This window comes from Excalfactoria chinensis, chromosome Z (assembly GCF_039878825.1).
Source record: "Excalfactoria chinensis isolate bCotChi1 chromosome Z, bCotChi1.hap2, whole genome shotgun sequence".
Lineage (NCBI taxonomy): Eukaryota > Metazoa > Chordata > Aves > Galliformes > Phasianidae > Excalfactoria > Excalfactoria chinensis.
The window spans coordinates 66,648,152-66,718,884 of NC_092857.1; the positions used below are offsets into that span (position 1 = coordinate 66,648,152).

At 45.0% G+C, this 70,733-nt stretch overlaps 4 protein-coding genes across 4 annotated transcripts; all 4 read right to left on the reverse strand.

The window, feature by feature from the left end:
- Positions 1-706: 706 nt before the first annotated feature.
- On the reverse strand, positions 707-37,518 carry SUSD1 (sushi domain containing 1). Its single transcript, XM_072359946.1, has 16 exons — positions 37,314-37,518; positions 35,965-36,078; positions 35,195-35,350; positions 34,822-34,974; positions 33,892-34,068; positions 32,118-32,297; positions 31,062-31,241; positions 21,465-21,559; positions 21,041-21,230; positions 20,066-20,160; positions 18,894-19,080; positions 10,322-10,415; positions 9,020-9,275; positions 5,341-5,380; positions 3,535-3,628; positions 707-1,455 (listed from the first exon to the last, which is right to left on the reverse strand). The coding sequence occupies exons 1-16, from the start codon at positions 37,393-37,395 to the stop codon at positions 1,326-1,328; spliced, it is 2,223 nt and encodes a 740-aa protein (XP_072216047.1). The 5' UTR covers positions 37,396-37,518; the 3' UTR covers positions 707-1,325.
- A 10,058-nt stretch (positions 37,519-47,576) lies between these two features.
- LOC140264579 (PHD finger protein 7-like) lies at positions 47,577-49,729 on the reverse strand. The gene is made up of 8 exons (XM_072360434.1): positions 49,675-49,729; positions 49,331-49,422; positions 49,142-49,243; positions 48,793-48,917; positions 48,488-48,611; positions 48,251-48,357; positions 47,933-48,046; positions 47,577-47,781 (listed from the first exon to the last, which is right to left on the reverse strand). Exons 1-8 carry the CDS (start codon positions 49,727-49,729, stop codon positions 47,577-47,579), a joined length of 924 nt encoding a protein of 307 aa, XP_072216535.1.
- Positions 49,730-55,702: 5,973 nt separating this feature from the next.
- Positions 55,703-58,663, reverse strand: LOC140264580 (PHD finger protein 7-like). Its single transcript, XM_072360435.1, is given in 11 exon segments — positions 55,703-56,171; positions 56,385-56,442; positions 56,597-56,715; positions 56,867-56,980; positions 57,186-57,239; positions 57,241-57,297; positions 57,391-57,546; positions 57,727-57,851; positions 58,075-58,176; positions 58,266-58,357; positions 58,609-58,663. Coding segments are annotated over 11 exon segments (1,401 nt in total).
- A 6,681-nt stretch (positions 58,664-65,344) lies between these two features.
- Positions 65,345-67,585, reverse strand: LOC140264581 (PHD finger protein 7-like). The gene is made up of 9 exons (XM_072360436.1): positions 67,531-67,585; positions 67,187-67,278; positions 66,998-67,099; positions 66,649-66,773; positions 66,344-66,467; positions 66,107-66,213; positions 65,789-65,902; positions 65,519-65,637; positions 65,345-65,364 (listed from the first exon to the last, which is right to left on the reverse strand). The coding sequence occupies exons 1-9, from the start codon at positions 67,583-67,585 to the stop codon at positions 65,345-65,347; spliced, it is 858 nt and encodes a 285-aa protein (XP_072216537.1).
- Positions 67,586-70,733: the final 3,148 nt, after the last annotated feature.

Genomic DNA, 70,733 nt, shown 5'->3' on the forward strand with positions numbered 1-70,733 from the left:
TTACTAATGTCATGAGCAGATGTGGGAATCAGTGGAAAAACATTGTGGATAACAGATGTAATATCTGAGCACTGCTAATACCCAGACTTCAAAATAAAATAAAAACGTCCTAAAATCAAATTTAAAAATAAGTTTCCCCTTGCTGTATGCAATTTGACTGTAACCCCCCTCTGCTTTACCAACTATGAAAGTCTGCTGTTACACTTGAAAATATCCTTTTTGAACACTAGAAAGAAAGAGAATTACATAACCCAGAGAGACAGCATGTCTGAAATAAAATAGTCAACTGGAATCAGAAACATTTAGAATTCCAGAAAGGGCTTTCATATATTTGAAATGTGAAATACAAAACATAACTTGGAAAAGAAACAAAATGGCTGAAAACCAAAACACACTTTCTTCTTTATTTCACTAGTTAACAGAATGATTTTGCTAACATATTTCAAAGCAACTTCTGAGCAGGAGTGGAAATAAGGTCAGGCACTTGATTCTTGCTTACAGAGGGAAAAATATTAGCTGTGAGAATGTCATAAGAAATTACTGAACTCTATTTTACTACCTGACACTAACCTAATGTTACATACAGACCACAAGACAGACAATAATTTTTAAGTTTTTATTCTGTTGAAAATATAAAACAGAGATTAAAAAACTGTGTTTAAGACAGGTAGCTCTTGCTTTAGAACAGTTTCACATGCACTAAAGCTATTCTTTCTAACTATTTGCAATTATTGCTAATTGCTAAGAACAACAATTGCAATATCTCTGGAACACACCATGTGATGACACTATTTCAAGTGACAATTTCATAACTCTGTACTTGTTATTGGAGTTGCATTATCTGTAAGTAACTGATAAAAATCTGCCTTTTTACTGGGTAAAACTTTTTACTTTTTACACTACAGGCACTTTATCTGTCATCAGGGTTGATCTGCGTTTTCTCTCATAGTGGGTCAGTTAGTATTCCCTCTGGCACTGAAGTAGCAGTTGATCTTCAGATAGTCTCAGTTGGATCTGGGGATTATCTGTGTAATCAGGTATAATAAACACACTGACTTCCAGGCACCCATGTGGCTGGAATAGCTAAATGTGTGGCCAAACACATGATATGCATGCTAATGTCTCTAACACAACGCATCTGTGATGGGAGGTTCTTTATACACCACACTGTCTGAAAACAAGAGGATACAATAAATAACTCAATAACAAACACATTTCAAATGTCAGTGCTGTAGTACAGATGTGCCTTACAGATACATCCTGACAGCTGTTGGCTTTGGTAAGAAGGCAGCATTTTCTCTATGCTGACTTCAAGGGATACCACATTAGAGAAGAGAGACATTTTCAGTCTCCAGTAATGATGATGCTCGTGCCGTGTCCATGGTAGCAGATAAACGTACACCCTCGCAGGCTAAAGCAGCAGGTGGGGAGTGCACTGTCCTGTAGAGATAAGAGCTGAAGAAAGAGAAGAAATTTCAGTCAAAAAACCAAAACAACCAACAAACTGTCAAAACCATTGAAGACTGAAGCACAGATATGACAGCCAGTGCCTCGCTCATACTGATGAGGTAAAAGACAGTTTATAAAGATGTTTTTTATTTTAAGACCTGAGATGCTAGTATAAATTCTGAACATTAGGCCTAGCAAGTTATATAAGAAGGAAGCACTCCCATTGTGTTAGATGCCTGACCTGGGTTAACCCTGATAATGACAACACTCAGGCCCAATGCAAATTTTCACAAAGCTGGTGTTTTAGTACTGTTGTTTTGAATAGTGAGTCAAAGTCAGTTTTACATCTGAAAGGGAAGGAAGGAAATTAATGAAGAAAGGTGAATGTGTGACAAGGTATCTTGGTAATAACAACTATGAAATAATACACTTTTTTTAATGAAAAAATATTATTAGTATTAAATGGCATACAGGATCCAGGCTGTACACTGTTATCCAGTGCCAGGCAAACCCACAGAGGGACAGTTGAATGTCAACAACCATAACAGTAGGAGTTCAGAATCTGTGCCAGTGGGGTAACATAACTCCTGAGACATCAGACATGACAAGCTGGAGAACACTTGAATACCATGCATCTTTGTGACAGATATCAAAGAAAATTCAATCTTACAAGAATCCCAAGAAATAATCTGAGGCCAGACACCCGACCTCACTGGCAAGACCAGCTGCAGCTGCATCATTCCTGAAAAGTAATTATTTAATCTGCTCTTACAGACTATAATTGTTTAATCTGCTCTTAGAGACTACACAGAAGTCAGTTTCACAGCATTCACAGCAGTTTACTCAGGCAGTTCCCTCCCTTATCATTCTGAGGTGCACAGGAATATCCACGGGCATCATGAGCAGGAGTATCCTGGTCATCCAACATAATTGCTTTTTGAGTGTTTGTAGCAGCCTATTATTTAAACGGCTCACTTCTAACATTGATGCTAACTGACTGGAAGGAATTTCAAAAAGTCCTTATATCCCTTTGTCACGTTTTTGTCACTGAAGCAACTGAAGAGCCTTTCAGACCATGACAGATCAGGGATGTGCTTCACACTGCAGTAAGCCCTCTGCCAGGACCCCCTAGATTAGATAAAAATACAGCTATTTATAGCCCATTCTGCCTTGAATGTCAGAGCTTGACCTTGAATATGTCCTTCAAGAAACAAAACCAATCTAGACCACATGCTTTCCACTGAATCCTAGTGTCAACATAAATCTGAGATTGCTTTCTCGCTTAATTACTTAAAGAAGAGAGAAGCTGTGGAACCCTTATTTTGGAATTCAGATGGCAAGACCTGATTTGACATGTAGACAACTACAAATAATCCAAATAATCCCACTGTAGAAAGAATATCTCCTCTGTTTCCAAAATAACCGATTGCCAACATATAGGCTCCTGACTGTGCAAGAGACAGAATATTGCATTTTGTAGACAGGAGATTTTACACGTTCCTAGACACACACCATTGATGAAAGGCACACTTTTATTTTAGTTTTGAAAAGAGGATGGATAACAATGTTATTGTCCCTGTATGAAGGATCACAAAATACACAAGAATCAACTTCTTAAAGATTTCAATAATGTTTTTATTGCTGGCCTTAGCTAAATATCAACCACCACTGATCTTTCAAGGCACTTTGAATGAAGTTGGTAAGACTGGAAAACAGCTTACATACTTGCATACAGCAACATTTCCATTGGTAATGACTTCACTTTTAGAACAGCACACCCCAAAATCTTTACCATAAAACCAAAACATATCTGAATGAAATTCCTCATGCTATTCAGTTTCTGAATCCTCCTTTTATTAAGATGAGCCTGATACTTTTCCAATGTTTCCCCAGTGACTGGAAAGATATACAGGACATTCATTCAAGCAGTGGTAAGACTAAGTGGCCAGTGAGATAATTCCCGATAAAGTTTATAATCCACCCAAGAGGCCTTAATCAAGCAGACTGGCAACAGAGACTAACTGAAAAGCAAAACATGTAAGCTTTGTTCAAGACTGGAAAGGTGGAGATACAAACAGTACGTACCGTGCTGCTGAGAATGACAAGAACAGTATAAGGCAGACAGCAGCAACCGACCCTAATACAGCAGCAGTCATGTATGCAAGGGTGGGTGATGAATCTGAAAGAGAAATACCAGATCAAATGAACCAGTATCAAATAGTGTAGCTTCAGTCTGGTGATAGACCAGCTGAGTCTGCTCAAAGCTGAAGTACCTAGCAAAACTCCTGTGCTGGACTTGCTGCTCCACCAAGCAGCCCTAGAGCTGACTATTCAGTAGCTACAAGGCTGAGGAGGAAGACTAACAGACATAGTTCCCAAAAATTATTATCTTTCTCCACTCCCCAGTTTCATGAACAACTTGATCTACAATATATGCCAAGGCTGTCTCTTGTGCCAAACAATTCTAATGCTTTATTAAGTGGCTTTATGCATCTCTTTCATAATTACTGTAATTCAGGCATAATTTTCCTTCCCCATCCTATTTTCTTTCCAAGGCAATGGTAACCTTACCCAAGCCCATCATTATCAGTAGCCACCAAAGGACACAATAAAAGGCTTATAGTGATATACATTCAAAAACAGAATTACTAAGAACTACCTGTGAAGGTACCCTGACAAAAGAGAAACTCAACTCTCACCTGCTAGCCTACTGTGAGTCTGGAAAAATAGAAAACAAAGATTTTCAGACAGAGACCCTGCAAGGAACATGTGTTTAATCCACACGAACTTTCAGTCTTGGTACGGGTAGTATCAATCTTTACTTCACTGTGAAGTCAGTTTCCATATGTTAATTACACAGAACAGACATTAGCCTTCCATGAAAATGAAATAAATGTTTTCCCTACACATGGTAGAGTCTGTTTTGTGAAATAACTCAAGATTTGCTGTACTCAGACAACTATTTGTAACTGAAGAAAGTAAAGCTGCAACAGCATTATAACACTTTTTATGATGATTTATCCAACAGCATGTAGGCGTGTCTACATGGGGCTTGAAACACTGCAGTTTGGCTAAATTTAATTTACAGTCCTGCTCTTCACACACATTAAGTAATATCCCTCACAGGATTCAGTGAGCCAATGACACTCTCAGGCTCTCCAACTGCAGGAGTAGACTTTTTCATCTTTCCAGAGTTATTTGACAGCTCTTGCCATTTTAGACCAGAAACAGAGCTCTCAACCCTACTGAATTCTGAGCCTAACAGAGTTCCTTATAACTACAGACTGTCTAACTGACATTTTCTCTGTGGCAGTAAATGAAACAGGTCATGAGAGTAAACAGCAACAGGCAGCCTAGAAATAAATATGCAGTTCTCAACAGAAAGCCATGGTAATAGCAGCCAGGTGTGTCTTCTGCTGAAAAGGGAGCAGGTGCACCAAGAGCCATACACCATTCCGAAGCACTGTCATCTCCAGTGTCACTGCATCACTAAGTCTTTCAACTCCAAGGCAGAATTTAGAGTCTGTAGGGGGTCTTTAGTGGCTACTAATAGCTGGAAGATGTTTAACAAAATAAAATAAACCTCTAAGCCAGTATTTTAAAACTAATTACTAAAACTTCAAGTCTACTGTGCAGATTTATGTAATATTTGGAGGGAATGTCCAGAAAGACTGATGCATAAGAAACAAACAAACAGACAGAACCCGATTTAGAACACTGTCATCTAGTTATCAAGTGCAAAGCAGATTTTCTGACTCTAACCTTCCCAGTCATCAAAATCAGCTGATTATAAATGACAAAGGAAAGAATAGCTGCAGCAGTTATTTATTTATGCTGCCAAGCACAGACATGATACCTTCTGTTTTCTCACTAAAGTTAAAATTCACTTACTTTTAATTTGTGCCCATACAGCACAGGACTGTGTTCTTACCTGAAAATGAAAGCATAAAAATCACTGTTTCTTGAAAGAGAAATTTATCATCACTTACACTCTCTGCAAGGGCAGTCACCCTCAACATACTGCACGTTTTTACTTTGGGAAGTTAAGATGACTTTTTTTCTCCTGGCAACAACCCCTACAGCTTCTCCAGAGATTATGAACTATAAAGATGAGATGAGAGACAAAGCTTTGATGGAAGCCTGGCAGTAGTCTTTCAGATCATCATTCTTCCTTCCTTTCTACAGCCTAAGCATGTAACAGACATCAAAGGATCTTTGAAGCTGCTTGGATATGGATTCAGAATTTATGAAATGCCAAGATAAGGCTGCACATGCTCTATTAACTCTATATCCATGAAGCACAAATACACTGAAATACAGCACTTGTGGTTTCAAATACAAGACATCATTCGTTATTTCCACTAAAGCCCCCAAGTTGTGACACCTGTGTGGGTAATTTTAAAATATTCTCATACAATACCTACAGCAGTTAATGTACACAGCAGTTGAAGAAATATTTGTCAAAGATCTTCTTTTGCAATAGTTTAGTGAGCTTGTTTTTTTACTGTAACCTTTGGTACCTGTACAGCTTTTTTGTCCAGCACTTCACACTCATACACTTGCAAACACCAGTTTCATTCTAATAGTTCCATTGTACCATCACTGTGAGCTCTGTTTCTGCAGTGCTTCTGCTCATGCTCTCCAGCCACAACTGTCAGACTTTTTTAGAATACATACATAACTTTTGTGTTGGCAAAATACATTTTGTGTTGCTCTGGATAATGACATGTTTCTGTGAAACTGAAGGCTATATTTTGAAGTGTTTGCATAAAAGGGCACAAGCATATCTGTGCGCATCATCTTCCTTTCATGTGCCTGCATGCTGGAGTGCAGAATCTCCGTGTAGCTTTAATTATCTTTTTACGTAGAACTTTTTATTTACTTAAGAAGACAAAAGCACTGGCAAAAGAAATCCTCTTGGGGAATGCAGAAAAAAGACTAAAGGGAGGATTTAAAAGCTCAAGCAATGCCAGATTCAGGCAAGCACTCATGCAAGTGCCATCATCTTGAGACATCTGTCTCTGTGACATAGTCTGGTTTTCTGAAATCCAGCCTTTTTTTAACTGATTGTTTTTTTGTTTTTTTAATTGGGCTATTTCTAACAGACTTTTCTCAAAGAAGAGGTCATTCTGATTCCAATTTTCAAAAACAAAAACAAAAACCTCTCAGAGTTTTACCAAAAATTCTATAAGGTACAGAATATACTATCTTCCCTTTTCACAGGTCTGGTCTTACTTCTTACACACATCATCTGCTCCAAAAAGCTGATGTTGACTCTGAAGACCGTTATGGTAAAGAAACTGATTTCATATATGTTTAAAATTAAAGCATCTTATTTAGTTCTGGACCTTCTCCTTCAGCTTTGGCTCTTTCGACAGCACAGAATCCAGAAAGCAACCACTGGAGACTAAAACAGATACCAAATGGTCCTGAGCTATTTAACTAGCAGTATCCATTATGAAGAATGACACCTTCAGGCTGGGCAAATGTCCACTGAATTTTACCTGTACTGATTTTCCCACCCTTACTACAATGAAAATATTAAAAGAAAAAACAACAAACACAAACTAACAGTGATTTTGCAGCATGTGTAACAGAAAATATACCATCCTCAGGATTAAGAGGTCTGGAATCAGAAGGTATGTTAGCTGTATTCAACTAAAAACATATGTATAAGTAAAATAAACTAGAGGAATGCAATTTCAAATGTAATAATAATTGAGAGCCAGTGAAAAGATCAGATTTTTAAAAGATTTTTAAATATGCAATGTTAAGGCCCAGTTCAGTCACTTGAGTAACAAGACCGTCAGAAATTCTCACACCACAATTAAGAATTCAGAATTTCTGGAACTCCTGAATACCAACAGCTGTTCAAAATATGGTGCCATTAGGATGAAGACAAAGCAGTACTTATGAGACACAGGTATGAGTTTCATTTCAAAGAAGAGATGAGAACCAAAGCTGGCTGGTGTTTGCAATCACAGTGATGATTTAAAAGTGTTGTATGTAACCTCATGACTTACTAAGGGAGCCTAAACTTGTACAAATTTGACTAATTAACAATCAGCCTTCACAGAGTAAATTCTGAATTTAAAAAAAAATACAGTCCAACATCTGAATCCCAGAATATTTTGGGTTAACTTGTTATTTATGATCCAAATGCCTTTGGATGTCATTTCTCTACTTTCTGCCTCATGCAGTTAATTAAAAATTTATGACAACCAACAGATTTGTATCAGGATCAGAAGCCACACTGCCCGCGCTACAGAAACTTCTCAGAATATTACGTAAAGTATATAGCACACAGGATATACAAGAATAACACAAATTAAGAGATGTCAGTAACAGCTCTTATGTTCACTTGGTTTATTTCACTCGGTTTGGGCAGAGGCAGTCACACTTCTTACTGGAAGCTGTGTTCAATTACTCTGTTTTTGGAGCAGATTTCCAGAATTGTAGGGAATTATTCACAAGTGACTCACAGATGAGCTTTTGCCTGCTTCCTTCCTTACTTCATTCTTCAATCATGAGGCCCCTGAACTCTTATTTTCACATCATGTGTAGTAGGCCAAGATACAGTTAGGTGTTTTTTTCCTTAGTTGGTGTTTTATTTTTTTACTTCTGACATTCAGGAACTGTGTGCAAGTGGAAAACATGGCATGTGAGAAAAACTAACTACCTTTATTGTGAAAAAATGATAAGCTCTTGACCACCAAGGCAGGTAATGACCACAAAACCAGTGGCGTGACATCATGGGAGGTAAGACACTGGAACACTGAACATACCTGTATGGGAGATTGGTAATTACAGCCTGAACCTCTGATTAATCAGCTGAGGCAAGTATGGGGTCAGCTGTGGGAGCACAGGTGAGAGTGATGTAGCTGTGCTCCTGGAAGGGGTGGAGCTCGACTCCATCACCTCTGAGACCTCATTTAAGGGCTGACTCCCACTGAAGCAGTATCTCTTGGAGATTGCTCACCAGTGAAGACTGCCTCAGCTTCTTCAGCCAAGGCACCACCACTGGTGAGTTTTCCTTTACTTATACTTTCTGTACATTTGCTACCATCTGTATATTAATAGCCAATACAATACCTTAGAGACATTTTGTTTCTAAATAAAAGAAACAAAGGCTTCCTCAAAGGAGCTGGCTGTTTGGAAGGCAATACACATTACAAAATATATTTTTCCCTTACCACTTGGAGAACTGGCATATAACTTACAGTTCAATACTGTGAGAATTTTTCATTGCTGAGGAGTGGTTTTCAGATTCTAAACCTAATCTCTTCCACTAAGTTCTGCCCAAAAGATGCCCCTAGTTACTGAGGGCAGAGATGGCTCTCTGCTTTAAAATCTTCCTATTGTTTGCCTTTTGGCTTCCAGAGCTGCTCCAGAATTACAATTACACAAATATCTGCAAGGAGTTACAAAAGTTATTTAAAGAAGCATCAGATTTAAACTAATTCTGTCCATTGGAATCATAAAAATTTAACAGGAAAGTAACGCTTTCCTTTCTTCTCCAGCAACATGTCATTTAATCAGTATAAACAAAAGTTTATGTAACACCCATTACCTTATTCCACTCGCTTATTATTCTCAAAAAAACACAGTATTCTTTTCCCAGCTTTAAAGGAGCATTATAAAACTTTCCGTAGTAATGTCTGTCTCCAAGAGCAACTGACATGTTATCAGCAACATCCTTTGCCCGAAATTCAGCTGCCACATATCCCTTAGTGTCAGTGGTGTTGCTAAAGAAATTCGCAGTGGCAAAGGAGTCACAAACAAAAGTACTTTGCAAACCAAGTGGAAGCACAATCACTTGATAAAGACTGGAGTGGGGAAGAAAAAAAAAAGTAAGCATTAGCTTTCAGTTCAGTGCATAAAACATCAGACATTCATTGCATTTTATATTATCTTTCCTACTTAGAGCCCATTAACTGCTTTTAATCATCAGTGCCCAAAGTAAACTCTTCTTGTACTGAAATACTTCTCTGTGTGTGTTCAACCTTGCATTTTAAACAAAATGCAATACAGACACAATTTAAAGCTGTGAGGCTTCATGACATGCACAGTAACTTTCTGCATCCATTCATGCTCAGAAGACCACCAAACTGAGTCACTGCAGGTGGCCATTTGCTCCTCCCACCTTTCATACAAGTTCACCTATGAAACAGAACACATCATTCCTAATTACCCTTACTAAACTTTTCTGTTTAATGGAAAGAATAGATACCATTTCTAGAAAACTGATAATATCCATCTCTGTTATCTCAAAACAATGTTTAGTCTATAGTATCCAAACACAGGAAGAGTAACTCTTACAACAGTTACCCTCACTATTTCCCATATTAGAAAGCTTTCAAATGTTTTTTGCTTTAGTGTAACATGAGCTACAATTATTTTATTATTTCACAAACTGCAGTTAGTAAAATGCAAATCCTTTTTCTCCAGAAATACATTTTGGTAGTAATATTTTAGTGAGGAAACACTACTTCAGAATAGGCACAAATACAGACTGCTCGCAATTTCCTCTGACTCCTAAAATAAAATAAATATTGGTTGCATTAAGTTTTTTGGAAAACAAAAACAACAGGGATAGTATTGCTCTTGAATGCATCAATAAACAACAAGAGTGATTTCATTGTGTAAAGGGGGGAAAAAAACAATTCACAATTCTCAAAAACAAAATTTTGGCCATGAAATCAAGGAAGGGTCTGAAGCTAAATATTATTTTGCCAGTGGAGGCAACACTGGCAGTTGCAGCTTAACCTTTACCGGCTGCTAAAAAAGATAATAAAAAGCAAACAAAAAGCTCCAGTGTGTAATACATATCTACAAAATGTTGTTTGAGAGGGTAAAGAGTACAGAGACAGACCTGATGGGCCCATTTCGATCTTCTGCTTTCCGGAGTCTGAGCAATGGTGCAGAATCTTTTGCTGCAATGAATTCTATATCTGGGAAGAGGGGATCTAAAAAGCAAGCAAATGCCAGAGAGGTTTTAGTGACACTGTAGGCATGAGGACTCCTAAATACTTATTCCCCAAAACTTCTTCTACCCACTGAACTTCAAACATCAAAGGATTAAGTCTGTGGACAACAAAAAGAAACTGGTCAAGTAAACACCAGCAGGTACAAGAACTACAGCATGGTAATCCTGACTCAACTGCCTGTAGTAAGGTATATGTGCTATTTGGCAAAACGCAGAAGCCCCAGAATGATAGCCTGCCCTGAAATGAGAGAGGAAAGACTGGTAGGAAGAAGAAGCATTAATTATTAGGCTAAATAAGTGGCCAAGAAGAAGTAAAACATAAATCTCTGGGCCCACAGCTCATTATGAGAAAGAAGTCCGTATGAATAAAGAAGAATCAATCTGAGCCAAAAGCACTTTCAAGAAGACAGCTTCCTTAGTTACTGCACACAGTAAGCTAGCAATACCATGCCCCTTAAACAGGATTTTGATATGGGTACAGTGCTCTGATTTGTACTACTGGGAATGTGCATCTACGCCAAAACCGAACAAACACTCCTGCTGCCAGTTTCGACAGCAATGATGACAGCTGCACTCTGACAGAGACTGATTCTGTGGAAATGGAAATTGCCAATGTCAGCCTGAAAGCGGAAATGAAGAGATCTTCAGTGCATGCAGTTGAGAGAGCAGTGTGTGAAGCTTGTATAGTACCTACCCCAGAAGTCTGAAAGAATTAGCATGGATATCTACAGGTACAGCTATGCTGTTTGAAAACTGGTCCATCCAGCCTCTGATGTGGTATCTGACTGAAGAGTAACAAATGCAGGAGAACTACCTCTGGGAAAAGACTCAGTACGATGGAGGCAAACAAAATCACTGCAGATTTGCAGAAGGCAAGTCATTTCAGGCAAATCCTTACAGAGATGTGTGGATTCTTCAAGCAACTGGAATAGAGGCATGTGCACACATATGTTAACATGCAAGTAAATCATCAGCATAGCTGGCCAAGTTGATGGTAGATGGTAGAAAAACTGTAAAGTGGGTTAAGAACAGGTAAACAGGGAGCTAGAAAAAGCAACATGTTGAAAGCTCAAGGACTTGCATTCAGGAAGGTCATTACACTTCTTCCAAGATTAAAGAAATCAAGTACTAAGACAGGCATACGGTAAACAATCATGGTGCAAAATCCAGGTGTCTAGAGATGAATTTTAGGCTCAGTGAATGCTAGATAGTGTAAAACTAAAGTAGTATGGAGATGTTACAGAAGAAGAATTGAAGAACCCTGAGAGCTGTTGTTCAGAAGAGAGATGGTGCAGTAGTGATACATATAGGACAACTAGTATGTTTTGCTGTTTTTTGGTTTTTTTTTTTGCTGTATTTTTTAAGTTCACTTGAGTAGTAGTAGGAGTGTGCTAGTACAACTCAGAATGAGCATTAGTCATTAGAACTGTAATGGAAAAAAATAAGCAGGAAAAGATACCTCTAAAAAGCATCACATTCTCTGTGACACAAGGATCATAGAATCATCATAGAATTACCCAGGTTCTAAAAGACCTTGAAGATCATCAAGTCCAACCACAGCCTAGGGACGGCAACTCAACCACCTCCCTGGGGAGCCTATTCCAGTGTTTAACTACCCTTTCTGTAAAGAAGTTCTTCCTAATATCCAACCTAAACTTACCTTGGCACAACTTGAGGCCATTTCCCTTCGTCCTGTCACATGTCACCAGTGAGAAGAGACCTGCCCCACTCTCACTCCAGGGATGGGGCATCAACCACATCACTGGGCAACCTCTTTCAGTGCCTCACCACCCTCACTGTAAAATATTTTTTCCTTATATCCGATCTAAATCTACCATCCCTGAGCTTGAAACTATTTCCCCTTGTTCTATTGCCACAGACCCTGCTAAAGTGTCCATTCCCTTCTGTCTTCCCTTTCTTTTCCCTTTAGATACTGACAGGCCTCTATCAGGTCACCTTGCAGCCTTCTCTTCTCCAGGTTGAGCAGCCCCAGATCTTGGAGTGGTTTGTGTTGTTTTCATACAAGCAGAGCAAAGGGGAACAGAGGGCAAAACCTACTGCTGGCTCAGTTCACAAAGGTAATATTTTCCAGAATTTGACAGGAAAAATGCAATATATGTAAACAAACAGTCACCCACCCCTGACAGCCCTAGTACAGGGGCGAAAGGGAACAAAATGTATGTACCACACTAGCTTTAAAGCTCAGCATCTTTTCCATTTTTAGTTGCTGGTAAGAAATACAAATTGTCAAGCACAAGACAACCTGCCTGCTTTGATAAGAATAGGAAACAGCTTGCAACAATGCAAAGTAATGATAATAAGGACACGTGAAAGGAATGGATTTCATTTTTGCTTCAGTAATCAGAAAGGAAACTCTGAGGGAGTTATTCCACATCCCAGTACTTGGCAACTAGAAGCATTTAAAGTGTCTTTCCAGAGATTCAATATTTGCACATAAATAAATAGATAGATAGTTAGATGCCTGTTCTAAAGCCATCATAATGTTCTGATTTTAAAATCTGCTTAAAAAATACTGAAAGAACTGAAAATACTGAAAGTAGCTAGAATAGCTAGGGGGAGAAGAGGAACTGCATTGATGGATGAATACACATTGATGTGAGAAGAAAGCAAGACTCACTACGTGTTCAGGTGCCATTGGCAACTAACTTTTGTATAGGCATTCACTGTGTGTTTTTTTAAGTTGCTTTTAGCTCTCCACCAGCAAAACAGAGTAGTATCTGTAGCAGTGCCAAGAAGATGCAATAGAACATCGAAAGGCAATCCCACTGTAGTACTTGCCCAAGCATTAGTAGCCCAGAACTGCAATGACATTTCATTGTCATGCTCATTGTCCACAATAAGGATAACCTGCTGAGTCTCCCTTTGAACACAAAGCCAGGCTCCAGGAAAGAAGTGCACCTGCTTTCCAAGTACCACTGCAAAAGTAGAGGAAAACAGCACATGCCTCAAAGCTGGAGTGAAAATCTTTCTTATTGAAATCACATTCTTCAGAAAATGCTGGCAGCATTAATAATCATGAAAAAAAAAAAGTCATAATGGAACAGGTATATTTTTTTCTTTAATCTTGGCAATGTATAGTTGACAGACATGACTTTTTCCAGCACTATTTATTGCTAAAGCCCAAGACTGCAATTGCAAACTTCTGTAGTATGAAGGTATTTTATGAAATCTTCCAGGTGTGGTAACAGGAATATTTAATACCTTTCCTGCCAACTGATTTTATGTGCAACTCTGAAGCTGTAATTCTAGGACAGTACTGTGCTGCTTACTTTAGGATATATAACATCAGCAAAGTTGAAGCATAGGTTTGTTAGGTACACAGACATGTCAAAAATGGATGCGCAGATCCATCACTATCCCACTTCATATAGCATTAGAGCATACCTATTAAATCAGATAACTTGTATCCTATTGAGCAACCTTTGTTCAGGGACACTACAGCACTTCTAATGCTACCCTTTCTTATTTTGTGCCACCGATATAGCTTTAAGAATAAAAATGGAACTAAATCACAAATTCCAAAAACAGTTGGTAGCTCTTCTCAGGCTTGGGGAAATCATACGGGAGACTTCTCTTTTGCTTTGTTGTGATTTTGTGTTGGTTTTGTTTGTTTGATGTTTAAATGGTCATTCCAGGGCTTTATACCCCCCAAAAAAGTATTTCACTGAATTTTAAAACAAGGTAGTCAAAAAAGCTGCTGTAAAACATACACAGAAAGTAAGGCAGAGGCACTGATCCAGTAGAACAGATTTTTTTGTTTTTCTACTATTTGTATTACTGTCTGAAGAGTAACTAAGTTTACACATTTCAGTAAAATTGTTTTAACAAGGAGGAAGGATTTTTACTTTGGAGAAAAACTTTATTAGCAGAGGAAAAGGAAAAGGGGGAAACACTGACTTAAATCTCCTTTAAAATACTGTTTCTTAAAAATGGAAATAGTACCAGGGTGTGTGTATGTGTGTACAAAATTGCAGCTGAAAAAACTTTAAGATCTACCTTCCTCCACAGGGTAGCCTATTCTTACATTACTTCTTTCCTTTTTGCATTTCATCCGTTTTACTCAGTGTCAATGAAGGTAACTAGTTAAGGAAAATAACAGTGGATGCAGGTGTATCACTATAAATTTGCAAAGAAAAAATAAAGCAATATTAAAGATCTTCCATTGTCCAGATGGAAGATACTAGAGTAAGTGTTTCGGTGAGCATATAAAGCACAGGCTATAAAACATACTGATATCAAGTGTCCTGTGAACAGTGATAGAGGTGGTGAGAATGACCGTGATTTCATAGATCTTTGTGAATAAATAAATAAATCTTCTTATTCAGAAAATCAGAAAAAAAAAATACTGAGAAGTAGGGGTTTTATGAACTTAAATATGCATTTGAATGATCTTTACATAAATACAGAGTGTATACATGAAATTCATATATAAACATTTACAGGACCAGTGTCTAATTCCCTCCTTACAAAAGAACAATTTTCATGCTCAGGTTTTATTCACTCCCCTTTTCTCAGGAGGTCTTTAATGTGCTGTGAGAGTAAGAGTTGTCATACCACTACAGCTCCAACAGCCTTTCCATCTCCTCACTGAAAGCAGATCTGACATTTCCCTCCCTTTCTCTAGATGTCAAAAAACTCCATCTATGAAAGAAAGTGCAAATATTTTCCATCATATGACGGAGCAGGAAAACAACGCATCTTTTATGTGTGTGTGTATATCATTGGTGCACACACACATCAGACTTCCCTACCTGTACTCTAATAGAACTGTAAAATCATTTATTTTGGAAAAGATCTTTAAAAGTGATCAAGCCCAATGAAGAACATCTTCCACCTACTAAGTCCAAAGCAGAGGATTCTAGGTGACTATACTCAGTCTGTGATAAAATTCTCTCTTTTAATTCAAATCGTTTCCTCAACTCCCTTCTTGTGAGTCTACTTTCCAATGTACATATTCATATGAAGTGTGAGAGGACATGCATTCAGGAGTCTGTAGAGTGCATGTTTATCCTGGAGTAAAACAAAAACAGCAGCATTTGAGAAACACGAGAACTACTTCAGCTTTCCGAGATACACAGGGCATCAGCCAAACCTGTCCAAAGTCACTGGAAAGCGCATGTACAAATACATACAGAATGGTAAGAAGTGGGAAAAGTAAGCATACTACCTACTCAAAATACAACCGATTCTGTGCAAAAACTGGAACTGGGAAAGAGTAATGAGACCTATTATAAACTGTTTTACAAGAAGGAAATGTAGGTCTTTTCTATTCAGGAACTCAGACATATTCATGTAACACATTACTCCTAGTGCCCAGAAAGTTCTGACTTGAGAGTATGAAGTCTTAGGTCACAGTGATAAGGCCTAAACCACAGAAAACAAGACAGATACTATAAATAATAAGGTACTAACAACCCAAAGACCAAAATTTTGTCATGTGGTCCTTAAGAATCTATCCCAAAAGAAATATCAGCATTATTTTCATGTCACAAATGAGTTACTTACTGTTATCTAGACTATTAGAAGTGAAAGACCACACAGCAAATTTGTTTATTATTCTGTTTTTCAAAGTCTAGGAAGTGGTCATAAAACACTGTCTGCTTAAATTCATATGTGAAAGCAAGTAATAAAATTAACAAGGGCTTGTCTGAGCATGCCTCCATAAATAAAGTACAAAATGGAAGAACAACCAAGCCGGATGTAATTAGAATGACTCTGACAGAAACTATAAAATATAAAGGACACTCATTCCTTCATTCATTCCTTCACTCATTCCTATAAACACACATCCCTTCTCTTCCTTGGAAAAAGACAAGAGCTCCCTCCTTGATTAAAAGACAGTCTTGCTACCATCATTTCACACCTACAATGTAATCGCTGGCAAACCACTTCATAATTGACTTAATTTTCTATCTTGAGTAGACAAATGTTGAGAGCTCATCTAAAATAAGACATAAAAGACTATGTGAGATGCCTGTTACTGGAAATATGAAAGGAGCAGAACTTCAATGATCCATGAAGCATTTGGTAGACTATATTTACCATCCACAAGATGATAGGCAAAAACAACTATGTGCTCAGCACAGAACTATTTTAAACGGGCGATTCTTGCCAGGAAATGAAGCAGGATTTTGAGTCCCAAATTCTTGTGTGTGTTTTTTGTTTTGTTTTTTATTTATTTCTTTACAAATCCTGTGGATACAAAACATACTCATTCAGGATATATAAGCTGGAAGCAAATTTCTCAGCAGGCATTTACAAGTCTTTTGTATTTGTATTTTGCGACACTCTGAATATTTAACACACATTGTTGGGAAACTGAACCTGATTATCCAGCCATCTGGGACATGGCTCTTGACAGTTCTTGAAACTACACAAGTTCAATTTCCCAAACTCTTAAAATGTGAGAAACACCTTCTTGAGAAGCCAGGGAGAAGCCATCCGCATGTACCAGATTGCAGATTTGCCCCCATCTGGGAAGCAGACCAACTGAATGTGCATTTGTTAACAGATGCTGTATGAAATCTTAGACAATAAATGAGATTGCTTCCAATAAATTAACAGTTAAACATCTGTGTGTGTCTCAGCTTCTTTAGAGTCTCTGTTTTTAAGACATATCTTACTTTATACAACACTGTTTAGCCAGAAAAAAAGCCAGAGCCAGACAACACTTCTCAAAGTTAAGCTGGCAGAAAAACTGAGATCATTCCACCCACCACAGAAACATAACCATCTGGTTTGACAACATACAACATTTACAAAATAGCTGGACAAATGAAGAAGCAAATTACATACCTACTCTAAAATTATAAATAATTATGTAAATTAAGTTGTTTGTAAGCTAATACAATTCTCCAAATAGAAAGCACAGAAGTCAAAGAGATACCGCCAGGATATATATATATATATATAAGCTGTTTCCTTTTCACCTTAGTTTAGCTGAAATAGCACAAAACATAACATCTTATTTAGATTCTCCTTACTTGGTGAATTTTGCAGCATGTAAATGCTTCTTGGCACAGTAGTTTTGTGGGGCATATTTTGTATATAGATTCCTAATTGCAGAGGAATTTCTGCCTTCTATTGCTCACTGAAAGAAGTTAACTACCAGATATAAAACATCTTGTGTGGCAAGATCTCCCTTCAAATTGGAAATGACCTAACTTTTATGAGATGATCGCTTCTGTCTGAGGCTATGCAAGTACATTTGCTAAGCAGTGACTCAAAGGAGAAGGAGAGATGCCAGCTGACAAGCCACAAATACCACTTCATACAACATCTACTGCAAAGTGTTCTCTTGAGCTCTTCTGGGTAAGTGATCCAGCAGAGTTTCAGAACTATGAGGACACAGTAAACACTTTGCCTTTACTCTGAGTGCATATTTCCTCAGCCAACCAGACTGCAAGACAGGTAATTAGTTTTCATAAAGCTGCATGATTCTGATTCTATGATTCTATGATACATTTACTCATGGATACTACTTTTGAATCACAGCAAAGTCACTGGCAAAACATGTTAACAGTCCCAGTCACTGTACACCCTAACCAGTTCCTTCAGAAAACAGGAGACACTCTGCCTTTTGTGAAGCTTAAAAAATAAAATAATAAATAAAAAATAAATTAGATTTACTTTTAAAAACCTTGTAGGAATATAAATTTCTATCAACTATCAACCTCTAGTTCCTTATTTGCAGTCAAAAGAGGACTGGTTCCATCTAGTGGCTGAACAGAGTCATGTGCTCCCAGAGAGTTTCACCTATTTCAACTTATAGTCTAAAAGGGAAGAATGGGCACCAGCACCAAGCACTGCACTCCACAGGGTAATAATAACAACCTAGTACATAAAGTCTGACATTTAGGTGTGGAATAAAAACATTCAGAGCAAAAATGGGTTAAGAAAGGACAGATTTTTTTAGTACCATACACTTGCAAAGATATTAATGTTGAGTATCTTCTGACAGTGCATTTTTTGCTCAAATGCCTTTTATGTTTTGTATTCTACTGATTATAGATGAAGGGATCTCTCTGAGGTCCTTACAGGTATTTGCAGGATTCTTTGTACTCTGGACCCATGCACACTTGGGTGGAGTGGAGAACTGGCATGGAAAGAGTAAGTGACGTAGCACCTAACAATGCAGGGAACTGGCCCTCTCTCCCCTAGGTACCACTCTTGCATCTAACCCACCAAGCTATCTTTTCCCTGCCATGCAAAAATGATGCTTCAAAACTCTCCACTCCATTTCTCTCCCCCTTTACCTGCTGGAATGCCAACAGTACTAGATCTGTGAAAGCAAATATTAATTGCAGAATTTTAAGCATGGAAAGAGCCCTTTTGCCAGCCCACCATTCAACATGGAGACGAACCAGGCTATATCACCTGAGTCTCTTGTACCTAATAGGTCCTTTTGAAAACACAAAAAATAACTGGCAGGACCTACCTGTGATTTGTGTTGTCATGGAAACCAGCAGTGAAAAATTCAAAGCTACCATGGATATATTAATGGAGTAGTTGGTGCCTGGATGCAAATCGAAACAAACTTCTGGAGCCTGCTTGCGTGTGGTAAGGTTGAAGGTCATTTCATGAAAGAACTCCTTCTGATACCAACGCTGGCCTTGCACATGAAACTGTAACCAAACAATCACAGCATGCAAATTGTACTGTTTTAATATATTACTTACATTTGTTCACCTCACTCTTATTTAGAAGGAATAGAACAAAAACACATCACTGAATAGAGTGCCAAAACTGCCGGCACTGCCAGTTGTTCATACGTGTAGAAAATATGACAAGTGCAGTCCTCCTGTTGATCATCTCTAACACTGTGATAGTGCTTCCACTTCTCCTCCTAGTCTGTCTTTCCTATTTTCTACTGGAACCGTAACTTCCCCCAAGTCTCTCTTTCCTCCTAACATACAGGCTTCTAGTAATGGTGCACTTTCAATGCCACTATATCTTCACGGTGCACAGTGATGCGTTACAAAAGTAAGCTCACATGCATACATGCGTGGTTTAGCAAGGAGGAACAAGTGAAAATTAAGCAACTTTAATCTATGCCAAAATGCCAAGTGCCCTTCAGTATGTTCTGACAAACAGCCATAGCTCCAGGAAAACTTACAGACCCATTGTTCTAATTTCAGCTGGATTTTTGGTGTGGTTGTTTTCTTGTTGAAGTCACAAATGATTGTGAAGTTTTTAACTTAAGTCTTTTCCTGATACTTCAATAAATCAAAACTGAACTGCTTGATTTATTTTGTTCCTGCCCATAGTCCTTTAAAAGGATCTTATGCCTTTGGATAAACAATGAGCACCACCTAAAACATGGAGGTTTGAGACAACAGGTGGTCAGAGTCCTTGTAGAGGCAGTTCACAAAGAAAAGACAAGGAAGCCAGTAGGGACATCACAAGGCAGAGTGTACTGCCTGGAATGGGAACAGCCTTGTCTGGGGCTGGAGTGAGACAAGGTTGCTATGAAGCATACTCCCTGGCTTTTTTATGGGAGACAGCAATAGAACAAGGAACAGGTGACAAGGTTATTCACATATGATTGACATACACTTTTTCTTAGAGAGGTAAAAGAGTCTTAGATTCAAATTACAGATTATTACTTACAAAGTATCTGTCTTCCATATCAGCTCCCCTTACATTTCTCCGCCATTTCAAGCAGGTATCATTAAAAATTAACACGTTATTGAAGGCTTCCTTTACTGTAGAAACAATGATAATAGAGAGAAACTTATTACAGCAACTTCACATTCCTCAACAATTTGAATGCAGGCAGATGAAATAAAGAAGAATCCACTTCTAATAATCTTCAGAGTAGGAAGGGAGGGTGTAATGACAAAGATCTAGTGGTTCAGAGTTTCTGATGGAAATAAAGTTATCAAGGAATCATTTGTGACAGCTGCTGCCCTTCAGGAAAAAAACTCTTGAGAATTTAAAAAAACAAAACAAACAAACAAAAAAAACCACACAAATATTTCAAAGACATTCATTTCTCAAGGTCTGTCCTCTTACAACTAAAATATCAGAAGGCAAGCTTCAGATTTCCATGACCAAAGTATTACAGAATCCTGCAGTTAGAACATGCCTTTCGCAGTTTCTGAAAAGCTGCCAGAACATTGCTCATCAGCACTAACCATAAGGACGTTATCTGTAATGCTCACGTCACTTAGATCAGTATCACACAACTCTACCACAGTGAACTATCCCACAGAACTGGTTATAAAGACATGGAACAGAAAATAGTAACCACTGTGCCATGGGCTGATATCCTTGCATGCAGCCAGCAATGCCACTGTACCAATCCTGCCAAAAGCTAAGGACAAATTCTGAAAAAGCATGTTTCCCATTTTTTTCTGAAGGGCACTTACTGTCACAGCTCTGAGTACAGGTTCAGCGGCTAAAGTGAGGAGAAAGAAAAGCACCTGCAGAAAAAGATGGTGATGAAGGTGGCCACACTTCTGTAGTGAACAAAAAGGATCCTGTCTAGCAAAAAACTGTTAACCTCTCTGCAAGGATCCAACAGTTAATTCTGCACCAGATTAAATTCTTCTACGAGCACAGTGAATACAAAACAAAACCTACCCTTTGTTTGAACTGCTACTGTAACTGAAACAGGTACATTTGTGGAAGAGATGGTAGTAATATTCACCACGTAGTTACTGCCAGAGTTGAGGTCTAAACACACCTTTGGATTATCTTCGTTCATAGTGATGTTAAGTATCACATCTTCTGAGAATGCCTTTTCATCCCATCGTCGGCCGAGAACATGAAACTGTCGAAGGGTTAACAAAAATAATTTTGCAAAAGGTTGTGTCTCTCCAAAATTCAGGATAGGTATATGTTTCGTTCCTAGAACAGTCACATTCAGGTTCCTGTGTGGCTCATGGGGAAGAGTGAGCCAAGAACTCACCATACAAACAAAACCCACAGAAATGATCTCCAGTAGTGACTCACTGAAAGTAACTAGAACAAGGCTTCTCTTAGCCTCAAATGCTGCCTCACTTACTGTGTAAGTTTTCTGCACTCCCAGTCTTCCAGTTTTCATTTGCCACTTCAGACAAGTTTCATTGAATACAGTCAAATTACTGAATAGTTCCTCCTCTGTGAGAACAAAAAACAGTTAACAGAACAAAAATAGTTACTATTTCTCACATAGACCTCAATATGTTTGGAGCAACTGTTTATTTCTGCACTTTCCCAGTTTCTTTCATAAATGGTAAATAAAACAAAGCAGGCAGAAATTGGGTGGCAAGATTAGCCTTAACTCTTAAAATCAAAGTGCGAGGTTAAATGAAAAAGCACATTCTGATCTAATGGCTGTAAAGTTCTTAAACACGGAGCTACCATCATATAAAATATCATGAATAATGAAAACAAAAAGGAGCTAGGTCATTCAACCCATCAGACTTCAGGGGGACCAGAACCCAGACAAAAGAACAACCAAGTAGAGAGATTCTGCTCTGCTTTGGTTGCTTCTCTTAGTCATAATACACTGCACTCATATCATCAGCAGGTACTCCTGGACAGATACATCCATTAACTTGTGCTTATGACACTATTATAGTGGTAAAAACTAAAAACAAAGAGCAAGAAACAATGCCCCAGTTCCACAACTAATGCCACCTGTTCTATACTCTCCTTGAACTTGGCTGCCAGCATCTGGCTCTCATGAGATGCAATGTTCTTTTTATGCATGAGCCATTCACAAATGAACCTGAAAACTTTGTAGACCATTGAATCTCATACATTAGAAACTGCATTAAACAGCAAAGAAAAAAGGCAACATGTATTAAAAGATCTTTTCACAACTAAAAAGGGGTAAGCCAATTTAAAAACAAACCCTCATTTACAAACCCAGATTTGTCTCGTGTCTCAGAGAAATAGCATGGCCAGAAAGAACTACTCATCCATTCTTTTTATAGTCATTTCTCTCACTGAAGTCATCAGACACAGAGCAGTTGCCTTCACATGACAAGATAATCAAATATCTTCCCAAAGGCAAGAACATAGCTGGATGGAGTTTACATTGACAGGGAAGGTATCTGATCCTCTCCTTGCCTTCACAAGCCCTCAAATATGTCACTGCAAAATTCTGCCGCATTTTCTTATCAGATTTACTACCATGAACAAGGTCATACAAATCCAAGCTGATGCTGATTCTAAGCCAAGATACCCTTACTAGCTACTGAAATCACAAAGTGGATTTATATGACAGCCATGGTTGAAGCTTCAGAAACATTCATGAATAAGTTGGTGTAATGCCCTGGTGTAAAGGCAGGCACAGCTCCTCCTCCATAAGTCCACTTCACTACTATTTCATGTGAGTCCTTCATTGCACACAGACATTAATCTGTCACTGAAATAAAGGAATATAGAGGCAAATCCCCCAAATTCCTATTTTGAAGATGCTATTTAGAACTGAAATGTAACAGTTAAAGCACTTAAGTACAGCCCTTGGCTTTTGTTGTTGTTTTTCTTTTTTTTTCTTTTTTCTTCTCTCTTTTCTTTTCTTTTCTTTTCTTTTCTTTTCTTTTCTTTTCTTTTCTTTTCTTTTCTTTTCTTTTCTTTTCTTTTCTTTTCTTTTCTTTTCTTTTCTTTTCTTTTCTTTTCTTTTCTTTTCTTTTCTTTTCTTTTCTTTTCTCTTTTCCCTTTTCTTTTCTCTTTTCCCTTTTCTTTTCTCTTTTCCCTTTTCTTTTCTCTTTTCCCTTTTCTTTTCTCTTTTCTCTTTTCCCTTTTCTTTTCTCTTTTCCCTTTTCTTTTCTCTTTTCTCTTTTCCCTTTCCCTTTCCTTTCCTTTCCTTTCCTTTCCTTTCCTTTCCTTTCCTTTCCTTTCCTTTCCTTTCCTTTCCTTTCCTTTCTTTTCTTTTCTTTTCTTTTCTTTTCTTTTCTTTTCTTTTCTTTTCTTTTCTTTTCTTTTCTTTTCTTTTCTTTTCTTTTTATTAAAGCTGCCACAAAACTATTTTCAAACAATACCAACATCCCCAAGTGTCCAGCAAACAGATGCTTCACTCACTAGATCAGTTTTTCCTACCTACTAACTCATTTATATACCCCCATTCCAGGCTGTCATTAAATACCAAATTGCTGTTGAAACTTTCCTCTCCTGCAGGAGAGAGGAAAAAAAGAACCTGCATGCCATCCCCACAGCAATTTCTTTACAGCTGGCTGCGTGATTCACTGCATTTAAATGTTTATTCCTGTTACTTGTCTCACAGCAATGCCTAGAAATTTCATGGTATTAGCGCTGCTGCCCTAACACAGAATGAAAGAACACATCCAACTCTTTTCTTTTTTTTTTTTTTTTTAAATCAAGCACTTCAATTTAATAAATCATTTTTACTGAGAAATGGGTGGCAGTGGTCACCCACATAGAGTATAGCAGGAAGGGAAATACTGATTTAGCAGAGGGTTGTTAGGGTAGTATGATTAAGCTGTGGTTGGACTTGATCTTTAAGGACTTTTCCACCCTGATGACTCTACCTATGATTCTACTTACATACACACGAAAATGCAAAACAAGAAGGGATTAAAAAAAAAAAAAAAAAGCAATCTCTGAAATTGCTCAGGAAGACAGTGAAAAACTGACAGTATGAGGTATTCAAGCAAGGAAACATGTCTTATATAGTGGCCTCCTTGGAAGGAAGCAAACAGCACTAGTAGCATTTTTTATTCTGTAGCTACACCTGTCTGTACTGTCAAGAGTTCCGCACTTTTCCAAAGGACAAGGCCACCATGCATTTACCATATGCCCATAGTATAGCTGGCAGACTTTTCACAGGTACTAAAAATTTCAACCTGTGATTGGCCAGTTAGGACACTGGATGCCAATGCTGCTGAGCTGGCGCCCAGTTTACCTTCACAACATCCATCCCATCCCAAAGGAAAGGGTCCTCAAAACCACACACAAATGGCCAAGCATCAGAGGAACAGTCTGGAAAAAGACCCTGGGTGAGTCAGACACTGAAAGGCAAGTCTGGAATAGGGCTGAGAGACACAACTAACACCTGGCTATCAGCTTCCAGGAAAGGCAGGTGCTGGTTAACAGAGCACAAATGGGAGAACACAAAAAGCAAGCAACAGAGTGATTCAGCAGTGCAGCAAGACCATGGAGGGTGAAATCATGCTAGCAAAACCACAGAAACTGACTGTAAGAAGAAAAAGAAGAAGTGAAGATCAATGCCTTCTTTGCTCCATTTTTAAAAGCATTGCTAGGAAGAATTTCTCCCTCTGCTTGAGCGCACAGAAAAACCTTCATATTAATTACAGCCAATACGTAAACACCTGCACTGTCACGCTGACCTTCTGAAACCTGGTGCTGTTGCACTCTTATATCCTCAGCCTCTGTCAGTTCAGGCCCCAGCACTCAACTGTTATTTGCAGAATCTGAGTGAAACATAATAGGCAGACAATGTATGTCTGAACAGTCATTAAGACCACATGACTTCTTTCACATATACCATCCATTAGTCCTCAGTTGAAAAAGCACTTGACTGCCACTAAGGTGAGCCTGAGGTACATTTTACCAAAGAGATACTCCCCAGCTTGCTTGAATAAAAAATGATATTTACCAGCACGCAGACAGAACCAGCTTCAACCTGCCATTCTGCCCTTTGCAGGTAGCTAAAGGGATATCCACACATGCACATGAGTCCACAGGCTGTTTTTCACTCACCCACACAATTTATGAGAGATAAAAAATATTGTCTTCCTTTTTTCATATGCTTTTCACTTTCTACCCCGTGAAACCTGTGAAAGACTCTGCAAATGCCGCCTGCTACTAACATGTATTACACACATGTTCAGACAAACAGTATCTCAAAAGGGACTTCTGCTCAATCCGCTTCAAGGCACCTGTTCCACAGCATACAGGAAAATCCATTTTCCATGGTACGTTTTTTGCAGGTATACACAGAATTTATTTTAGAAAGAGACACCCTCAGCATTTGTACCTATCTTGAAATGTAGTGTGTTGTTTTTTTAAGAGGTTTTTGTTCATTCTTGCTTCCGGCTTAATTAAGATTACAAATTTTCACCTCCTGCTCTAAAATTACACAGAGAAAACCCACAAAAAACAGCAAGTCTGTAGGCAGAAGACAACCACATGGCAAGGAGACAGATAGTAATGATTTACTGTTTCTTTGGTCTAGAAATGTTACCAGAAAACAATCACGTGCAGTGTATTTCATGTACTGAACAAGACTACCAAAAATCATAAAGAGATATGGCTGTAAGTCTACTTACAGTGGAAAGATGTATCAGTCAATAGTGTGAGATTAGATGGGATTACCTGGATTGGGACTAGAAATGCATATCATCTACTCCATAGGTGAAAGAGGTTCTATAGACTGCTATGTGCCAATCACAAGCTGGTTTCAAACAAGCAAAAAGCCTAAGCAGTTCAATGAGCAAAAAGCTGTACTTCTTTTATTTTACTTTATTTACGTGTTGCCGGGCTGTGTATCGCTTTGATCTAAGGAGCAGCACCTCCCAAAACAGACTCCACCTGTGCTTTTCCAAGCAGTTAAAGACATTATTTGATTGCCACACGTCTGGATTTGACATATCCAATTAGCCCTTTGCAAGAACTCAGGCCACTCAGGTCCTGTTCATTGATGACTATAATTATCATAATTGTTTTGATGGGGTCCTTATTCCTACAGAACCGTGTGTTTTGAATCAGTGCCTACAGATGTGAGTGACACCTTTTCTATTAAGATCATATCTCCTGGCATGAATTACTTACACATGGCTGGGAATAAAAATTAGGAGGAGAATGACATTTAAGCCATTCACTGATGTGTGGAAATTACTGACACTGCCAACAGAGAGACATCCCAGCTGTCTTTCTGTATTTATTGCACAATTGAAAATGTAAGAACTGACATCTAGCTAGAGGGGAAAACAGCCAGTGGGAATAAGGATAAAACACAGGGGAAAAAGGGAAAGTGAAAGCAAATGAAAAACAACTCCAAATGAAAAAGTGAGTTACTAAAACACCTCAGAAGAGGAAATTAGTACTCCCATACTGCAAAGGAGTCTTGGAAAAAAGCGTGGTACAAGGTCAGGATGGACTGGGCTCTGAGCACCTGATGGAGCTGTAGGTGTCACTGTTCACTGCAGGACAGGTGGACCAGATGACCCTTAAGGGTCCCTTCCAACTCAATTCTATAATTCTATGAAATCATGAGTAAAATCTGAACGTGGAAAAACAAGGAAGGACCATCTTTTCAGCTGTAAAATAAAGATAATATCCATGCAACTGAGAGGGTTTAAAGTACACAGGTGTGGAAAATCTGCCATGCCTTCTCTGGACTGATTCATTAAGCTGCTCTTTCTTCCATGCCTTCATATCTCTAAAAAAGCATTTATAAGAAATCAGCAAGTATATCCATCTCATAGGGTTTTCAGTGTTGACACACAATAGACATTTGGGACATAGCTATATTCATAACACTCAGGTTTCAGAAGTCAAGACATGCAGCCAATCCCTATTTGTAGATATGGAGCCACATCACAGAAGAATGAAACATTTTGAAACATAAAATTAATCTTTAGAGAAAAAGAGACAGTTCACAACGTATTAAGTATGAAGCACTGTAAAAAAGAGCATGCATGTGTAAAGTTAAGATACATAAGAAGCTCCAACATCAGCATGAGATACACTGCATGCTGATAAGGGAGAGGAGAAGCTTCAGTTTGAGTTCCAGGTTCATAGTATGTTGGGGCTGAATCACCTTTTCCCCTGTGCACTAAAACCTGCAAACTGCTGACATCTGTACTGCCTGACTCTACTTTTGGAGGCTCTCACAACCAATCAGTAAAAAGTCTGTGCTGTCAGACTTGGCACTAAAGGGAACAGGGGTTAAATTCCCCTTTTGACTACCAGCAGCTATTTCCTACTGCCTGAATTTTGGATTGCTCTGCAAGGAATGTGCACCACCTTCCTACACAGGTCAGATCCATCTTTTTTTTCATGCTCATGTATTCTTCCTTCCCATGTGCGGCAGCTGCTTCCATTGCATAGGATTCATTTTATTTAACACATCCAGGAAAGCTTTAGTAAATGCATTTCTAAAGAATATAGTGAATGGGGATACTGAAAACTTATTTAAATACTGAGAAGCTATTATTTAACACAAATTTTCATTGGATAAAAATAAGGAAACTGGGTAAACTGTTTTCCTTTCTTAGATCCCTTATTGTCACTGCCCTCATCAATAGATGTTAAGCATAGTACTGCAATGAACAACCCATGCAGAAGACAAGCATAGAGGAGTTTTCTGGGACTGTAATAATGAAGAGCAGTTTGCAGGTGACAACAAGATCTGCCTGGGGATAGGAAAGCCTTACAATGGGACATGGACAAGGTGGGCCTCTTCTCCTTGGTAACAGCAATGGGACAAGAGGGAATGGCTGCAAGCTGAGCCAGGGGAAAAGTCAGGTTGGATATTAGGAAAAATTTATTCTCCAAAAGAGTGGTTAGGTACTGTAATGGGCTGCCCAGGAATGTGGTGGAATCACTGTCCATGGAGGTACGCAAGAAACACAGATGTGGTACTAAGGGACATGGTTTAGTGCATAAATATTGGTGGTAGGTGGATATGTTGGACTGGGTGATCTTGGAAATCTTTCCCAACCTTGGTGATACGGTGATTCCATGATTCTATACATTGTAGCCAGAGCTAGGGCAAATTCTTACAGGAAGATAAATGAAAACTCTCCACAACAGGGCTATCTCTAGGTCTTCAGAGTAGGAAATTGGAAGAAGGGGACTCTGTGAACAGAACCAAGAGAGCTGCAATAGGAACCATTTTCCTCAAAAATATGAAGTTTATCCAATTATCATACGAAAGTGCTCTAGACACTCTCTTTTCTGCATACAAAAGTAATTACTTTTAATTTTCCCTGCATGTTCAAGAGGCAAGGTCTCAAAAGTTAGGTTGGATGGGCTGGTGTACATAAGAGCATATACACACATATAAGGAGGGGAAAAGTTTTTACATCACTGTCATCACTTCCTGACATTTAATTAAGAAGCTCTTGTATCCAAGCTTGCTAAAAGGCAGAACCAACTCAATTTACTCTTTCATTTCAAATATGCTCCAACACCTCTCCCCATTCTTCTCAAATAAAAGTTACTCCTTGAAACTTGGCAATGGCTTGGAACATACACTGCACACTGTACCCTTTGCAAGTGCAGATTTGGGAGCAAACAGATATAACCAAGGCACCAATTATCACAGCTACAATGAATTTCCACTCAACAACAAAAAGCAGAGTGGGAAGGACTGATTTTATGAATTTCCATTCAATAAAGAATGCAAACGTAGTTCTTATGTAACCATACGTAACACTTGGTGCTCATAAGTAAAACAATCTGTTCAGATGAGATAAACATTACTACCAAAACTAGCTCAGCTTGGACAGTTTCTTCTCCAAAATTCCCAACAAGCAGAAAACAAAGCTTCTTACTGTAGACTACCTTCTATTCCACTGCTGCATGCTATAGCATGCTATACCTAAATCCCTTCCCTGAAACAAACTAAAATATGATTCCCACAAGAGTACCTTATTTTCCCTCTCAATAGAAGATCCCAGATTTGCCAAGTAATTTCCTGAAACAAAAATAAATGAAATGACAGATTCCTCCTCCACAGAAGAAAAATAAGCATTTCCAGGACAAGCTGTACAGGATGTCCAGACTTACATATTCATTATGATGGACAGTGAGCATTTAACTGCTGATAAGTTCCCGGCACTTCAATCTCATGAGTTTACATCAAGGGTTAAGAAAAAAGGCTGCACTTCAGCTGACTACTGCCAGATTTCACTGCTGATGGTTCATTCCAATCAGCACCCCTAAGTAAAATTAATTTTTAAAAGCAATTTTTGAAATATTTAAAGTAGATACTTTTAAATGTTCACAAACACACAATACTCCAAGGATTTCAGTCAAAAAGGAATGCAAATAAAAGGCATTCCATTGCAGTGGCTGACTGAGACGTTATTACTGGTCAATAGGAAGATGTCTGAGGGAATTCCTTAACCTCTTCCCTACTTCTAATGAAGTTTTCTAGGCAGTAGAAAAAAAGAAATGTTTTCCTTTTTACTATAACAGAACTTATTTTGGAATGTTGCGTGATTTTCTTCCAGTGTAATGAGAGAACACTGATTAATCATGGACACCTTCAAGGTCATGCACATCTGAAAGACACTCACTGAAATTTCATTTCGTTTGAAAGTCACTCGTCACTGCTAACGAGTATTAAAAACATACTACTTTAAGGGGTTGAAAACCTTTGCACTAATTTCTCATTCATAATTTCTGTTTCGGATGACCCTTCCTGTTTCCATTCCACTTGTTCACAGCTACATTTTTTTTGCTGTCTAGCTTAACAGCTACAGCTGGAATCCACCTTTCTGTCTCCTACAAAGCCCCTCCTGAAATCCATAGTACTCCTGTGCATGCACTCTGCAGGTTTGGGCCCTTCAAAGCTTTCAGTGCTTGAGATACCTCTTGGCATCGCAGAAACGTATCCACCTGATTAACCTACCCAGTCCACATAGTGCTCCCTTCAAAGCCAATTCAGAAAACAGAGCCATGCAAATTGCTTAAATCAAACACGAATTGTGAATTCTAAACAACAGCCATTCCGTTTTCCACCAGGGCACTATAAGAAGTGAGAGAACTGTTTTTCTGTGTGCTGATTTTATGTGATGTCACATGGTTCGTATCCCCAGTGCATCCCCAAGACATCAAGTGAGGCAACAGAGGCATCAAGTGGCAGTGCTTTGTACAGGTTTGGGTCTGTGAAGTAGCAGCAGTCGAAGGCACATTTCCAGTCCTTCTGGAAAACACATGGTGGAAATAAAGCCGGAGGTTCATTGTCATCTGCAGAAGACAGCGCTGCTGCTTAGAAATGAGATCTGGACTGCCACAAAGATACCACATTAAACCGCTTTCATACAAAGAACAGCACTTGAGCACAACTGCCAAACACCTGCTAATTCTTAACTGTTATTTATATGTCATTATGTCCTGCTTCCAAGACCACGTGAAACAGACAGCACCTTCCTCACAAACCTCCCTTCTCGGCTCTCATTCTTTTGAAAGAAAATCCTCTTCAACTGAAATTCAGAGAAGCAGATTTGGCTGACAAGGCAACCCTAAACCAAATCTATTCTGCGTATTAGGAGGGGAGAAGAGAAAGGACTACTGAATTCCACCAGCTTTACTGTAACACCCATTGCAATGACCCTATCAGGCCCCCAGCAGAGTGTTACTAAATCCCACTTTCTCTACTGTTTTCTGTCTTTTAATGCTAAGGATTCAATGCAGCAGTGGAACTGCAGTTGTATGAGTCCCTTCCAGTTTGAGATAAAAAGCAAGGCAGCTACAGAAAGATCTAACCACAAGCTCCACTAGAAACTGCTGTATGTTTAACATTGTTTTTCTTGACTTTTCCACCACAAAGTACTACCATGTTCTATCCATTGAAAATTAAAAAAGGATTTCTTGCCTTCCATTCACGCTACCTCAAGAACAGGAATTAGAAACTATTTAAATAGCATATCCCAGAAGAATTTCCAACAGTAATATTTACCTTTGCATGTGTAAGTAATACTCTCCCACTTCTGATCCAGTGTGCATTCTGAAAAATTCCTCTCTCCAGTGAAATAATATCCTTCTTTACACTTATAGAACACTCTGCTCAACAGAGTGGTAGAATTGTCCCAGATGATTTCTGTGTGTGGAATCAGCAAAGGTTTGCCACAATCTATTTCTGGGACAGAAAAAAACACACATGATGTGATGAGGGGCAAAAAATACCACTCCATAACTACAGCTATACACACAGCCATCCAGTAATGAGATTGTAAAGCAGAGATGCAGAAGTACATGTATGTGTAAGAGGGAAAACCCCCTATTTAGGTAGGCAGCCCTGGACAAGAACAGTAAGAAAGATTTTAATAGTAGGGAGACTACGTTTCATTGCAATGAAGAGAAGACCTGGCTTTGCTGGATTGAGTTGTTGGGACACTGCGTTGCAAATGAGTGAGTAAAACTGTGCCTGTGTAAAAACTAACTGAAGACTGTACTTACCCACATTTCTGGGGAGGTAAAGCGCATTTTTTAATGTACGCTTATGTTTCCTCTTAACAAGGAAACTGGTAGGCTACACTCTTCATAACAATAAAATCATTTATAAATCATGTCAAATAACAACTACAAGTTTCAGCAATCACAGTTAGCAACTGGAAGCTGTCTGAACAAGGGAATTCTAAGGGGAAGCTAACAGCTAGTGATGGTTCAAATTCTGAACAGAGGCTTCAACCATGGGCTAGATTCTAAGCTAGCAGCAATTTTGGGAGAATTATCATCTCATAGAGATCCCAAAATCTAGCATACAAAAAATGCCGAAAAAGTATCTTTTCTTATTAGAAGGGTAATTAAAAATTTAATGCACCTTCATTAGCATCACAGATAAAAGAAGCTCCTTATAATATGGCTGTCATTCTGATTGCACTTAATCTCCCAGAACACTGTGTATACCACATCCCCACATGAAGGTGTCTCTAACTGATGACTGTGTGGCTGCTTTACAGTAATGTCTGAAATGATATCTACCCTTGTTACTCTGAAGAAAGACTTGATTTACCTTTGCACACCAAATCAGCACCATCCCACTGTCCTCTGACATTGCACACTGCAGTCCGATTGCCACTTGCAATAAAGTAACCATGAACACAACTGTAAGTAACTTCACTTCCATACGTGGTCCCACTTAGAGATGTTTGGTGTGCATTTAAGATAGAAGGTGGAACTCCACAATCCACACCTATTGGTAGAAAGAAAGAAAGAGGAAAATAAACTGTTAGTCAGCAGCAGATGTCAGGATGGCTGCATTCATGTTTACCAATTTATTTCACTACTATCAATTCTCTTCTGCAGTTATCCAGTTCTCCCTCAAGTCCCCAGTGGCATGCCCCTGAAACAGACATAGCTGTATCTACTCCAGTGCTGCTTCCAAACAAAGTGAGTTATGTCCACCTCTCCCTCATCTGGCCAGCACCAATGGCCAGTTTAAGCATCACATGAAACAAACTCATAAATTACCATAGGAAGGAAGGCAAAAGACAAACTTGTTGATTTTGCTGAATGTGAAGACATTACATCTCGCCAGGAGAAATTCTTCAGTTAGTAATGATGAAAACTCATCGGGGAATTTGCTGGACCTTAATAATTATTTAAAGGTGCCTTTAAAGATATATAACTAAACATATTAATAATAATAAAAGAGAGAGTCAGGTTGGTTTCAGAAAAGGAGAAGTCTTGCTTGAAATCCAGGAGAAGACCTTGCAGTGCAGAGGGGAAATACTTAGTCTTTCCAACTCATGGGCTCTTTCTGGGGGTTTAATGTGTTTTATTTCAGTTAGCTACTGGAGGTGTGCTCAGAAACTTCAGCCTGATCTCCTGTTTGGCTGCAGAAATTTTAAAAAATTATGTGACAAAAATGTCACTGAAAAGTACTACTGAAAAAAGGCATCAATAATTCAGGAGAGCTGCACTCCACAAGGTTTCTTTCAGAAAGCTTCTAAGACAGAGAACTTCCTTTTCATTTATTTAATTCAGTGTCCTTATTACACGGGGAAAAAGAACAAAAACAAAAACAAAAACAATGAGTGACTTAAATTCCTTTGTTTTCAGTGTTCATGTATTTTATCACTCAGGAGTAATAATGTATCACTCAGCAGCCAATAATGTAGACGCCTGTATGCAGCAGCATTTCAACAAGATGTGTGATTACAATACCAAAGCAAACTGAGCTCCTAAAGAAGCTCAGGGAAAACTTCACATCCAAGAGATCTGAAAGTGTTGGATATCACAAAAAACTCCCAGCATCATGAAAGCTATCTGGAGATAAGGGGTGGCATAAAGTCTCTTTTGCAACCCTCACACAAAGCCTCAAAAGCTATCTGAGAAATCTTTGCTCATGAGGTCACTGTTTTTTTCCTAATGCCATGGCCTTTCCCACTACAGCAAACTAGGGGTTTTCTAGATAAGCACTGACACAGGAATACACCTGTACAAGTGTAAAGACCAGTACTGAAAATGTCATTATAAAAACAAGAAGTAATGCAATTTTATTATGTAATTATTAAAAAATAAGACTGCTCTCACAAGAAACCTTTATAAAGAATCCTGACAGAAGCAGGAATTCACTGTTTGTGCTACACGTGGCATACTGATTTTGAAGTGGATTGAAATCTTGTGGATACAAGCATCAAAACAGCTGGAATAACCTGTCCTCTTTTTCTCTCTCTTTTATTTTTCTTTTAAGTCTGCTACCTTTCCCCAGCACACTTCACCATCCATTTAAATCCTTAGCAGAGAATTCAATAAATGTATAAAACTACAAAAGCTCACTCCACCTTTACAGCTCAAAGTGGCAGGCTCCCAAACTCTGTCCGCAGTGCAATACGAGGACTTTCCCTCATTGCTGTAAAACCCTTCATTACATTCGTAGTGAACCGTGCTTCCTGGTAACAGGCTGTAGTTCCCCACAATGTAGCCGTGCTTCATTTCAGGAGGGGAGCCACATCTAATTTCTGCAAAAGAGCAGGATGGAAGCTTTAACAGCACAAAAACACAGCACATAACCAAAACTAAGCAGAGCGCTCCAGCTGGATAAACTGGGCAAACCAGGCCGTGAGTTTCACTGATGACTCTTGCAACAACAGGGAAAGAAGAGTTGAGTTACCAACGAGGCAGCTCCTTCTACCTGTAACACTTCTAGCTCTTTGCATCTATTAAGTCTACCCCAGGGAAGAAAGGAGGAGGAACATTTTCAAACTGAAAGGTTGTTTCGTTTTTTCCCCCTCCCAGCAATATAAAGCAAAGCAGTTCAATCAGGCAGGTGTCACAGTATGCAACAGATGGGTAAATAATTACCTTATTATTCCTCTCTCCGGGCTTGTTTTACTCACTTGATCTTTCCCAACAGCCATTTGTTCACCTCTTCCCTTCTCCTCAAGCAGTGTGATCATGTTGGCAAATGGTTACACCACATTTCTTTGCTATTTATAAACTAACCACATCATCTTTACAGCACTTCTGAGCTTTGCTGGTGCTGCACACCCGACCCACTGCTGAGAGTCTGTAGCAATCCCATCCCATGCTGACACTAACACAGGCATCACAGGAAAAAGTTGAACCCAAGGGGAAAAACCATCATTCAGCAGATCAAGCCCATGGAGATGGTTTCTGCCTGCTACTGAGAAGCACAGGTCACAGCAGGTGCTACTACATCACCAAAGGCCTGATTTTATCTGCTAGCACAAACAGCATCCAAAGGCTCTCACCTTTACATGAAGCACTGCTCTCATTTGGGTGAAAAGAATTCTCTCCATTTTCTAGTTTATAACCATCGTTGCAGTAACACTCATAGCTTCCTTCAGTATTAACGCACCTTGCATTGTAACCACACAGCCCAGGCTCCTCACATTCATCTATATCTAAAAAAATCAGAGAAACAATGCATGCAGTTCATAGCAAATCTTTCTTTTTTTAATGAATCACCAAAGGACCCAGCTATATAGAGAGTTTATGTGCATCATACAGCAGAAAGTGCTGTGATACAGCTTTGGGAAGCAATCTCTATGCGGATAAGAAAGACTCTTGAAATAGAAAACAGAGTTCTGTGTTCCTGCTGGCCAAGATTCCTTTGATGCCTACCTGTACAGTTGGTGCCATCATTGGGAATAAATGTCTTGTTGTTGTTGGAGGCCCGGAATCCATCCAGGCAAACGCAGTAAAAACTTCCATGTGTGTTATGACACAGCGTGTGATTTCCACAGATCTTGCTGGCTCCTATTTGGCACTCATCTTTATCTAAAAGCAGGTTTACAAACACATTGGAGAGAGATTAGAAATCAGAATATCCTCTGCACCTCCTTTGTGGAGTGGAGACCAGAGGTGAAGAACCTCCCTCTAACAAGTAAGCTATTACACATGCTCAGACACAGAACTTGACATCACTCCTGATACACAGACTGATTTGTTGTGTGAAATTGCACCAGAAGGGTGTTACGGTTAACCAACAATAGTAATAAAAAACATGGAACATCTCTCATAGGAAACACTCACACTTAACACATCTGTGTCTATTTGCACACTAAGAATAGGCTTTCAGCTTACAAAACTTAACTGTAATTACCCACTATCCTGAGATAACCAGAAAAAAAGTCAGTGAAGATTGCTGATTCTATGGTATAATCTAGTCCTCAGTTCAAGAATACATATGTTGAAAGGAATAATGAAGTCAAACTGATTTTTTTTTCTTTTTCTATTTTTTTTTTTTTTCTGGAGATTTGATAATAAATACAGAGTAAACCACTCCACAAATGACAAAGCTCTTACCACACTCTGAAGAATTCAGAAAGATTATCCAAAAGGTCATTTTAGGGATGCACATAATTTCTTGCCATTTTACTGACACAGCCTACCTTGGCAGTGGGTTCTTCCATTGCCCACAAATCCATAGTTACAGATACAGGCACTTTTTCCTTCAATTTGGTGACACGTAGCATGAATGTGGCAAGTTGCGCAGACATCTAAAACTGACCAGAACAAAAAGGAAAAAATTACTTCAAAAACTAAAATTAGGGCTATAAAATTGGTCTGCAATGGGTAGCTAGAACAGTCCTAAATGTAAATAAAACCAGTCCAGATTGGAACGCAGAACAAAATCCTATCTCCTCCTAGTTCATTTTCAAACTCGAAGGAAAACCATAGAAAAAAGGATTAAACAATGTAACTACAATAGTTTTCTTCACCCATCTCTTCCTGGACAGCAGGCCTGCTGTACTTCCATGGCAGCCATACTGGCTACTCATTTTGTTTCTATTATTTACTCACAGAATCATAAGAACGAATCACAGAATGTTAGGGTTAGGAAAGACCACTGAGATCACCAAGCCTATCCACCAGCCCACCCCCATCATGCTTGCTAGCCATGTCCCTCAGTGCACCAGGCTCTCTGTCAGGCTCTCTGGTGGTATCGTATTCATCAATACACAAACGCCATGAAAGGGATTCATAAAAATGACTGCACGCAACCTAATGCAGCGTAATTTGATAGGGATATATAAACTAAAATAACATTCAGAGTTAGTTACTTGCATTCATGCTTTTGGGGCACGTTGTGCCTTTCTCTCTGCTCTTTGCCAGTTTGTCTCTCTACCTTCAGGCACACATGGACTTTCCAAGAGACCAGTCAGTCACAGGACGGACGGGCTGCATGCAGAGCATGGCCACGCTCACAGCCGCTGTGTGTTTCGTGGGAGCAGCGGGCGCTGTCGCAGCAGTGTGAAGTTCTCACCTTCCTACGGCGGTCAGGGCTGATAGAGACGCTGTGGTTCTTACAAAATGCAGATCTTACCGCACGCGTTACAAAATTCTGTGTGTTTCTACACGGTTTCCAAACACGTATCATGCGTCAAGTCAGAAGGCAGCTGACGACACCAGCTAGCCCCGATGCCCCAGTCTCCGGTGGGTTCACCGGAGATTTCCCCTCACGGTGCACGGAACTCATGGGAAGCAGCACGGCTCCCACCCCAACCCCGCAGCTTTCACGCAAAAACCCCGTCAGCACCACCGCCACAGCCAACGCCGATTACAAAACCAAACTTAGAAGCTTTTTGAGGACGCCTCTCTACCTTCCGATCAGAGTCGGGAGCGCCCTCCTCAGATTGCTGCCGCGGGAGATACCGCGCTCCCACCCCCGCCGTCCACCAGCGGTGCACCCCCTCCCTTCAGCAGCCCCCCGCTCTCCCTGGAGCCGGGCCGCACTCACCCGGGAGCCCCGCTCCCAGCGGCAGCGCCAGAAGCAGCAGCAGCAGCCGCGGCCCCAGGTCCCGGCCGCGCCCCGCGCTCATCTCCCCGCCGCCTCCGCACCCCTCGCTGCCGCGCGGCCCCGGCGCCTCCGCATCCCCGAGCGGCGCGGAGGGAGTGAGCGGCTGCCCCCGGCCGAGACCGTCGCGCTGTGCCGAGCGCCTGCCCCCGACCCTTATCGCTTTGCCCTGGCCAAGCCCCTTTCGTCCCTCCAACGAAGAGCCCTTGCCCGCAAAACCCTCTTTCCCCCCAACCCCCCTTTCCTGGCACAACCCCTTCCTTCCCCAGGACACCGCCTCTGCCCCAGCCGGGCGGGTGGCAGCGCTGATAAGGGCTGCCGCGTTCTGCAGCGGCCGGCCTTCAGCGAAGGGGGCGGGGGGGGGGGGCACTCAGAGGGGAAGGTTATTTATGATTACTGGGAAAGGGGGAAGCACGACGGGAAGGTTGCCGTTCGCTCATGTATCCTGCTGGCACCCGGTGCTTGCTAGGGGACCTCTCACCCCTGTAAGCTGGACATACTGGTGGCAGAACTGGGAGACGGCAGCCACAGGATATGGAGAGCCTTGCATCCCTCAACACCAGCCGCTGCTAGAAGGGCACCTTAACACTATCACTAACACTAACATCTACAAATTCATGTGAATTATGTGTCTGTGCTTGGAATGGAGGAAATCTTTTGCCTTGTAGACCTTCCCTGAAGTACAGCCGTGTCCCCAAGTGCTATTTCTAATCAACACCAACAGACCAGGAGCACTTGCAGCCCGAAAGGCCAGCAGCATCCTGGGTTCCATCAATGGGTGGCAGGAGGGAGAGGGAAGGGTTTGTACCCCTCTGCTCTGCTCTTATGAGTTCCCAGCTGCAGCACTGTGTCCAGCTCTGGGGTCCCCAGCACAAGGAAGATGTTGGAGTGGATCCAGAGCCAGGCCAAGAAGACTGATCAATCAGAGTGCTGGAGCACCTCTCCTGTGAAAACAGCCTGAAGGAACTGGGCTTGTTTAACTTGGAGAAGTGAAGGCTGCACGAAGACTTCATTGTAGCCTTCTACTACTTAAAGGGAGTTCATAAACAAGAGGGGAAATAACTCTTTACATGGGTAAATAGTGATAGGACAAGAGCAAACTGTTTTAAAGAGGGGAGATTTAGATTAGACGTTAGGAAGGAAATTCTCCACAGTGAGGATGGTGAAACATGCTGCCCAGAGAAGGCGTGGGTGCCCCATCCCTGGAGGTGCTCAAGGCTGTGTTGGACTGGGCCCTGGGCAGCCTGGTTGGCTGGGTGGCAGCCCTGACAATGGTAGGGGTTGGAACTGCATGGGCTTTGAGGTCCCCTCCAACCCAACCCATTCTGTTATTCTATAACATATTGAAAGCGATTTGCAAAGGACATTCTTTTCCCCCCCTTAGTAGCCCAGCAAGATACAAACCCACTATGCACTGCAGTTTCTACTGTGCCTTCCATTGAGATTAGTGGGAATGGCTCTCTATAGTTACAAATGTTTTACAAAGGAAACAGGAAAATATTTTTGGCTGCAAGCATGAATAAATATATCATTATATTTTAAAGAGAACAAGTTAGAAAACAATCTTCAAAAAGAGTTACAAGAAAATGTGTATTGATTGAGGAAAATACAGGACCTGGATTAAAACTGCATGTGTGCTTCTTAGTTGTTATATAAGGCATATTTCAATACAGAATAATTAAAAGTATACACAAGGCTATTTTAAATTACATCTCTATTGTTCACATATCTAAATTCAAAGCACAGTCATGGGAAATCAGAACTTAAGGATGCTGAGAGGTCATCTAATCCATTTTTCTGCTCTAATTCAAGCTCAACTGTAAATAAATGATTCCTGACATAGTTTGATGGTTAATGTGACAGCGGTATAGGATTCACAGCATTTACAAGAAATCTGTTCCAGTACTTGGCTTTCTTTGTATTGGGAAAATGGTAATCCACTCAATTTGTAAAGGTAATCTGTTCAACTTTTAAATTAAGGTTGCCAAGATGCTAAGACTTTCGCCTGTCCTGCTCACAACAGCTTTTGTGATCTGAATTCAGATGCGAATCAGATAATGAAATGCCACATATCATATCTGCTCTGTGGTCACCTGCTTAAGTCCTGAGATACTTATTCAGAAGGATGAAGATTTAGGAGGGTCAGATAGCTGTCCAAACCACTTAGGTGCATTCAGCTTATTCCATACAAGCATCTGTTAAATATATGGAAAAAACAGACAGGATTTCTGTTCTACACAGCTCAAGGTTTTTAATCTTTTCACTGTCAAATCCAGAGTAATTATGTTTCCTCTGTACCTGACAGCATTACATCTCATTGCCCAGCAGGCAACTGTACACGTATTTTCCTCCATTTCTCCTGTTGTGAAGGGAAAACAGTTGTGAAAGTAAATCAAAATCAAAGTAATTGAATTCATCCAGAGACACTTGGAAGTTTCCTGCACAGTTCTTCCTTGCAGCTGACTAAATGCAGATAATTGAAAACCCAAAAGGCAAACAGGATTGAAGATCTCAGTCATCTGTGTTTGTTCCATCTCCTTAGTAGACAGAGAATGTCACTACGCCACTTAAATCCCGTTCATTTTGTAACGATGTTTGGCATGGACTGAACTATTATTCTGACATACAAAGACAAAATACTTGATACTAATGGTCTTTCAGCAAACAGATTTCTAAAAGCACAGCAAACATCTTCAGCCAGACTGAGTAACGTAACTCATCCTTGCTAACAGATCACTAAGCTATGCATAACTCAGTGGCATTCTCTAGTAGCTTGCTATCCAGCCCTTCTCTCCAGCTTGCAACAAGGAGTGACTGTAACTTGACAGTAGGTTCTCTCTGCCTCCCCAGCCCTTTTAAAAATGAGTCAGATTATTAACTGCTTTCTGGTTATCCACTTTATGTCCAGAACAAGCAACAGCAGTTTGAAACAACTGAAAAATTGGCTGGCCCTCTTCAGCATCTCATGAAAACACTTCAGTAAATATCACAGGGAGGATAAACATTACCCTGTAATGCATCTTGCTACAGAGGAAGTAGTTGCACTCCAGTTGTTTGCAGCATATCTGTGTGTGCTCTCAGGGGCCATTTAATGCCTTTATCTATGCCACTGCCTCAACTCCTGACAAATAGGGTCAAGAATTAAAAAAAACCAATAAAATAAATCTTTGCAAAGGAGTTAGAGATATCTGAATTTGGTCGAACCTTATTAACCTTAAACACTGAATCTTCTGTAGCACTTCCCTGGAGGACAGGCCTTGGATGAAGCAGACCTCAGACCACAGCATACTCATCTCACAGCATGAGAATGCTAGGCGATAAAGTCTGCTGACAGTTGCTGCTAATCAGAAAAGCAGTTCTACAGAGCAAAAGGGCTGCTATCTGTGTCTTTACCGCCAGAGTCAGAGCCCAAACCAAGCTTTGCACAACCTCACTGTGACCTCAGATAAGATAACCCCTTTCTGGCTCTCTTGGCTTCTTCCTCCTCCCTCAGCTGTGAAACTGGGATAATATTCCGGCAGAGATGTTTTCGGGCTTAATACCATGAAAGCAGGCCTGCAGTGATGGTGTGTAAACTGTTTCGACAGAGCCTTTGATGTCACCACAGTCTGCCCCAATTTTTAAATCATAAGGACAGACAGAAAGACTTCATCCCAGTCAGTTTATGAGGCAAAACTTTCATGTTGATGGATCTTGGGATATCACATGAGAAGGCTACTGACTTATTGCTGCTCCTTATTCATCTGTGCTTCTGCATGCAACTTGTGTCTTTACTTTGATAGGATGAGAGGTGGTGGCCTCAAGTTGTGCCAGGGAAGGCTCAGGCTGGATATTAGGAAAATATTCTACCCTGAAAGTGTGGACAACTACTGGAACAGGTTATAGAAGGTAATGGTGGGATGTCCAAGAGACCTGTAGATGTGGCATTGATGGGCACGGTTAGTGGGCATGGTGGGGATGGGTTGAGGTTGGACTAGATGATCTTATATGTCTTTTCCAACCTTAATGATTCTATGAAGGCTATGCTGACTGAAGGTAATAGTTAGGCAATAGTTAACTAACCCCTAAGGAGGGGTGGAGAGTCACAAAGCAGAAGTAAGAAGCAGTACCATGCAAAACAGCAGCTACTTCACACATTACTTTAAAGAAAATTAAAAACAACAACAATCTGTGTTCTGTAGAATCGCAGTGCTGTGATTTAATTTCAGAAAGGTACACAGACAGCTTTTTCTTTCTAACCCTAGCATACTTTTTGGTATCAGGAAAGACAGAACTGGGCAATGAGCTGAATTCTCCTTGCTTTGCCAGGCTCCCCAGGCTTATCCACAACAGTGCTAGCTTTACTATGGCAGCTGCACAAAACTTAGTATCTTCTAGTTAAGATAGAAATTAAGGGTAATTTCTTTGGTAAGTATAGGAGGAAAACCAAATCCCAATCATAATCAATACTAACCTTTCTTAACATTAGCTTTGCTATATTTAAGGGCAAGATCAGTCTAAAAGTGCTGTAATAATTAGATGAGGAGTATGATAACATTTTAAATTACCTCTGAAAATCAAAAATCCCATATGCAGGTCTTACAAGAATGAAAAACAAATATGTACTAAAGCCTTCATGTAGAACAGGCTCTATATTTTGTCAGTTGGTTGTTTATCTGCACCAACACTGTAGAGGAAAAGAAATAGGGAGGAACCTAATAACAAAACCTTCCATTGTAAATATTTTGTCCTTTGATCCCAGAGTTGTTTCATAAGTGATTCAGCTTTCAGATGCTATTTATCCAGCTTAAAGAAACTCTTCTAATCTCCACTAGAAAGCATCTCATATTTACTGTACTTTTACACTACAGCAACACAAAGTCAATAGGATGAGCTGGAGCCTCAGATTCATAACATTATGCATTCATTTCTGATATACAAATGGAGAGTGCTTTTGTTCAGTTACAACAGCATGATCTCTGCTCTTGGGTCTTTCAAAATTCATTTAGGTGTAAATCTATGATTTCTAAGTTCACTGTCAATCAGAAGAGAAAGAGACCCTGGATGAAAACAGTCTTAAATTGTAATAAACATGCATGAGTGACAGTTCTAAAGAAAAGACCACCTAGTCTTTCATTTACATATATTAATTGCAGATTAATATAAACTACAATTCATTTTAATAAAAAAACAAAGCTGACAGCTCTGTTCATCTTCCAGCACTCTACAATATTCCTTCAAGACTGTTCAAGACGGCTAGCCAGAAATTTATTGGCAATAAAATATTATTTGCCATAGTAATTAAATGTTGAATTCTGTATTGTACTGAATGTTTGTTATTGTACCTTTAAAATATAGTAGCTACATAACAAAACTATTGATCTTCACTGAGATTTTGTCTACTACATGCTTCTTCCCACCAGGAACAGTATGTCTTATGCAGTATGACATAAAAAACTGGTGAACAGAGGTATGCTTGAAATGGATGGAAACTACTCTACAAAAGAAGTGTGCCTCTGGTGGCGCAGCGGTAGAATTCCCGTTTGCAACAACAGGGGGCCCGGGTTCGAATCCCCCCCTGTGGAGCAGGGGGTAGAAGAGACGCTCTGCTACACAGAGGGCTCGAATCCCGGGAGTTGGACTCGATGATCTCTAAGGTCCCTTCCAACTCGCACAATACTATGATACTATGAAAAGAAGAAAAAAATATTTTGGAGATAGATGCTACCACTCTAAAATTTTTAAACAAAAACACACAGGTACACTGGTCATCTGTTCCATTTTATTTTCTGCAGACCTGAAGTTTGGAAGTACATGACTGCTGAAAAGTCTGCATAGAAATACATTTTTGCTGGACTAGATTTGGGACACTGCTTGTCAAAGGACAAAAAGATGAACATTTGATACAAGCATTTGTCAGCTTTTACAGAATCATAGATTCACAGAACGGTCTGGGCTGAAAGTGACCACAATGCTCATCCAGTTTCAGTCCCCCTGCTCTGTGCAGGGTTGCCAACCACCAGACCAGGCAGCCCAGAGCCACATCTAGCCTGGCCTTGAATGCCTCCAGGGATGGGGCACCCAGCAACCTCTTTGAGCAACCTGTTCCATTGCATCACCACCCTCTGTGTGAAAAACTTCCTCCTCATATCTAACCTAAACCCCTCCTGTCACAGTTAAAAACTATTCCCCCTTGTCCTGTCACTGTCCGCTCTTGCAAACAGCCATTCCCCCTTGTGTTTAAGTCTTGGGAGGCCACAATGAGGTCTCCCTGGAGCCTTCTCTTCTCCAAGCTCAACAAGCCCAGTACCCTCAACCTTTCCTCATCGGAGAAGTGCTCCAGCCCTCTGGTCATCTTACTGCTCCTCTTCTGGACTCATTCCAAGATCTCTGCATCTTTCTTGTGCTGCAAGCCCCAGGCCTGGACGCAGTACTCCAGATGGGGCCTCACAAGAGCTGAGTAGAGAGGGACAATCACCTCCCTCTCCCTGCTGGCCACCCCTTTTTTAATGCAGTCTAGAAAACAGTTGGCCTTCTGGGCTGCAAGCTCACACTGCTGGCTCACGTCCAGCCTCTTGTCTACCAGGACACCCAAGTTTGTCCACACAGGGCTGCTCTCTAAGGGCTCTTTGCCCACTCTGTATAAACATCTGGGATTGCCCTGGCCAGAGTGCAACACCTTGCACTTGGCCTTGTTGAACTTCATTAGGTTCACCGGGAATCACTTCTCCAACCTGTCCGGGTCTCTCTGGATAGTTTCCCCTCCCTCCAGTGTATTGACTGCACCACTCAGCTTGGTGTCATTGGCAAACTTGCTGAGGGTGCATTCGATGCCATTGTCTATGTCATCGATGAAGATGTTGAAGAGCATTGGTTTCAAGACCGACCCCCGAGGGACACCACTTGTGACCGGCCTCCACCCTGACACAGAACCATTAATCACAACTCTGTGGCTGCATCCAGCCAACCAATTCCAAATCCTCTGAACAGTCAATCCTCCAAATCCATACCTCTCACATGTTGAGAGAAGGATGTGGTGAGAGACAGTGCCAGAGGCTTTGCAGAAGTGTAGGAAGATGACATCCGTCACCCTTCTCCCATCCACCGATTGCTGCCACTCCATCACAGAAGGCCACCAGACTGGTCAGACAAGACCTGCCCTTCCTGAAGCCACGCTGGCTGTCTCGGATCACCTCTTTGTCTCCTATGTGCCTTAACGGGGTAACCAGGAGGATCTCCTCCGTGCTCTTCCCAGGCACAGAGGTGAGGCTCACTAGCCTGCACATCCACTGCTCATCCTTTCTCCCTTGCTTAAAAATGGGAGTAACGTTTCCCTTCTCCCAGCCACCGGGGATCTCAGCCGACAGCTGTGATTTTTCTAATACGATGGAGGTCGGCTCGGCAACCACATCAGCCACCTCTCTCTGAGAACCCCAGGATGGATATCATCTGGCCCCATGGACTTGTACACGTTCAGTTTCGTGAGGACGCCTCAGCCTTGTTCTGTTGTCACAGCGGGATGGAATCTGCCCCTCTCGCCCACAGCCGGAGGCTCAGGCTCCCGGTGGACATGAGGAGCCTGACCAGCAGTGAAGACTGAGGCAAAGCACTTATTGAGCACATCAGCTTTCTCCACGTCTGAAAAAGCCCCTTCTCCATCCTCATTTATCAGAGGGGAAACACTCTCCTTGGTCTGTCTCCACCTGCCCATGTACCTGTAGAACTTCTTCCAGTTCCTTTTCACATTCCTTGCCAAGTTCCGCTCTGCTGATCATAGAATCACAGAATCGGAGCTTCACCAAGGTTGGAAAAGACCTAAAAGATCACCCGGTTCAACCGTTCACCTATCACCTGTTTAGCTCCCACTAAACCATGCCCCTCAACACTGCATCCAATCGTTCCTTGAACACCGCCAGGGTCAGTTGCTCTACCACCTCCATGAGCAGTCCATTCCAGTGCCTGACCACTCTTTCTGAGAAGTATCATTTCCTAATGTCCAGCCTGAATCTCCCCTGCTGCAGTTTGAAACCATTCCCTCCAGTCCTGTCACTAATGTCACAAGAGAAGATGCTGACCCCCAGCTCACTACAGCCTCCCTTCAGGAAGTTATAGAGAGCAATAAGGTCTCCCCTGAGCCTCCTCCAGGCTGAACATTCCCAGCTCCTTCAGTCTCTCCTCATATGGCCTGTGCTCCAGACTCCTCACCAGCTTTGTTGCCCTTCTTTGAACACGTTCCAAGGCCTCGATGTCTTTCTTGCACTTAGGGACCCAAAACTGGACACAGTACTTGAGGAGCAGCCTCATCAGTCATGAGTACAAAACAGCCTTGACTTTCCTGATCCTATCTCTACATATGCAGACAGTGTTCCTATATTCTTCCCAGGCTACACAGCCTGGAAAAAGATCTGTGGTCTCGGAGACTGCGGGTTGGTCAGCCGGTCTCTGGAGCGAGGAGGGACAGCGCTTCTGCACCCTGCTGCACAAGATAGCACACCTGCTGCTGCAGTATGCTGTGGGTGCTGCACACACGCTGCCTTCTCCGCGCCGCACCTGGTGGGCAGCAGTGCATTGAGGCCCTCCCGTAAGATTTCCTAAGGCAAGGGGTGCGGATGCAGTTCCATCGCCCCGGCAATGCCGACCCACATCAGCCGCTCTCAGGAGAACTGTCGGGCTGCTCTGTTGGTGTGGGGTTCCCCCGGTAAAGGAACGGACTGAAACCCCTCTGCCTGTACCTTGCAGTCAATCGCTGCTGTTCTGGCCGGGGTGGCTCTGAAGCAGCCAAGCTGGGCAGTCAACGGTTACACCAAGTGTTACATTGTGTTACCTTGCATTCCGATATCATCTTTAGGAAATTGACTTTCCTCCTCAGATTGCTGCCACCGTTTTGTTTTCAGGCCCGTCTCCCACCTCCCTACCCCTCCCTCCTTTTCCCCTTTCCCCTTCCCCAGGGTGTGGGTTTGTGGGTCCCCTTTCCCCGTTGGTCACGGAAACGGCCTGAACTGGCCTGTAAACCATCGAGGCACCTCCGTCACCACCACTTTTTCTTCAGGCTGCTGGGCCTGCGGGCTCGCTGACCCCCATCATAGACACAGATGGACCTAAAGATAACTCCGTTGCAAACATCTGGGAAGACGCTGGGGAGAACACAGCCCCGTGCTCTCAGCTCCTATCACTCCCCACCCCAGGACAAAGCAGAGAACAATGAAGCCAAGATTTGGGGAGTATATTAAGGGATTATTTTTATTTTTTTTTTTATGGGGGAATCAAAAAATCATGGGGGGATGGGACACGGTTGTTTCCGTGCTGTCTTTGGGGCTGGTTGTGGGGATGTCTTCTCTGATGTTAGACCCGGGAGCAGCTTCGTGCCCGGGCTGGTCCACTGAAGAATGAAGTTAACATACGTGGACTGTCTTCAAGGTTTATCTTCTTGGCCGCTTGGAAGCACAGCCATCCCGTGGGGATGGGGAACGGCTGTTTCTGCGCCGTCTTTGGGACCGTCTGCGGGGATGTAGTTGGACCCGGGAGCGGCTTTGTGTCCGGGCCGTTCTCCGCTGCCTGGACCGGCCACGGCTTCTTCGCGGTCGGCTGCGCGAAGCTGAATCCCGACGCCCCACTGGGGATCGGCTTCGAGTGTGGGCCCGCCCTCGCCGCCTGGATTGTCTCCTGCGTTCAGGCAGCGGGGAAGCCCTCGAGGACCTCGATGCTGCTGGTGTGGCCGAGGTGCGGGTGCTTCTCTGAGCACCTCGGGCTGTCGTACGGCTCCCACCACGGCATCTTCTGGGCTGACTCCGGGAGCCCGAGGCCTGGCCGTTCAATGGGGATCGGCTTCTTGTGTGGCTGCTCCCCCTCTGTCTGGGATGCTGTCTACGTGCAGCTGCCCGGGAGCTTCTGGAGGACTGCGCTGTCCTCTGTCTGGTAGGGATCTGGGAGCAGGTCTCAGCATCTGCAGCTGGTGCCCGTCTCCTCCTACCACGTCCTTGGCACTGCTGAGCGGTGTCCTGCTCTGCTGCAGGCAGATGGGAGCTGCAGGATGGGCCTGTTGCTGCCTGGCTGGTAGGACCAGGGCTGATGTTTTCAGGTCCCGAGGAGCTGTGGGATGGCCCCATTACCATCTGGCTAGGAGCGCTGGGGCTGGCAAGGTCAGAGTTGGGGCGGGATGCTGTAAGGAGAGACAGGAAGGTCATCAGGATGAACATGCAGCCCCAGGGCAGGACAGGCTGCCATCTCTCATGGCACGGGCAAGGCCACCCCGAGCCCCTGCTGCCAGGCCTTGCCTGGCCAGGCCCCGAGGCATGCGGCTCTTTGCCTCTTACCGGTGCCCGCAGCAGCGCAGGTGTCGCACTCCCAGCTATTGCCGCTGGTGGCCCAGAAGGTGCAGTTCCGGTGCGTGCCTTCTGAGCCACAGGAGCTGCAGAGCAGCAGCTGCCAGCGCCTGCGGAAGCAAAGGGGTTGTGGCTGTGAGGACAAAGCAAACCAAGGCAGGGAGCAGCCGGCACGGCTCTGGCACTCAATCCTTGCTCCCCCAGCCTGTGCTGAGGCTGAGATCCCACGCAGAGCCCCAGAGGACTGCGGAGGTCACTCACCCCTTCTCCTGTGCCCTCTCCCTGCCTCCAAGGTAGATGCACATTCTGGCATCACACCGCCTGTGCCTCTCTCTCAGAGACTGGTAGTCCTGATCGTCCCACCAAGATGGTCGTCTGCCAGAGAACAGAGGGAATGCGATGAGTCCCGCAGGTGTGAGGCAGATCTGGGGCATCCCTGCTCATCTACCTTGAGCTCATTCCCAGCTTCTCCATGAAGCTGAGAACAGTGCTTGCTAGACGGCAAGGGACTGGGCCCTTCCCGGGCAGGCACAGCTCCTGTGCCCGAGTGTCTGCAGAGCCGGGCAGAAGGACACCAACCTGACTGGGATCTGGATCCCCAGTGTGGTCATCTGGGACCTGAATTGCGTTCTTCCTCCACAGACGGGGCAGAAGAAGCGCATGGTGGCAGCGTGTAAGGCATGTTTCTGCAGGAGAAGCACAAGGAGCGTGAGCGTGAGCAGGGCTGGGTGCTGCTGAGCACCAGCCGTGCCCAAAGGGTGAGGGGAGGGCTCCTACCCTGATGCAGCCCCGGTGGAACCAGGCCTGTTTGCACACCGGGCACACCATGGTGTGGTAGGACGTGCTGTCCCCCACGGGCTCCAGGCAGATGACACAGGAGGCGTTCTGAGATGGAGCTGCCTCCGCTGCCTGTCGAGGGCGATGCTCCCAGCAGAAGGACCTGGGCAGGAGGACAGAAAAGGATGGGCATGGTGAGAAGTGCTGTAAGGAGGGCAGAGGACCAGGAGAGAGCTCCAGGCCTGGGCTCTGGCTCTGGCAGGATGCTGGGAGGTGTTGCTGCGGGTACCTCCCCGGGAGGAACAGGGAGGGACGGCAGCTTGGCTGCTGCTGCCAGCCCTTACCGGTGCTGCCCAAAATACTGGGTGACGCACTCCCCGTCCTCGGCGCAGGGCAGATGGAAGCTGCGCTCACAGCCTGTCTGCGCGCAGCTGATGGTAGCTCCCCTCTCGCCGCAGACAAAGCAGTGCTGCAAAGAGCAGACCAGTGCCCATCAGTGGAGGGCTCGGGGCCTCCATGGCTGACCCCACTTCTCTGGGCAGGGCGCAGAGTCCCACCACAGAGGCTGGTCTGCTGTGGTGGGACTTTGTCCCGGAGCCGGTTGGAAAGGCCGCGATCACTTTGTTTGGGCCCAGGCAAAGCCGGTGTGAGCCTCTGCCAACACCAAGCTCCCCATTCAGTTCAGGAACCCACCTTCTGGTCTGCCAGCTGGACTGCATGCTGGACGGCATGAAGGGAGAAGCCAAAAATTCCTCCCATCGGGCTTCTCCACTCCAAGAGGCCATCAGCAAAGAACTGTAGGAGAGAAAAGAGTGCGATCTCGTGAGGCCAGGAAGGCAGGGAGCATCCCTGTCAGGAGCCCGAGGCCTTGAGCGAACTTACCAAGCAGAACTGGTGGGCACAGAGCCCACCGGTGGCAAACATCTGCCCGCAGGTGTCCGGGTTGACCCGTGTCCTGCGGCACAGCACGCACTCTGCAGAGGAAGGAGAGAGCAACCGTGAGCAGCGGTGAGCACCTGGCAGGGCCGGCTGTCCCTGGGGCATTGCAGGCCTAGTGGTGCCAGTAGTCAGCCATAGCTTGGCTGGGCCCGAGCAGAGGGGCCCTGCCTGTCCGTGGCGCTGGGGAGCCCCTGCTCGCCCCTTCCCCCCCTCCCAGCTACAGGCAGAGCCCCAGCAGCCCTCTGCCCAGCAGTGGGGAGCTGCGTGCAGGGATACGGTGCTCTCACCTGGCTCCCCAGAGTTGGAGGCCTCCTCCTCGTTCCTTTGGAACATGTTCGGCATCGTCGGCGAGAAACAAGAGAGTCAGTGCTCTCTCCACACCTCACCAGGCCGCACTGAGCTCGGCCCCAGCCCAGCAGCCTTAGCTCTGCTCCCGGCCCCGCGGGTCACAATGGCCGCTCCCTGCCACCACTGTGACATCACGGTCACCACCTCACGGGGCTGAGGGCGCGGCACACACGCAGGAGGGCGGTGGCTCCTGTGGGTAGTGCGGAGCCAGGGGCCCGGTGCTGACAGCATCCTTGGGGAGCAAGGATGGCCTCCCTCAGGCCTTCCGCACCGCGCCCGTGCTGGGACGGCACAGCAGAGAGTCTAGGAAAGGCCTGCGGGTCAACAGCGCAGCCGGCATTTCTAGTGCGTGTGCTGACCGACTTCCCAGGCTCTGATGGCCACAGGACAAGGGGGAACGGCATCACTGGCAGGAAGACACTCAAGATATCTGCACGTCGGAAGCACAGAAGCACACAGTGGCATTACTGTCTTATGCCCAAATTAAAATAACTGCTGCTTGGACATCAGAGTTGAAAACAACCTAGTCTGCCTCTGTAGTTCTATTTTTTAACTTTTTGTATGGAACACATTGACCTGTAATAAACATTTAATACTGGGAATCAAAATCTTAAACTACACATTTAAAACTTGGTAATCTTCCTGGGGAACGCGCGGATAACTTACATTCCTGAAGATTCCGCCATATTTCACCTGGCCAAAGTAGTTAGTAAGCATCCGATCCATCAGCAACTGCTGTTCCCAGGCTACTTTTTTGATCTTGCAATTCAATTAATTTGATGTGGGTAACATACAGTTACTACACGGCCCTGTGAATGAGGTACTCCCACTTAATACTCACTAGCCTTCCTGAGGATCTTTAAGTCCGAGTTCTTGGAAGGTGTACTAGATCAAACGCTGCTTGTCAGGCAGATCACAAACATTTGCCAGATTGGCTCAGCAAAGTGGCACTGCATTTTTTTTCGTCACTTCAATGCTTGTGTTTAGTCGCTTAGACTCCTGCCTGGTAACCCACCATCAGTTCTAAATCTAAGTGACTGTTGTGTAGGGTGCTCAGGGAGCTCTGATTCTACTCATCTACCTACATAGTCAGCATTTTATTTACAGTCAAATGCCATGCTTTCGTTCTATTTTAGAGACCTGGAACCTTCTTTTGTATGATTAGCTGCTTCAACTCAAGTTACAGACATTAAAGGAAGGCAAGTGAGTTTATCACTGATCTTACAGAAGTAATTCAGAATAACAGTCTGAAGAAGCCTACTCCAAAACACTCAGATATTTCCAGAATTATACCCTTTGTTCTAGAAATTCTAGATGTTCTAGAAATGTTCTAGATAGGAGAAATTTTACAACTAATAACAATCGTGAAAAAAAAAACAACAAAACAAAACGAATGAGAGGCAAAAAATTCTGCAATAGGTATAAACAAGCAAGTGTAATGATGCCACATTTTAAAAAGTGATGTATTTTTGGTAAATTCTGAAAAGAAGTAGCCCTTAAAAAGAAAAAAAAAAAAAAAAAGAATTCTTTCATGACAGAAATCAGTAATGTTCATATCTGCTTCCCATACAAAGTCTAACTGCATCACAGCTCATTCTACAAAGAGAAATGGGCATTCTCTGATATATATATATATATATATTGTTTGTTTATATATATATATTTGTTTGTTTGTTTTCCAGCCAGGTAAATTCAAAGAGGCCTACAGGACTGTATAATGGTTTAAACTTAATTTCCACCTCTACCCTATCTCTATACTAAAGCACCAGAGACTAGAAGTTGGAATATTACTGGGGACAGGGGAGAGCAGAGCAGAGGAAACACAAAAGTAGCAGTTGGGAAAATATTTACAAGACAAGAAAAAAAGGGGGTTTAAAAGCCCGCATTACACTTTTCGAGATACTTCAGATAAAACTCAAAGCTGTTGTGTCATAAGCACACAGTAAGGCACATCATAAGAAATTAAGTAAGTACTCAGTAACTTCATTGGTACAAAAAACTCTTGAGGTTTAATTTTTCACCCCCAAAGATGACCTTACCAAAAATAACTTCTTAAAAATTCATGAAGCCATCACAGACCTGAATATTTTCTACAAAATTGTAAACATTGGATTCTTTAAAGAAATGTAAAAAACTCTTTGAAATCAGGACTATTTTCTGCTCTTGTTTTCTTCAAAATACTATTACACAGTATCACTTCATAGTAAAATAGCACATCAAACTTTTATTCCAGGATGAAGTCAAGCTAATGTCATAGCTTGGAGAAACTCATCAAACATCTTTTACTCCACTAAGAAAAGGCACTGCCTTTCCTCTAATAACTTATACCATATGAAGACCCGAAGTTTGGAAGATTATTGTACATGACTGCTGAAAAGTGTGCATAGAAATACATTTTTGCTGGACTAGATTTGGGACACTGCTTGTCAAAGGACAAAAAGATGAACATTTGATACAAGCATTTGTCAGCTTTTACAGAATCATAGATTCACAGAACGGTCTGGGCTGAAAGTGACCACAATGCTCATCCAGTTTCAGTCCCCCTGCTCTGTGCAGGGTTGCCAACCACCAGACCAGGCAGCCCAGAGCCACATCTAGCCTGGCCTTGAATGCCTCCAGGGATGGGGCACCCAGCAACCTCTTTGAGCAACCTGTTCCATTGCATCACCACCCTCTGTGTGAAAAACTTCCTCCTCATATCTAACCTAAACCCCTCCTGTCACAGTTAAAAACTATTCCCCCTTGTCCTGTCACTGTCCGCTCTTGCAAACAGCCATTCCCCCTTGTGTTTAAGTCTTGGGAGGCCACAATGAGGTCTCCCTGGAGCCTTCTCTTCTCCAAGCTCAACAAGCCCAGTACCCTCAACCTTTCCTCATCGGAGAAGTGCTCCAGCCCTCTGGTCATCTTACTGCTCCTCTTCTGGACTCATTCCAAGATCTCTGCATCTTTCTTGTGCTGCAAGCCCCAGGCCTGGACGCAGTACTCCAGATGGGGCCTCACAAGAGCTGAGTAGAGAGGGACAATCACCTCCCTCTCCCTGCTGGCCACCCCTTTTTTAATGCAGTCTAGAAAACAGTTGGCCTTCTGGGCTGCAAGCTCACACTGCTGGCTCACGTCCAGCCTCTTGTCTACCAGGACACCCAAGTTTGTCCCCACAGGGCTGCTCTCTAAGGGCTCTTTGCCCACTCTGTATAAACATCTGGGATTGCCCTGGCCAGAGTGCAACCCCTTGCACTTGGCCTTGTTGAACTTCATTAGGTTCACCGGGAATCACTTCTCCAACCTGTCCGGGTCTCTCTGGATAGTTTCCCCTCCCTCCAGTGTATTGACTGCACCACTCAGCTTGGTGTCATTGGCAAACTTGCTGAGGGTGCATTCGATGCCATTGTCTATGTCATCGATGAAGATGTTGAAGAGCATTGGTTTCAAGACCGACCCCCGAGGGACACCACTTGTGACCGGCCTCCACCCTGACACAGAACCATTAATCACAACTCTGTGGCTGCATCCAGCCAACCAATTCCAAATCCTCTGAACAGTCAATCCTCCAAATCCATACCTCTCACATGTTGAGAGAAGGATGTGGTGAGAGACAGTGCCAGAGGCTTTGCAGAAGTGTAGGAAGATGACATCCGTCACCCTTCTCCCATCCACCGATTGCTGCCACTCCATCACAGAAGGCCACCAGACTGGTCAGACAAGACCTGCCCTTCCTGAAGCCACGCTGGCTGTCTCGGATCACCTCTTTGTCTCCTATGTGCCTTAACGGGGTAACCAGGAGGATCTCCTCCGTGCTCTTCCCAGGCACAGAGGTGAGGCTCACTAGCCTGCACATCCACTGCTCATCCTTTCTCCCTTGCTTAAAAATGGGAGTAACGTTTCCCTTCTCCCAGCCACCGGGGATCTCAGCCGACAGCCGTGATTTTTCTAATACGATGGAGGTCGGCTCGGCAACCACATCAGCCACCTCTCTCTGAGAACCCCAGGATGGATATCATCTGGCCCCATGGACTTGTACACGTTCAGTTTCGTGAGGACGCCTCAGCCTTGTTCTGTTGTCACAGCGGGATGGAATCTGCCCCTCTCGCCCACAGCCGGAGGCTCAGGCTCCCGGTGGACATGAGGAGCCTGACCAGCAGTGAAGACTGAGGCAAAGCACTTATTGAGCACATCAGCTTTCTCCACGTCTGAAAAAGCCCCTTCTCCATCCTCATTTATCAGAGGGGAAACACTCTCCTTGGTCTGTCTCCACCTGCCCATGTACCTGTAGAACTTCTTCCAGTTCCTTTTCACATTCCTTGCCAAGTTCCGCTCTGCTGATCATAGAATCACAGAATCGGAGCTTCACCAAGGTTGGAAAAGACCTAAAAGATCACCCGGTTCAACCGTTCACCTATCACCTGTTTAGCTCCCACTAAACCATGCCCCTTGACACTGCATCCAATCGTTCCTTGAACACCGCCAGGGTCAGTTGCTCTACCACCTCCATGAGCAGTCCATTCCAGTGCCTGACCACTCTTTCTGAGAAGTATCATTTCCTAATGTCCAGCCTGAATCTCCCCTGCTGCAGTTTGAAACCATTCCCTCCAGTCCTGTCACTAATGTCACAAGAGAAGATGCTGACCCCCAGCTCACTACAGCCTCCCTTCAGGAAGTTATAGAGAGCAATAAGGTCTCCCCTGAGCCTCCTCCAGGCTGAACATTCCCAGCTCCTTCAGTCTCTCCTCATATGGCCTGTGCTCCAGACTCCTCACCAGCTTTGTTGCCCTTCTTTGAACACGTTCCAAGGCCTCGATGTCTTTCTTGCACTTAGGGACCCAAAACTGGACACAGTACTTGAGGAGCAGCCTCATCAGTCATGAGTACAAAACAGCCTTGACTTTCCTGATCCTATCTCTACATATGCAGACAGTGTTCCTATATTCTTCCCAGGCTACACAGCCTGGAAAAAGATCTGTGGTCTCGGAGACTGCGGGTTGGTCAGCCGGTCTCTGGAGCGAGGAGGGACAGCGCTTCTGCACCCTGCTGCACAAGATAGCACACCTGCTGCTGCAGTATGCTGTGGGTGCTGCACACACGCTGCCTTCTCCGCGCCGCACCTGGTGGGCAGCAGTGCATTGAGGCCCTCCCGTAAGATTTCCTAAGGCAAGGGGTGCGGATGCAGTTCCATCGCCCCGGCAATGCCGACCCACATCAGCCGCTCTCAGGAGAACTGTCGGGCTGCTCTGTTGGTGTGGGGTTCCCCCGGTAAAGGAACGGACTGAAACCCCTCTGCCTGTACCTTGCAGTCAATCGCTGCTGTTCTGGCCGGGGTGGCTCTGAAGCAGCCAAGCTGGGCAGTCAACGGTTACACCAAGTGTTACATTGTGTTACCTTGCATTCCGATATCATCTTTAGGAAATTGACTTTCCTCCTCAGATTGCTGCCACCGTTTTGTTTTCAGGCCCGTCTCCCACCTCCCTACCCCTCCCTCCTTTTCCCCTTTCCCCTTCCCCAGGGTGTGGGTCTGTGGGTCCCCTTTCCCCGTTGGTCACGGAAACGGCCTGAACTGGCCTGTAAACCATCGAGGCACCTCCGTCACCACCACTTTTTCTTCAGGCTGCTGGGCCTGCGGGCTCGCTGACCCCCATCATAGACACAGATGGACCTAAAGATAACTCCGTTGCAAACATCTGGGAAGACGCTGGGGAGAACACAGCCCCGTGCTCTCAGCTCCTATCACTCCCCACCCCAGGACAAAGCAGAGAACAATGAAGCCAAGATTTGGGGAGTATATTAAGGGATTATTTTTATTTTTTTTTTATGGGGGAATCAAAAAATCATGGGGGGATGGGACACGGTTGTTTCCGTGCTGTCTTTGGGGCTGGTTGTGGGGATGTCTTCTCTGATGTTAGACCCGGGAGCAGCTTCGTGCCCGGGCTGGTCCACTGAAGAATGAAGTTAACATACGTGGACTGTCTTCAAGGTTTATCTTCTTGGCCGCTTGGAAGCACAGCCATCCCGTGGGGATGGGGAACGGCTGTTTCTGCGCCGTCTTTGGGACCGTCTGCGGGGATGTAGTTGGACCCGGGAGCGGCTTTGTGTCCGGGCCGTTCTCCGCTGCCTGGACCGGCCACGGCTTCTTCGCGGTCGGCTGCGCGAAGCTGAATCCCGACGCCCCACTGGGGATCGGCTTCGAGTGTGGGCCCGCCCTCGCCGCCTGGATTGTCTCCTGCGTTCAGGCAGCGGGGAAGCCCTCGAGGACCTCGATGCTGCTGGTGTGGCCGAGGTGCGGGTGCTTCTCTGAGCACCTCGGGCTGTCGTACGGCTCCCACCACGGCATCTTCTGGGCTGACTCCGGGAGCCCGAGGCCTGGCCGTTCAATGGGGATCGGCTTCTTGTGTGGCTGCTCCCCCTCTGTCTGGGATGCTGTCTACGTGCAGCTGCCCGGGAGCTTCTGGAGGACTGCGCTGTCCTCTGTCTGGTAGGGATCTGGGAGCAGGTCTCAGCATCTGCAGCTGGTGCCCGTCTCCTCCTACCACGTCCTTGGCACTGCTGAGCGGTGTCCTGCTCTGCTGCAGGCAGATGGGAGCTGCAGGATGGGCCTGTTGCTGCCTGGCTGGTAGGACCAGGGCTGATGTTTTCAGGTCCCGAGGAGCTGTGGGATGGCCCCATTACCATCTGGCTAGGAGCGCTGGGGCTGGCAAGGTCAGAGTTGGGGCGGGATGCTGTAAGGAGAGACAGGAAGGTCATCAGGATGAACATGCAGCCCCAGGGCAGGACAGGCTGCCATCTCTCATGGCACGGGCAAGGCCACCCCGAGCCCCTGCTGCCAGGCCTTGCCTGGCCAGGCCCCGAGGCATGCGGCTCTTTGCCTCTTACCGGTGCCCGCAGCAGCGCAGGTGTCGCACTCCCAGCTATTGCCGCTGGTGGCCCAGAAGGTGCAGTTCCGGTGCGTGCCTTCTGAGCCACAGGAGCTGCAGAGCAGCAGCTGCCAGCGCCTGCGGAAGCAAAGGGGTTGTGGCTGTGAGGACAAAGCAAACCAAGGCAGGGAGCAGCCGGCACGGCTCTGGCACTCAATCCTTGCTCCCCCAGCCTGTGCTGAGGCTGAGATCCCACGCAGAGCCCCAGAGGACTGCGGAGGTCACTCACCCCTTCTCCTGTGCCCTCTCCCTGCCTCCAAGGTAGATGCACATTCTGGCATCACACCGCCTGTGCCTCTCTCTCAGAGACTGGTAGTCCTGATCGTCCCACCAAGATGGTCGTCTGCCAGAGAACATAGGGAATGCGATGAGTCCCGCAGGTGTGAGGCAGATCTGGGGCATCCCTGCTCATCTACCTTGAGCTCATTCCCAGCTTCTCCATGAAGCTGAGAACAGTGCTTGCTAGACGGCAAGGGACTGGGCCCTTCCCGGGCAGGCACAGCTCCTGTGCCCGAGTGTCTGCAGAGCCGGGCAGAAGGGACACCAACCTGACTGGGATCTGGATCCCCAGTGTGGTCATCTGGGACTGAATTGCGTTCTTCCTCCACAGACGGGCAGAAGAAGCGCATGGTGGCAGCGTGTAAGGCATGTTTCTGCAGGAGAAGCACAAGGAGCGTGAGCGTGAGCAGGGCTGGGGTGCTGCTGAGCACCAGCCGTGCCCAAAGGGTGAGGGGAGGGCTCCTACCCTGATTGCAGCCCCGGTGGAACCAGGCCTGTTTGCACACCGGGCACACCATGGTGTGGTAGGACGTGCTGTCCCCCACGGCGTCCAGGCAGATGACACAGGAGGCGTTCTGAGATGGAGCTGCCTCCGCTGCCTGTCGAGGGCGATGCTCCCAGCAGAAGGACCTGGGCAGGAGGACAGAAAAGGATGGGCATGGTGAGAAGTGCTGTAAGGAGGCAGAGGACCAGGAGAGAGCTCCAGGCCTGGGCTCTGGCTCTGGCAGGATGCTGGGAGGTGTTGCTGCGGGTACCTCCCCGGGAGGAACAGGGAGGGACGGCAGCTTGGCTGCTGCTGCCAGCCCTTACCGGTGCTGCCCAAAATATTGGGTGACGCACTCCCCGTCCTCGGCGCAGGGCAGATGGAAGCTGCGCTCACAGCCTGTCTGCGCGCAGCTGATGGTAGCTCCCCTCTCGCCGCAGACAAAGCAGTGCTGCAAAGAGCAGACCAGTGCCCATCAGTGGAGGGCTCGGGGCCTCCATGGCTGACCCCACTTCTCTGGGCAGGGCGCAGAGTCCCACCACAGAGGCTGGTCTGCTGTGGTGGGACTTTGTCCGGAGCCGGTTGGAAAGGCCGCGATCACTTTGTTTGGGCCCAGGCAAAGCCGGTGTGAGCCTCTGCCAACACCAAACTCCCCATTCAGTTCAGGAACCCACCTTCTGGTCTGCCAGCTGGGACTGCATGCTGGACGGCATGAAGGAGAAGCCAAAAAGTTCTCCCAGCGGGCTTCTCCACTCCAAGAGGCCATCAGCAAAGAACTGTAGGAGAGAAAAGAGTGCGATCTCGTGAGGGCCAGGAAGGCAGGGAGCATCCCTGGCAGGAGGCCCGAGGCCTTGAGCGAACTTACCAAGCAGAACTGGTGGGCACAGAGCCCACCGGTGGAAAACATCTGCCCGCAGGTGTCCGGGTTGACCCGTGTCCTGCCGCACAGCACGCACTCTGCAGAGGAAGGAGAGAGCAACCGTGAGCAGCGGTGAGCACCTGCAGGGCCGGCTGTCCCTGGGGCATTGCAGGCCTAGTGGTGCCAGTAGTCAGCCATAGCTTGGCTGGGCCCGAGCAGAGGGGGCCCTGCCTGTCCGTGGCGCTGGGGAGCCCCTGCTCGCCCCTTCCCCCCCTCCAGCTACAGGCAGAGCCCCAGCAGCCCTCTGCCCAGCAGTGGGGAGCTGCGTGCAGGGATACGGTGCTCTCACCTGGCTCCCCAGAGTTGGAGGCCTCCTCCTCGTTCCTTTGGAACATGTTCGGCATCGTCGGCGAGAAACAAGAGAGTCAGTGCTCTCTCCACACCTCACCAGGCCGCACTGAGCTCGGCCCCAGCCCAGCAGCCTTAGCTCTGCTCCCGGCCCCGCGGGTCACAATGGCCGCTCCCTGCCACCACTGTGACATCACGGTCACCACCTCACGGGGCTGAGGGCGCGGCACACACGCAGGAGGGCGGTGGCTCCTGTGGGTAGTGCGGAGCCAGGGGCCCGGTGCTGACAGCATCCTTGGGGAGCAAGGATGGCCTCCCTCAGGCCTTCCGCACCGCGCCCGTGCTGGGACGGCACAGCAGAGAGTCTAGGAAAGGCCTGCGGGTCAACAGCGCAGCCGGCATTTCTAGTGCGTGTGCTGACCGACTTCCCAGGCTCTGATGGCCACAGGACAAGGGGGAACGGCATCACTGGCAGGAAGACACTCAAGATATCTGCACGTCGGAAGCACAGAAGCACACAGTGGCATTATTGTCTTATGCCCAAATTAAAATAACTGCTGCTTGGACATCAGAGTTGAAAACAACCTAGTCTGCCTCTGTAGTTCTATTTTTTAACTTTTTGTATGGAACACATTGACCTGTAATAAACATTTAATACTGGGAATCAAAATCTTAAACTACACATTTAAAACTTGGTAATCTTCCTGGGGAACGCGCGGATAACTTACATTCCTGAAGATTCCGCCATATTTCACCTGGCCAAAGTAGTTAGTAAGCATCCGATCCATCAGCAACTGCTGTTCCCAGGCTACTTTTTTGATCTTGCAATTCAATTAATTTGATGTGGGTAACATACAGTTACTACACGGCCCTGTGAATGAGGTACTCCCACTTAATACTCACTAGCCTTCCTGAGGATCTTTAAGTCCGAGTTCTTGGAAGGTGTACTAGATCAAACGCTGCTTGTCAGGCAGATCACAAACATTTGCCAGATTGGCTCAGCAAAGTGGCACTGCATTTTTTTTCGTCACTTCAATGCTTGTGTTTAGTCGCTTAGACTCCTGCCTGGTAACCCACCATCAGTTCTAAATCTAAGTGACTGTTGTGTAGGGTGCTCAGGGAGCTCTGATTCTACTCATCTACCTACATAGTCAGCATTTTATTTACAGTCAAATGCCATGCTTTCGTTCTATTTTAGAGACCTGGAACCTTCTTTTGTATGATTAGCTGCTTCAACTCAAGTTACAGACATTAAAGGAAGGCAAGTGAGTTTATCACTGATCTTACAGAAGTAATTCAGAATAACAGTCTGAAGAAGCCTACTCCAAAACACTCAGATATTTCCAGAATTATACCCTTTGTTCTAGAAATTCTAGATGTTCTAGAAATGTTCTAGATAGGAGAAATTTTACAACTAATAACAATCGTGAAAAAAAAAAACAACAAAACAAAACGAATGAGAGGCAAAAAATTCTGCAATAGGTATAAACAAGCAAGTGTAATGATGCCACATTTTAAAAAGTGATGTATTTTTGGTAAATTCTGAAAAGAAGTAGCCCTTAAAAAGAAAAAAAAAAAAAAAAAGAATTCTTTCATGACAGAAATCAGTAATGTTCATATCTGCTTCCCATACAAAGTCTAACTGCATCACAGCTCATTCTACAAAGAGAAATGGGCATTCTCTGATATATATATATATATATATTGTTTGTTTATATATATATATTTGTTTGTTTGTTTTCCAGCCAGGTAAATTCAAAGAGGCCTACAGGACTGTATAATGGTTTAAACTTAATTTCCACCTCTACCCTATCTCTATACTAAAGCACCAGAGACTAGAAGTTGGAATATTACTGGGGACAGGGGAGAGCAGAGCAGAGGAAACACAAAAGTAGCAGTTGGGAAAATATTTACAAGACAAGAAAAAAAGGGGGTTTAAAAGCCCGCATTACACTTTTCGAGATACTTCAGATAAAACTCAAAGCACACAGAAAGGCACATCATAAGAAATTAAGTAAGTACTCAGTAACTTCATTGGTACAAAAAACTCTTGAGGTTTAATTTTTCACCCCCAAAGATGACCTTACCAAAAATAACTTCTTAAAAATTCATGAAGCCATCACAGACCTGAATATTTTCTACAAAATTGTAAACATTGGATTCTTTAAAGAAATGTAAAAAACTCTTTGAAATCAGGACTATTTTCTGCTCTTGTTTTCTTCAAAATACTATTACACAGTATCACTTCATAGTAAAATAGCACATCAAACTTTTATTCCAGGATGAAGTCAAGCTAATGTCATAGCTTGGAGAAACTCATCAAACATCTTTTACTCCACTAAGAAAAGGCACTGCCTTTCCTCTAATAACTTATACCATATGAAGACCCGAAGTTTGGAAGATTATTGTACATGACTGCTGAAAAGTGTGCATAGAAATACATTTTTGCTGTACTAGATTTGGGACACTGCTTGTCAAAGGACAAAAAGATGAACATTTGATACAAGCATTTGTCAGCTTTTACAGAATCATAGATTCACAGAACGGTCTGGGCTGAAAGTGACCACAATGCTCATCCAGTTTCAGTCCCCCTGCTCTGTGCAGGGTTGCCAACCACCAGACCAGGCAGCCCAGAGCCACATCTAGCCTGGCCTTGAATGCCTCCAGGGATGGGGCACCCAGCAACCTCTTTGAGCAACCTGTTCCATTGCATCACCACCCTCTGTGTGAAAAACTTCCTCCTCATATCTAACCTAAACCCCTCCTGTCACAGTTAAAAACTATTCCCCCTTGTCCTGTCACTGTCCGCTCTTGCAAACAGCCATTCCCCCTTGTGTTTAAGTCTTGGGAGGCCACAATGAGGTCTCCCTGGAGCCTTCTCTTCTCCAAGCTCAACAAGCCCAGTACCCTCAACCTTTCCTCATCGGAGAAGTGCTCCAGCCCTCTGGTCATCTTACTGCTCCTCTTCTGGACTCATTCCAAGATCTCTGCATCTTTCTTGTGCTGCAAGCCCCAGGCCTGGACGCAGTACTCCAGATGGGGCCTCACAAGAGCTGAGTAGAGAGGGACAATCACCTCCCTCTCCCTGCTGGCCACCCCTTTTTTAATGCACTCTAGAAAACAGTTGGCCTTCTGGGCTGCAAGCTCACACTGCTGGCTCACGTCCAGCCTCTTGTCTACCAGGACACCCAAGTTTGTCCCCACAGGGCTGCTCTCTAAGGGCTCTTTGCCCACTCTGTATAAACATCTGGGATTGCCCTGGCCAGAGTGCAACCCCTTGCACTTGGCCTTGTTGAACTTCATTAGGTTCACCGGGAATCACTTCTCCAACCTGTCCGGGTCTCTCTGGATAGTTTCCCCTCCCTCCAGTGTATTGACTGCACCACTCAGCTTGGTGTCATTGGCAAACTTGCTGAGGGTGCATTCGATGCCATTGTCTATGTCATCGATGAAGATGTTGAAGAGCATTGGTTTCAAGACCGACCCCCGAGGGACACCACTTGTGACCGGCCTCCACCCTGACACAGAACCATTAATCACAACTCTGTGGCTGCATCCAGCCAACCAATTCCAAATCCTCTGAACAGTCAATCCTCCAAATCCATACCTCTCACATGTTGAGAGAAGGATGTGGTGAGAGACAGTGCCAGAGGCTTTGCAGAAGTGTAGGAAGATGACATCCGTCACCCTTCTCCCATCCACCGATTGCTGCCACTCCATCACAGAAGGCCACCAGACTGGTCAGACAAGACCTGCCCTTCCTGAAGCCACGCTGGCTGTCTCGGATCACCTCTTTGTCTCCTATGTGCCTTAACGGGGTAACCAGGAGGATCTCCTCCGTGCTCTTCCCAGGCACAGAGGTGAGGCTCACTAGCCTGCACATCCACTGCTCATCCTTTCTCCCTTGCTTAAAAATGGGAGTAACGTTTCCCTTCTCCCAGCCACCGGGGATCTCAGCCGACAGCCGTGATTTTTCTAATACGATGGAGGTCGGCTCGGCAACCACATCAGCCACCTCTCTCTGAGAACCCCAGGATGGATATCATCTGGCCCCATGGACTTGTACACGTTCAGTTTCGTGAGGACGCCTCAGCCTTGTTCTGTTGTCACAGCGGGATGGAATCTGCCCCTCTCGCCCACAGCCGGAGGCTCAGGCTCCCGGTGGACATGAGGAGCCTGACCAGCAGTGAAGACTGAGGCAAAGCACTTATTGAGCACATCAGCTTTCTCCACGTCTGAAAAAGCCCCTTCTCCATCCTCATTTATCAGAGGGGAAACACTCTCCTTGGTCTGTCTCCACCTGCCCATGTACCTGTAGAACTTCTTCCAGTTCCTTTTCACATTCCTTGCCAAGTTCCGCTCTGCTGATCATAGAATCACAGAATCGGAGCTTCACCAAGGTTGGAAAAGACCTAAAAGATCACCCGGTTCAACCGTTCACCTATCACCTGTTTAGCTCCCACTAAACCATGCCCCTTGACACTGCATCCAATCGTTCCTTGAACACCGCCAGGGTCAGTTGCTCTACCACCTCCATGAGCAGTCCATTCCAGTGCCTGACCACTCTTTCTGAGAAGTATCATTTCCTAATGTCCAGCCTGAATCTCCCCTGCTGCAGTTTGAAACCATTCCCTCCAGTCCTGTCACTAATGTCACAAGAGAAGATGCTGACCCCCAGCTCACTACAGCCTCCCTTCAGGAAGTTATAGAGAGCAATAAGGTCTCCCCTGAGCCTCCTCCAGGCTGAACATTCCCAGCTCCTTCAGTCTCTCCTCATATGGCCTGTGCTCCAGACTCCTCACCAGCTTTGTTGCCCTTCTTTGAACACGTTCCAAGGCCTCGATGTCTTTCTTGCACTTAGGGACCCAAAACTGGACACAGTACTTGAGGAGCAGCCTCATCAGTCATGAGTACAAAACAGCCTTGACTTTCCTGATCCTATCTCTACATATGCAGACAGTGTTCCTATATTCTTCCCAGGCTACACAGCCTGGAAAAAGATCTGTGGTCTCGGAGACTGCGGGTTGGTCAGCCGGTCTCTGGAGCGAGGAGGGACAGCGCTTCTGCACCCTGCTGCACAAGATAGCACACCTGCTGCTGCAGTATGCTGTGGGTGCTGCACACACGCTGCCTTCTCCGCGCCGCACCTGGTGGGCAGCAGTGCATTGAGGCCCTCCCGTAAGATTTCCTAAGGCAAGGGGTGCGGATGCAGTTCCATCGCCCCGGCAATGCCGACCCACATCAGCCGCTCTCAGGAGAACTGTCGGGCTGCTCTGTTGGTGTGGGGTTCCCCCGGTAAAGGAACGGACTGAAACCCCTCTGCCTGTACCTTGCAGTCAATCGCTGCTGTTCTGGCCGGGGTGGCTCTGAAGCAGCCAAGCTGGGCAGTCAACGGTTACACCAAGTGTTACATTGTGTTACCTTGCATTCCGATATCATCTTTAGGAAATTGACTTTCCTCCTCAGATTGCTGCCACCGTTTTGTTTTCAGGCCCGTCTCCCACCTCCCTACCCCTCCCTCCTTTTCCCCTTTCCCCTTCCCCAGGGTGTGGGTTTGTGGGTCCCCTTTCCCCGTTGGTCACGGAAACGGCCTGAACTGGCCTGTAAACCATCGAGGCACCTCCGTCACCACCACTTTTTCTTCAGGCTGCTGGGCCTGCGGGCTCGCTGACCCCCATCATAGACACAGATGGACCTAAAGATAACTCCGTTGCAAACATCTGGGAAGACGCTGGGGAGAACACAGCCCCGTGCTCTCAGCTCCTATCACTCCCCACCCCAGGACAAAGCAGAGAACAATGAAGCCAAGATTTGGGGAGTATATTAAGGGATTATTTTTATTTTTTTTTTTATGGGGGAATCAAAAAATCATGGGGGGATGGGACACGGTTGTTTCCGTGCTGTCTTTGGGGCTGGTTGTGGGGATGTCTTCTCTGATGTTAGACCCGGGAGCAGCTTCGTGCCCGGGCTGGTCCACTGAAGAATGAAGTTAACATACGTGGACTGTCTTCAAGGTTTATCTTCTTGGCCGCTTGGAAGCACAGCCATCCCGTGGGGATGGGGAACGGCTGTTTCTGCGCCGTCTTTGGGACCGTCTGCGGGGATGTAGTTGGACCCGGGAGCGGCTTTGTGTCCGGGCCGTTCTCCGCTGCCTGGACCGGCCACGGCTTCTTCGCGGTCGGCTGCGCGAAGCTGAATCCCGACGCCCCACTGGGGATCGGCTTCGAGTGTGGGCCCGCCCTCGCCGCCTGGATTGTCTCCTGCGTTCAGGCAGCGGGGAAGCCCTCGAGGACCTCGATGCTGCTGGTGTGGCCGAGGTGCGGGTGCTTCTCTGAGCACCTCGGGCTGTCGTACGGCTCCCACCACGGCATCTTCTGGGCTGACTCCGGGAGCCCGAGGCCTGGCCGTTCAATGGGGATCGGCTTCTTGTGTGGCTGCTCCCCCTCTGTCTGGGATGCTGTCTACGTGCAGCTGCCCGGGAGCTTCTGGAGGACTGCGCTGTCCTCTGTCTGGTAGGGATCTGGGAGCAGGTCTCAGCATCTGCAGCTGGTGCCCGTCTCCTCCTACCACGTCCTTGGCACTGCTGAGCGGTGTCCTGCTCTGCTGCAGGCAGATGGGAGCTGCAGGATGGGCCTGTTGCTGCCTGGCTGGTAGGACCAGGGCTGATGTTTTCAGGTCCCGAGGAGCTGTGGGATGGCCCCATTACCATCTGGCTAGGAGCGCTGGGGCTGGCAAGGTCAGAGTTGGGGGCGGGATGCTGTAAGGAGAGACAGGAAGGTCATCAGGATGAACATGCAGCCCCAGGGCAGGACAGGCTGCCATCTCTCATGGCACGGGCAAGGCCACCCCGAGCCCCTGCTGCCAGGCCTTGCCTGGCCAGGCCCCGAGGCATGCGGCTCTTTGCCTCTTACCGGTGCCCGCAGCAGCGCAGGTGTCGCACTCCCAGCTATTGCCGCTGGTGGCCCAGAAGGTGCAGTTCCGGTGCGTGCCTTCTGAGCCACAGGAGCTGCAGAGCAGCAGCTGCCAGCGCCTGCGGAAGCAAAGGGGTTGTGGCTGTGAGGACAAAGCAAACCAAGGCAGGGAGCAGCCGGCACGGCTCTGGCACTCAATCCTTGCTCCCCCAGCCTGTGCTGAGGCTGAGATCCCACGCAGAGCCCCAGAGGACTGCGGAGGTCACTCACCCCTTCTCCTGTGCCCTCTCCCTGCCTCCAAGGTAGATGCACATTCTGGCATCACACCGCCTGTGCCTCTCTCTCAGAGACTGGTAGTCCTGATCGTCCCACCAAGATGGTCGTCTGCCAGAGAACAGAGGGAATGCGATGAGTCCCGCAGGTGTGAGGCAGATCTGGGGCATCCCTGCTCATCTACCTTGAGCTCATTCCCAGCTTCTCCATGAAGCTGAGAACAGTGCTTGCTAGACGGCAAGGGACTGGGCCCTTCCCGGGCAGGCACAGCTCCTGTGCCCGAGTGTCTGCAGAGCCGGGCAGAAGGACACCAACCTGACTGGGATCTGGATCCCCAGTGTGGTCATCTGGGACCTGAATTGCGTTCTTCCTCCACAGACGGGGCAGAAGAAGCGCATGGTGGCAGCGTGTAAGGCATGTTTCTGCAGGAGAAGCACAAGGAGCGTGAGCGTGAGCAGGGCTGGGTGCTGCTGAGCACCAGCCGTGCCCAAAGGGTGAGGGGAGGGCTCCTACCCTGATGCAGCCCCGGTGGAACCAGGCCTGTTTGCACACCGGGCACACCATGGTGTGGTAGGACGTGCTGTCCCCCACGGGCTCCAGGCAGATGACACAGGAGGCGTTCTGAGATGGAGCTGCCTCCGCTGCCTGTCGAGGGCGATGCTCCCAGCAGAAGGACCTGGGCAGGAGGACAGAAAAGGATGGGCATGGTGAGAAGTGCTGTAAGGAGGGCAGAGGACCAGGAGAGAGCTCCAGGCCTGGGCTCTGGCTCTGGCAGGATGCTGGGAGGTGTTGCTGCGGGTACCTCCCCGGGAGGAACAGGGAGGGACGGCAGCTTGGCTGCTGCTGCCAGCCCTTACCGGTGCTGCCCAAAATATTGGGTGACGCACTCCCCGTCCTCGGCGCAGGGCAGATGGAAGCTGCGCTCACAGCCTGTCTGCGCGCAGCTGATGGTAGCTCCCCTCTCGCCGCAGACAAAGCAGTGCTGCAAAGAGCAGACCAGTGCCCATCAGTGGAGGGCTCGGGGCCTCCATGGCTGACCCCACTTCTCTGGGCAGGGCGCAGAGTCCCACCACAGAGGCTGGTCTGCTGTGGTGGGACTTTGTCCCGGAGCCGGTTGGAAAGGCCGCGATCACTTTGTTTGGGCCCAGGCAAAGCCGGTGTGAGCCTCTGCCAACACCAAACTCCCCATTCAGTTCAGGAACCCACCTTCTGGTCTGCCAGCTGGACTGCATGCTGGACGGCATGAAGGGAGAAGCCAAAAAGTTCTCCCAGCGGGCTTCTCCACTCCAAGAGGCCATCAGCAAAGAACTGTAGGAGAGAAAAGAGTGCGATCTCGTGAGGCCAGGAAGGCAGGGAGCATCCCTGGCAGGAGCCCGAGGCCTTGAGCGAACTTACCAAGCAGAACTGGTGGGCACAGAGCCCACCGGTGGAAAACATCTGCCCGCAGGTGTCCGGGTTGACCCGTGTCCTGCGGCACAGCACGCACTCTGCAGAGGAAGGAGAGAGCAACCGTGAGCAGCGGTGAGCACCTGGCAGGGCCGGCTGTCCCTGGGGCATTGCAGGCCTAGTGGTGCCAGTAGTCAGCCATAGCTTGGCTGGGCCCGAGCAGAGGGGCCCTGCCTGTCCGTGGCGCTGGGGAGCCCCTGCTCGCCCCTTCCCCCCCTCCCAGCTACAGGCAGAGCCCCAGCAGCCCTCTGCCCAGCAGTGGGGAGCTGCGTGCAGGGATACGGTGCTCTCACCTGGCTCCCCAGAGTTGGAGGCCTCCTCCTCGTTCCTTTGGAACATGTTCGGCATCGTCGGCGAGAAACAAGAGAGTCAGTGCTCTCTCCACACCTCACCAGGCCGCACTGAGCTCGGCCCCAGCCCAGCAGCCTTAGCTCTGCTCCCGGCCCCGCGGGTCACAATGGCCGCTCCCTGCCACCACTGTGACATCACGGTCACCACCTCACGGGGCTGAGGGCGCGGCACACACGCAGGAGGGCGGTGGCTCCTGTGGGTAGTGCGGAGCCAGGGGCCCGGTGCTGACAGCATCCTTGGGGAGCAAGGATGGCCTCCCTCAGGCCTTCCGCACCGCGCCCGTGCTGGGACGGCACAGCAGAGAGTCTAGGAAAGGCCTGCGGGTCAACAGCGCAGCCGGCATTTCTAGTGCGTGTGCTGACCGACTTCCCAGGCTCTGATGGCCACAGGACAAGGGGGAACGGCATCACTGGCAGGAAGACACTCAAGATATCTGCACGTCGGAAGCACAGAAGCACACAGTGGCATTATTGTCTTATGCCCAAATTAAAATAACTGCTGCTTGGACATCAGAGTTGAAAACAACCTAGTCTGCCTCTGTAGTTCTATTTTTTAACTTTTTGTATGGAACACATTGACCTGTAATAAACATTTAATACTGGGAATCAAAATCTTAAACTACACATTTAAAACTTGGTAATCTTCCTGGGGAACGCGCGGATAACTTACATTCCTGAAGATTCCGCCATATTTCACCTGGCCAAAGTAGTTAGTAAGCATCCGATCCATCAGCAACTGCTGTTCCCAGGCTACTTTTTTGATCTTGCAATTCAATTAATTTGATGTGGGTAACATACAGTTACTACACGGCCCTGTGAATGAGGTACTCCCACTTAATACTCACTAGCCTTCCTGAGGATCTTTAAGTCCGAGTTCTTGGAAGGTGTACTAGATCAAACGCTGCTTGTCAGGCAGATCACAAACATTTGCCAGATTGGCTCAGCAAAGTGGCACTGCATTTTTTTTCGTCACTTCAATGCTTGTGTTTAGTCGCTTAGACTCCTGCCTGGTAACCCACCATCAGTTCTAAATCTAAGTGACTGTTGTGTAGGGTGCTCAGGGAGCTCTGATTCTACTCATCTACCTACATAGTCAGCATTTTATTTACAGTCAAATGCCATGCTTTCGTTCTATTTTAGAGACCTGGAACCTTCTTTTGTATGATTAGCTGCTTCAACTCAAGTTACAGACATTAAAGGAAGGCAAGTGAGTTTATCACTGATCTTACAGAAGTAATTCAGAATAACAGTCTGAAGAAGCCTACTCCAAAACACTCAGATATTTCCAGAATTATACCCTTTGTTCTAGAAATTCTAGATGTTCTAGAAATGTTCTAGATAGGAGAAATTTTACAACTAATAACAATCGTGAAAAAAAAAACAACAAAACAAAACGAATGAGAGGCAAAAAATTCTGCAATAGGTATAAACAAGCAAGTGTAATGATGCCACATTTTAAAAAGTGATGTATTTTTGGTAAATTCTGAAAAGAAGTAGCCCTTAAAAAGAAAAAAAAAAAAAAAAGAATTCTTTCATGACAGAAATCAGTAATGTTCATATCTGCTTCCCATACAAAGTCTAACTGCATCACAGCTCATTCTACAAAGAGAAATGGGCATTCTCTGATATATATATATATATTGTTTGTTTATATATATATATTTGTTTGTTTGTTTTCCAGCCAGGTAAATTCAAAGAGGCCTACAGGACTGTATAATGGTTTAAACTTAATTTCCACCTCTACCCTATCTCTATACTAAAGCACCAGAGACTAGAAGTTGGAATATTACTGGGGACAGGGGAGAGCAGAGCAGAGGAAACACAAAAGTAGCAGTTGGGAAAATATTTACAAGACAAGAAAAAAAGGGGGTTTAAAAGCCCGCATTACACTTTTCGAGATACTTCAGATAAAACTCAAAGCACACAGAAAGGCACATCATAAGAAATTAAGTAAGTACTCAGTAACTTCATTGGTACAAAAAACTCTTGAGGTTTAATTTTTCACCCCCAAAGATGACCTTACCAAAAATAACTTCTTAAAAATTCATGAAGCCATCACAGACCTGAATATTTTCTACAAAATTGTAAACATTGGATTCTTTAAAGAAATGTAAAAAACTCTTTGAAATCAGGACTATTTTCTGCTCTTGTTTTCTTCAAAATACTATTACACAGTATCACTTCATAGTAAAATAGCACATCAAACTTTTATTCCAGGATGAAGTCAAGCTAATGTCATAGCTTGGAGAAACTCATCAAACATCTTTTACTCCACTAAGAAAAGGCACTGCCTTTCCTCTAATAACTTATACCATATGAAGACCCGAAGTTTGGAAGATTATTGTACATGACTGCTGAAAAGTCTGCATAGAAATATATTTTTGCTGTACTAGATTTGGGACACTGCTTGTCAAAGGACAAAAAGATGAACATTTGATACAAGCATTTGTCAGCTTTTACAGAATCATAGATTCACAGAACGGTCTGGGCTGAAAGTGACCACAATGCTCATCCAGTTTCAGTCCCCCTGCTCTGTGCAGGGTTGCCAACCACCAGACCAGGCAGCCCAGAGCCACATCTAGCCTGGCCTTGAATGCCTCCAGGGATGGGGCACCCAGCAACCTCTTTGAGCAACCTGTTCCATTGCATCACCACCCTCTGTGTGAAAAACTTCCTCCTCATATCTAACCTAAACCCCTCCTGTCACAGTTAAAAACTATTCCCCCTTGTCCTGTCACTGTCCGCTCTTGCAAACAGCCATTCCCCCTGTGTTTAAGTCTTGGGAGGCCACAATGAGGTCTCCCTGGAGCCTTCTCTTCTCCCAAGCTCAACAAGCCCAGTACCCTCAACCTTTCCTCATCGGAGAAGTGCTCCAGCCCTCTGGTCATCTTACTGCTCCTCTTCTGGACTCATTCCAAGATCTCTGCATCTTTCTTGTGCTGCAAGCCCCAGCCTGGACGCAGTACTCCAGATGGGGCCTCACAAGAGCTGAGTAGAGAGGGACAATCACCTCCCTCTCCCTGCTGGCCACCCCTTTTTTAATGCACTCTAGAAAACAGTTGGCCTTCTGGGCTGCAAGCTCACACTGCTGGCTCACGTCCAGCCTCTTGTCTACCAGGACACCCAAGTTTGTCCACACAGGGCTG

Excerpts from the sequence above, each read along its gene's own strand:
- SUSD1 (XM_072359946.1), bottom strand. The coding sequence starts at position 37,395 with ATGAGCGCGGGGCGCGGCCGGGACCTGGGGCCGCGGCTGCTGCTGCTG. Across the intron at positions 31,242-32,117 it reads TGCTGATTTGGTGTGCAAAG|AAATAGATTGTGGCAAACCT; the intron begins GTAAATCAAGTC and ends TTTCTGTCCCAG. Across the intron at positions 21,231-21,464 it reads GAGTGCAGAAAACTTACACA|TTTCATGTTCTCGGCCGACG; the intron begins GTAAGTGAGGCA and ends ACCCTTCGACAG.
- LOC140264579 (XM_072360434.1), bottom strand. The coding sequence starts at position 49,729 with ATGCCGAACATGTTCCAAAGGAACGAGGAGGAGGCCTCCAACTCTGGG. Across the intron at positions 49,423-49,674 it reads CTCCAACTCTGGGGAGCCAG|AGTGCGTGCTGTGCCGCAGG; the intron begins GTGAGAGCACCG and ends CTTCCTCTGCAG. Across the intron at positions 48,918-49,141 it reads TCCAGCTGGCAGACCAGAAG|CACTGCTTTGTCTGCGGCGA; the intron begins GTGGGTTCCTGA and ends TGCTCTTTGCAG.
- LOC140264581 (XM_072360436.1), bottom strand. The coding sequence starts at position 67,585 with ATGCCGAACATGTTCCAAAGGAACGAGGAGGAGGCCTCCAACTCTGGG. Across the intron at positions 67,100-67,186 it reads GTGCCCACCAGTTCTGCTTG|TTCTTTGCTGATGGCCTCTT; the intron begins GTAAGTTCGCTC and ends TCTCTCCTACAG. Across the intron at positions 66,468-66,648 it reads CAATATTTTGGGCAGCACCG|GTCCTTCTGCTGGGAGCATC; the intron begins GTAAGGGCTGGC and ends CCTCCTGCCCAG.